Genomic DNA, 72,089 nt, shown 5'->3' on the forward strand with positions numbered 1-72,089 from the left:
CAACAGCAGTAGTTATTATGCTGTCACATATCGATTTCTAACCAAGACCAATCAGACCTTTCAAGAAAAATAAATAAATAAATAGCTACACCATCCAACTTGCTAAGCTCTTTTTAATCCAAAAGGCACAGATTGAATGAAAGGAGAACTTTGATAAGCAGCAACATTGGTGATGGAAGAGTAAGGAACATAAGTTAAGCGATGCAGGATCCAAGGAGTCAAGATTGGAATTCTCTGAATTGTTTACACATGTTGGTATTTCTGGACAGCAAGGTTATTTTCATCATTTTACAAGTTTCCAATTAAACCTGATATGGTAGTTAGCCTTTTCTATTCTTGTATAGCCATACTTATTGAAAAACTAATTTAGGTAAGTTCCATGGCCAAAGTCTTCAATTCACATTCTTTCCCTAGATAGATTACCAAAAAAAAATCTTTCATTAGATTCTCCTGAAGAGGATTTCGTTTCTCTAAATCACCTACTCTAGATTGGATTGAAAATACAGTCTAATCCAGTCCTCTCCAATCTTTCAACCCCATAAACATATCCCATATAAAACTGTTTCTTTTTTGTCGATGAGTAACAAAAAAAAAGAAAAAATTATTAACATAGAAGAGATATATAAACAAATGGCTTCATCCCTGAGACTGGGATGGCTAATACAGAAATGTTGCCAAGAAATATTGTTCACAATCCATCCTACATCACTTTCCATTAAATTTCTATGTTCATATATTGTTTCAGGTTGCTCAAAGGTTTCTTCTGTTTATCCATCTTTTATTAATCAGTGTACTTTTCTCTATCTTGAATTCTTTTGTTCCTCAACATTTTCTAATTTTCTGTTCAATATCATCTGAAATTAATCATAGAAAATTAATGCATAACCAAGCCAGGAGCCGCAAGAAAAGGGGAGCTACAAAAAAAACCACTTTCACAAGCGACTACTAGAAACAGAGCACAAAAGAAATCTAAATAAAGCCACTTTCACACCAAATGAAACTGAATGAAATCATCAAAAGAAGCTCCAAACATCAAAGAAAGATATGGGGATTTATATATCCTTTTAATCCCTTCTATCGTCATGTTAGATATGGGGATTTCCCTTACAAAGACTGACTAAAGTGGCCTTAGATAAATCTGAAATCTGAAATGTTAAAAAGATATTAAAATTGTTTGAAATCTGAAAAGAGGCATGAATGTTTTCTACTTTTTAGAGGCTATGAATAGATAAAGTTGTTTGTGTTGGATTAACCTTTCAACATCTGAAATTCCTTAAATTTACTATTTTACCCCTAAGACAGACTATGTAGTACTTTTGAGTTCAATTTTCATTATTTCATAAAAAAATTATTAAATTCAAAATAATACTAAAAATGAGTAAATTATAAAAAATAAAAATTAATTTGTTAAAATAAGAATAAAATTGAAAATTACATATACATTTATATTAATATTAAATTATTAAGAGTTAAAATAATAATGAAAATAGTAATAAAGTCTACGAAACAATGAAAAAAATTTAATAATTATCAAATTATTAAATTATTTAAAAAAATATAAATAATTAAAATAATTAATAATTAATACAAATAAAAAATTATAAAAAAACATTAATATGCAATAAATTTATAAATTAAAAATAAATTTATAATTTGATAATTATTATAAATTATCAAATTGTGAGGGCTCAGGTGGGAATTGCCATCTCCACGGAAGGTTTCCACTTCTCTCTACCACTCTCGAAACCTTCCCAGCTGCTTCCTTCTCCCTCTCATGAACTCCACAGACACAAGTACCGAGCTAGACTCAGAACCCGAGCCGTTCATATCTCCGTCAACTCCCCGTCGGAAAAGAGCATAGGAGTTGTCGTTGTTGGAGCTAGGCTTGCTGGGTTAGCTGCTGCCTGCTGCTACTCAGCTCCACTCGGATAATATCCCATTCGCCCTCCTAGAAGCTTCGGACGGAGTCGGCGACAGCGTTAGAACCGACGTTATCAACGGATTTAACTTGGATTGAGGGTTTCTGATCTTCATTACTGCCTACCTTGAACAGGACCGCCGGCGACCGACTGAAAACAACAACAATGGCGACAAGACAAGGGAGAGGGAGAGGGAGAGAGAGAAATCGAACAGGACCGCCAACTGAAAACGTCGCTGCTGAGAAATCAAACAGGACCACTGCCGGCCGACTGAGAACAGCAATAGTAGCAGCCGGTGGTAAGATTGGGGAAGAGGAAGAGAGAGGGACGGGAGAGGGAAATCGAATAGGACAGCCGACTGAGAACGCCGCTGTTGAGAAATCAAATAGGACCGCCACCAGGTGACTGAGAATAGCGGCAGTGTCGGCCAGCGAATATAGTGTTTCTTCGAGTTATCCATCGCCATCTCCCTTCGAGTCTTGTCCCTGCGTCACCGATGTCTATCTGAATATTATGAGGGTCATTTAAAACTTTCAAACACATCCGAAACGCGTCCGAACACGTTCAGTGATGGCTCAATTGTAAAATGTCCGAATTCTTTCTGTTTCAATTTAGTTTAGTAAAGCAGGTGCCGGGTGGTAAAAATTTAAGACAACCTATAGACAAGTAGTTTAGTAAAGCAGGTCCGGATCAATTGTAAATGGCCGAATTCTTTCTTCCGGGTCTTCTACCCAGAAGAATTCTTTACCCTGCATGGGGGTTGGGGAACATCTCATAATAAAGCACAGGAGGAGAGCCTGAGAGCAGTACTATTTGGGGACTGGGGTGCATGTGAGTCTCCCACCGGCCCCACACCCCCGGACCCGGAGCCGGAGGTATATTATTTAATCATTAATGTTATAATGTAGGTATACCTTCCCAGTTATAGGTTCAACCATTTTTTTCACGGTAGGAACCAAGATGTTTGTTTTAGATTAATTGCGGGAGGAAGCAAGATACAAGATGATGTGTGAAAATTAAAAAAACATTTGCAGACAAACAAGTAGAACACAAGAGTTTTCTCTAATTTGTAGAGGTAAGAGAGAAAATAATTGTAGAGCTAATATATATACCATGAGTACTCCCTTGATGTGCTCCATCTTGAGGTCAACTGAGATTGATTGATCCTTGTGCATTCGAAGCAAGATGTCGGTGATGTTTTCTTTCTCGGCCTTGGGCCTCTTGGGATCAAGATGCTCCCCGATGACTTGGCTGTAAAACAAATCCAAGCCTTGGAAGTTCCTCTCGAGTCTACGAGATAGTCCACTCAGAATATCAAACACCCACCCTAGAGATGGAAAATAATCAGCGAAAGCAAAGTTAATGAACAAGGCCTGAGCTTCCTTGAGGAGTTGAGAAAAAGAACACTTATAGCAACTTTCATGCTGGAATGTCTTGCCAAAAGCAATCCGACAGATGATGTTATTTGAAAGAGCAAGTGCGACATCTGTCAAATTGACAGGAGTACTGGACTGGAGGAAGCGGCTAACTGACCGGAAATCGACTTGATCAATTGAAAAATCTCATCCTCTCTTATGCACCGAAAGGATTGCACTCTCTTGGTGCTAAACAGCTCAGTAATGCATATCTTCCTCAATTCCCTCCAGTTTTTGCTGGCAAACAAAGGATGGTCTGCCGGCGAATTCGAGATCATGAGTTTTCATGATCTCCTTTGCTATTCTTGCTGAGGAAACTACCACTGTTGGTCTGGAGCCGAGTTGTAGGGGCATAAGCGGACCATATCTCCTAGAAAGATGGTGCAGCCTACGGTGAAGAGATGACGTTGTTGTGAATTGGTGAAAGTTTCCAATGAAGAGAAGCTTAGGGGGGCCTGGTGGAAGAAGCCCAGTTCCTGTTCCTACAAGCTCTTTATCAACTCTTCTCTTCTTCTTGAGGGAAAAGAAGAAGAAGAATAGAGGAAGGCATAGAAGAAAGGGAAGAACCAGTGACATGGTTAGATCGTGAAAGAGCATGAACGATTTCAGTTGCTATGCACTAGTTATGATCGTAAAGTCTGGCGAGACTATTGTCTGTTATAATTAACTAGCTAGCGTGGTAACCCATGCGATTTGGATGGGTTTAATATAAATTTGATAAGAGGTTAAATTTCACACCTAACCAACCTATCATATTCATATCTGGAGCTAGGTTTGATCGATAACTTTGGGAATAAATTCTGGTTTGGGGCAATCCTTAACTGCCCGGCCCCAGAAGTTCATTTCTTAATGTTGAGCGTGGTTCCCCAGATATCTATCATATTGATTGGCTTGATTACATCATTCTAAGATAGACAAAATATGGGTCCTATTTATTATTAGAGATCCTTTAATTGATCAAGGTTCGGAAAACCATCCGTGTCCGGGTAAATTTGACCCTGTTACATCCCTAGCAGTGTTTATTGTGCTAAGGTGTCAATTGGACTGAATTTGGCCCAATTCGATCCAGTCTAATGTGAGTTTATTATAAATGGATCAGGTTTAATTCAATTTAATGAATGTTTTAGATTAATTTGGACCAGTCCAATTTAATATTTAGACTGTCCAATCTATTCAAATTCATTTTGATTTAGATTGGTTTCAACCCAAATTCAGTCTAATGTCTAAACTGGATTAGGTCCAATCCAATCTAATAAATATTTTGGATCAGATTGGTCCAATTCAATATATCTTGTTGGTCTATCCAATCTGTCCAAATTGATTTTGGACTAGAGTGCATTTTCAATCAAATTGGAACACGTCAAAATTTGCAAGACATTGCACATCATACGTGCAAGACATTTGAACGGCCAGTTTGCCGTTAAGGTTTTCTTTTGTTTTTTTTTTTTTTTTTGGAATTAGAAGTTTTAATGATAATTGAAGCAACAACAATCTTGTTGTTTTGACCTTGAAATTTTATATATTTGACATTCAAAATGGAGTTATTATCGAAACTAGTTCACACAAGCACATAGGTTGCTTTAGATCTTCAAATGATTTTTTTTGTAAATGGCTTCACCTATTTGTTTTGCAAGCATTCGTTATTGGTGTCCGCCCAGGTTAGGGTTTTATATGCGACAGTTTTCTTTGTTTTATAATACTCATTTTCATTAAGATTTTATATGCTTTATGAATCTGTTGAACATCATCTGTAGCAATATCTTCATCTGTGGAGATCAGCATTTATGGGGTGATATATGCCCATCAATAAGATTTTTTAATTTATTCATTCGATGTTTATGGAGAGTTGGAGGCATGTGAAAAAGTGTGTATATCTTTCTGTTTGGAGTCCCAAATTCTTCTTCCTACTTCCTTGGATCTCTGCAAAATGAAGAAAAATGGATTAGGGTTTTATGAGACAAGGGAAAAAGACTGCGAGTAGTCATGAGTTATTGATTGTTGATCAACACTTAAATTTCTTTTTTTTACACTTTTCTTTTAGTTTTTACAATTCTTTTATATATTTTTTAAGTTTGAAAATTTTAATCTAACAGGCAAACTGAATGTTTAGATGACTTAAACATTTGGGCCAGGATGAATTCTCATTCTTACCCAAAATGAAATTCATTTGGTTTAATTCCAAGATGGAATTGATTTAGTTCAATTCTCATTCTTACCCAAAATGAAATTTCAAGATGGAAAAAAAATGAGTACAAATGAGAAGAATGAGAAAATATTGCTACGAATTAAATGCTTTTTTTCCAAAAAATGATTTTTTTACGGCAAGAATGAGAGTAAAATTTGTAATATGTTTGGTTACAAATTTCATTCTCATTCATTTTTTTATTAATCAAAATAATAATATAAGGGTTAGAGGTGTAAAACGTGTCGTGCTGGGTCCATATAAAGTGCGGGTTGTGCCACAACCCAAACCCCATATAGGCCTATGTCATATTGTGGGCCAGGCTGGCCTGTGGGCCAAGCCTTGGACCATGGATCAAGTCAAAGCTATTTATCAGGGAATCGGCCATTCCCACAACAGGCTTTCATCTACCATTCCCATAATAGAATCTGTCGATTGTTAAAAGTGTATAAACCCATCACAGATCGAATATATTACAGCCATTTTACCACTGAGGGTGAGGGAAACAGCAAGAGCAGTCATCTATCTCAACTATTTTTGTCTCAAAGTGAAAGTAAGGACCCATCTCTACAAATCAAAGTTTCTGTTTTATGGAATGAGGTCAGCTATGCTTGGTTGTCTGTACTTAATTTCTGCTTTTGTGCTTCACTGATGGCTGCAAGAAAATTCCTCTTCTCCATTCAGTCATTTCACCACTATTCAGGAGTTTCTGAATTATTTCCTGTGAAATTTACTTTTCAAACTGAAGAACATAGCCATCTAAAAGCTAAAACACTTTTAAAGTTTCAAGTCCTAAGCACAAAGCCTAAATTTGGGCTTTAAACTTGAAGGAATTAATTATCTTATTGTTTTTTTTATATAAAAGTTGAACTCCTTTTTATATGTCAACTGGGTCCTTCCAATGGGTCGGTATGAAACCAGTTGATAAATGATTAGTTTGGCTTAATTTTGTCATTTTCTGAGGACCCATCTGACAACGATGGATACTAGTTGATAACTGGACTGAATCTGGTTGGAAATTTCCTACCCAAACCTAACTCTGACCTAATTACAGTAGCAAAGATACGAAAGATAACCAAACCCCATCATTCAACCTCTTAAAAACAAGATTGAATTAGAAAGAAAATCATTTGGCTTTGACATATTCAGAGCGGGCCCATTTGCACCAAAACAAGATTGAATTTGAAAGAAAATCATTTGAATGCTGTGGAGAGTGTTTGTAAGGCTTTTGCTTATTTGCCCACCTCTCTTCCTTAATACTGGGTCAAATAAATCAGTAAATTTAGGGGTAAGACATCTCGTTCTTACTGTCAAGCGAGTTCAACGCAAGGCAACCACTCCTCAATGTTAGGCAAGTTTAGGAGTAAGACACCCCACTCCTCATCAAAGATGGAGAATCCTCGAACTTCTCCGCCCAATCCCTAAATTTGTGTGGACCACATGCGTGTTGTGTTGTGCTAGCCCACGAGGTACCCCGGGCCATGCCTCCCTCCCTTGGGATAATATGGGGGTCGGTTCGGCATAGTCCACGGCCCGAGCCCGCACGGGCCCATGCCGTGCCATGGGACGGGCTGGTCCGTGGGCCAAGCCTTGGGCTAGACCAGGCCGTAGACCAAGCCAAACTATGAGAGGTCCATTTAAAAAAAAAATTGAAAAAGATGTTTAAATTTTTATTTCATATAATTTTAGATGTATACAATTGTTTATATATACAATTAGACCTATTCATGGGCCGGGTAGCTCAACGACCCAGGTTTCCGGCTTGGACAAAATTCCAAGCATGTGAGCTCGAGCTCAAGCTTTCTCAAATAAGCCTAGCCCGGGCCTAAGCCCAACCCGATACTATTACATATATAAAAAGGTACTTATGTTATATATAATGAATATTATATATATATATATATATATATATATATATATATATATGCGTCTTAAATTATTAATAAATACTATTACCAAATATAAATTTTTTTATTAATTTATTAAATTATTACTGAATTAATATAATATTAGTTCATAAAAATATACTAAAAATAAGACATTTTGTGTACAAATTGGGCTTCGGGCTTCATATAAGGGCTGGGCTCGGGCTCGGGCTTGCACATTTTCTGTTGATAAAGTGGCTTGTGTTAATTATAAAACTATGATTTTTTATAAATTAAATTTTTTATTTAATTCTAGTATAGTAATAAAAAATATATAACACTTATATATATATATATATATATATATATAAATTTGTTATTTAAATATTATATAATAATCTTTATCATATATGCACATAACTTCCAAGTTGAGATTTTTAGGGGTTGTTTAGCTTGGGCCCTATCCGCTAAAACCATCATTGGGCTTCAAAAGTTTGATGCCGAATTAGACATCGAAACTAATTATTCCTAATAATGTGTGGGCATGGTGCATATCTCAGTTAGAACTAACTCAAAAGAAAATAATTGCTTGAGCTTACAAGTTTATAGATCTAATTGGGCTAGGTTAAGTTATAAATGATCTGTTACTTTTTATTATTAATTATTAAAATATTGTTAGCTATTACAATATCATAATTATTAAATTACTGTATTTATTAAAATACAGTAATTTCTAGAAATTATCATATTTTTAGAAATATTGCTAATTTCTTGGTTAAAATTAATTAAATGTAATTTTTTGGTAATTAAATATAACTTTTTGGTAATTAATGTAATTGTCTACTATTTATAGCTTAAATTATAATTATCTTTAGTTACAATTTAAAAATAATTATTGTTAATTATATCATTATCAATAATTAAAATACAATATTTTTTCATTATTATTCAGTATTTTTCTAAGAAAATACAATTAATTTAATTTCTTATTTATTTTTATATTAGCTTTAGGTTTTTCAGAATTTTTGGTTTATAAATTATTTTTTGGTGTTTTTTCATTATTATTTAGTAATTTTTGCATGAATATTTTTCAATAATTTCTGGCTTGGGTATTGTTTTAATAATTTTGGGTATTTATTAATAATAAAATACTATTAATTGTACTTTTTAATTATTTTTTGGTAAATACCCTTATTAATATAAAATATTGCTAATTTTTAATATTTTTTTATTATTTTTAGTATTTTAATTATGTTGAGTTTTTTCAGAATTTTCTGGATTTTTAATTAATTGTTGGCATTTTTCATTATTATTCAGTAATTTTTGCAATAAAGTACTATTAATAAAACAGGTTCTACATTTTAAATTTTCATTAATTTTTATCATTTTTAATGAGTTTATTATGCACAATAAAGGTCTCAACTCATAAAAAATTTTAATTAATTAAAATGCATTAATACAAAGTTATATAATAATATTATTAAAACTATCAATTAATATTTTTATTTTTAATTAATTGTTGGTATTTTTAATTATTATTCAGTAATTTTTGCAATAAAATATTGTTAATAAAATGGGTTCTGCATTTTAAACTTTTATTAATTTTTATCATTTTTAATGAGTTCATTATGCACAATAAAGGTCTCAATTCATAAATTATCTAATAATATTATTAAAACTATCAGTTAATATTTTTATATTTAAATTTCTTATTTTTGTTAGCATTTATTAACTTTGACTTTTAAGTGGAATTGAAACACATTTTTAATACTTACTAACTTTTGTTAATATTTATTTTTAGTGAAAGTTTAGTGGATTTCTAAATTAATAGTTTTTTGATTGTTTAATCTCAACATATTTATATTACTACTCTCTCTCTCTCTCTCTTAAAATGTCTTTCTTAAATGTAACAATAACATGCATTAAAATAAGAAGCCTTAGAAAACCTAAATGTCTCTCTCTAATAGTATACAACTTTATTAATCTAATCAACATAAGCAATAGCTAATGTCTTTCTTAAAGACATGCTGACATAGACTAACTAATTTTATTTGATAGATTTGACTATCTATCTCCAATGTCATATCGGAGCCAGCTTCTTTTTTATATACATATATTCGAAGCCAACCTCAATTCTTCCCTTTGGGTCTAAGAAATAGAGATGGAATTTTGGAATCTTTGCAACTACCTCTCCTTCTTGACCTAGATAGTGGGTCAAAGAAACCAATGCACCAATAAAGTAGGTATTCGATTCCATTTACGTTTTTTATTCAATGTTTATACTTTATTTAATTGCAAAACCGAAAAGGTAATAACTACAACCATAAACCAAAACTCTGTTTACTTACTTGACCTGCTTCAAAACCTCTAAAGTTGCATTCACTATATCGATTAAAAAGAAAATATAGTCGTGCAAAATGACAACCAATTGATTGGTAAGTCTTACTGCTGAGATTATAGCAGAGATTTGAGATTGGATCCCGGAGATGTTTATCAGTTTGGGGGATGGGCAATCCTCACTAGTTATAAAATGACAACCGATTAGTTGATAAGATCTCCTATTGAGTGCAGTAAAGACTTGAGATTGAATCTAGGGAGTGTTTATCGGTGTGGGGTTGTGTGGGGAGTGTTTAATACATTCCATAACCCAGCACACCCATCTATCATGAAAACCAAATTTTCTCAACACTTTCTCAATAAATTCCCACTCCAACCTGTCATAAACTTTTTCCATATCAATCTTACAAGTCATTACCCCCACTCTGCCCTACTTCTTCATCATGAAATGAATCATCTCATGTGCAATTAGAATGTTATCGTTAATTAGCCTATTAGATACAAAAGCACTCTAAAAAGGAGAAATAATTTTGTCCAGCAAATGTTTGTTTCTATTGACCATAATTTTTGAAATGATCTTATAGATGACATTACACAAACTTATAGGTCTAAAGTTGTCCACATACTCAAGGTTTATCTTTTTCGAAATAAGAGAAATGAAGGTTTTATTAAAAATCTTACATAACTTTCCTGAATAAAAGAAAGATTTCACCACTTTGCAAACTGAGTCCTTAACTATCATCCAATATTTTTTGAAAAATAAAGCATTAAGACTAGCTGGCCCAACGCTTTAAGATCTTTCATAGAACTAAGGGCAGTAAGAATCTCCTCATCAATAATATCTCTACTTATCTCATTATTATAGTCATCACTTATAGTGGACTTGATACCACTAATGACTTTATCAATATTTCTAGTACCCTCGAAATGAAATCTTTTATCAAATTTATTGCAAAAAAAAAAATCAGAAATTTCATTTTGATCATTAACCACATTTCTTTCATCATCTTTAATATACACCATCCTATTTCTAGCCCTTCTTATGGTAGCCATTGTATGAAAAAAGAATGTTGTTTTTGTCCCCTAGCTTCATCTAATCAATTCTAGATTTTTCGGCCCTGTATGCCTCTTCTATTTTGACAATATTATTCACTAACACCAACTTGTTTTTGTTGCACTTGCTCCAGTTTCTTCATAATATCTGCTTTCCTTTTGAATATATTTCCAAATTTATCCCTATTCCACTCTCTAAGGACATGAACTAAATTATTTCTCTTCCTTACAAATTGCATTGCTCCTAGTCATTTTGGATAGTTGTCTCTAAATCTGGATCTAAACACCACACGGATTCAAAAATGGTTTAGGTCTACAAGAAGACATGGAATCCGTATTAAGTAAGAGGGGGTGTGATCAGAAGCTAAGAATGGGAGATTGGTGACTGGTGAGGCAAGCATTAGGAAACATCTCCCTCCAAGCCTCATTAACAAGAGCCCAATCTAAGCATTCCCATGTGGTCTTATTTTTCCAAGTAAATTGAAGACCTTTCAACTCTAAATCTATAAGATTACAATCATCAATAACATTAGTAAAATCTTGAATTTGACTGATTCAAACATCACTACCCCCTCTCTTATCCTCTTTTTCTAAATGAATTAAAATCTTGAATTTGAATTTGACTAATCCCAAACATATCTTTGTTCAAATTTACTTGGAATTGCATAAACAAAGGTAAAGAAGCAAGATTTATTGGATTCAATCTCAGTCACAAAAGCATGGATCATTCATTCATTAGAGAAAATAACTTGAAGATTACAAGAATTTTTGTTCCAAAAAATCCATAAACCTCCTGAAAACCCTATTGAATCGACAAGCAAAAAATCATCAAAATGGAAAGATTTAGCAATTATGTTTGATCTCTCCAGATTTGTTCTAGTCTCTATCAAAAAACACACACTAGGTATATGAGTTCTACTGAGTTCTTTGACATGTCTTTGTACATCCGGTCCGATTTTGAGAGCACTCTTCTAGATTGCATAATAGATGCTATGATCCTACTGTGATGGGATCTTTTGCACATAAAACTCGACTATGCCCTATAAATCGCCACAGATTATGAATTCAAGTTTATGAAAGGATATCCCAACCACCATATCTTCTGATCTTACTTCTGTTGTTGAAAGGAAGATACTGGTTGGGAATTTGGGATGTGCTGTGTGACGCACCCTGTGGGGTGGGGTGCCGATGTCAACTCGTAAATGACAGACAGATTATGGTAGTGATCGACATAGAAATTAAATTATTGAGAGTTATGGTTTCCCGATTTTATGGTCCAATTGTCCAATGTAGGTCGATCCAATATATCTTAAAACACCAACATTAGGTAGAACTAGCAAAGGAAAGGAAAGGAAAGGAAATGAATCAATATGAGCTATCTATAATTAATATGATTGAAAAGGAAAATATATATATATATATAACTAGTGTAATTATAAAATGGACATGATTATGATATAGAATTTAAGAAACCTAATCGTTAAATTACTTAAACCTCCCCTGACAATGACAAACGAGAAATGTTTTGGTTTCCAAGACGTCTCCCACCAAGGCACCAACCACCTATGGCTATGGCTATATATATGCTTGGAATCCAAACCTTTAATTTGGCCTTCTTAAAATCCTAGCTGACTCGTCACAGCAACTTTCTCGCCCTACCTAGAAACCCCTTTTTCCCTCATCCACTGAAGCTTCCAAATTAAAACATCGATCGATCGATCTCACGTTTTTGAACTTTTGTAATTGTAGTGAGCGAGAATAGCTTCCAAAACATCTTAAGTTTCTCAACGTTCGTTCATTCTGAGGTCAGTCCCACACCTTAATTTCTTTTGTTGTTTACAGATCACATATATAGTTGGTCTCACGTTTCTGAAATAAACGTCATTTTCAAAGCTTTAAGTTTTGTTAATCATCTTGGATTTTATGGTTTTTCACTTGGATTTTTGTTTATTGAATACTCAACTCAGGTGTATGTTCAGCATCTCAGTTTGCTACTTGCATGCATCTTCCAAATTAAAAGACTCACGCTTTTCAAGTGAGCAAGAACCTGGGTACAACTGTAATTTCCTTATAATTTTATTTGAATTCCAATAGATGGTAGAAAAGCTGTATATAGGCTTGGAATGAGAAAACCCAATATTAAATTAAATCTGGTATACGCAGCTAGAACCCATGTTTTAGCGTCAGGGTGAAGATGTTGTAAACAGGTTTACGTTGACCTGGATCTCCTATCAGGTTTGCCCCAGCTCTGCATAAACCATGTATAGCACAGTTTTTTATTAATTTACTATATTAAATAAAAATTATTAATTAGTTTAATTAACTAATATGTAAATTAAATAAATAAGCCTAATTATTTTAAAGTTTGTTAATAATTAATAGTTATTAAATAGAATTAATAACTTGTAATACTATTTATATCATTATAAAAATAATAAGAATAATTCCATAATAATAATAATAATTCGTAACTAATAATATCATTGGATAATCACTAGATAAATTAATAAACTACATTACCTGATTTTTTTAAATAATTAAAATTTAAATATATATATATATATATATATATATATTCATTTATTAAAAATAGTAATTGACGGGGGACAGGACAATATACCCTCCAAATACATTTCAACACGTGGCAACATGAACACTTTATGGCACTTCGTCACAGCACATGACAGGACCTCGCTTAAATAGCAGTCCGAGTAATACTCAACCTCCAACATAGAACGGGTCAAGGAATGTATTCTAGACTCTGGGTCTCCTGCCCACAAGAACTCTGCCCACGCCTACCCACAATACACACTTACCCCCCTTGAATTGGGAACATCTCGTGGGCAGGAGTATTCTTCATGTGTGACTACAACAAACGTGGACAGAGTCCTCATGGGCAGGAGATCTGGACTCTGTATTCTAGACCCGATCACTCAATGCTTGCTCCCAACTCGCTCTTATCTCAGACATCAACACAAAGGGGCTGACCTACGCCTTATGCAAGCATAAATGCCCACATGGTGGTGTTGGTATCCTACCTCCCCACTTTGCGGGGAAGTGGTTACAAGGCCGTCCAGTCCATGGATTGGGAACGGGATCTGCTTCTCACAGATGGGCGCCTCACAGGCATATCCACCGTGCATTGGGAACATCTTCCACGAATAATAACTTATAAGTATGGGAGATGTTCCCAGTGCATGATAGGATATGCATGTGAGGTCGGTGTGAGGAACCCTACGTGAGGAGCAGATCCATGCGGGAGATCGGATTTGCTCCTCACAAAGGGCGCCTCCTACCATACATTGGAAATATCTCTCGTAATTTTAAGTTATTTTTCATAGGAGGTGTTCCCAATGCATGGTGGATGTGCATGTGAGGTGCCCAAGTGTGAAGAGCAGATCCTATTCCGGATTGCGGACGTGCCACCCGAACGTGCCCCAAGAATGGCGGACGTCCTGCCATCAACATACCCGTGGCCACTAAGATGAGCCACTTAGCTCACCCTTCACACCACGTTCTAACCAAGCCACGAGCCCTATATAGAGGTACTGGGGACGTTATCATCGCCTAAAAGAATTTATTGCATTTTGGTTCCTCCTCTTGGCTCTTGCTTCCTTTATCACCCTAGACAGTTTAGCATCTACAAACTTGATTGTCAGAGTCCATATCTCGAGACATCCACTCTAAACCTCCAACTTAGGGTTTGTTCGTTTGCTCTGAAGTCTGACATTGAAAGTGTAATAATTACATTAAGAGGTATATTAGTATTGATGAACTTTTCTTTCCTCTAAACTTTGAATGCAGAGAATGTTGTTCTGAATTCTGAAAACTATCAAATATCCATTTTGACCCCATATATGAGAGTTTTTGTTTGTCATTTTGAGGGTATCATTGGAAAACAAAAAGTTGTATAATTGCACTTTAAGATATAATAGATAAGAGGAAACGAACAACCAATTTTCTCTTAAAGTTAAAATATTCCTCCTAAGAGATAAGAGTTAAGAGAAAACGAACAGGCCCTTACTATTTTTGTAATTTCTACTACCAAAGCAGCCTACACCTGAATTTGAGGTTAGTTCTAGCATGGATCGAAACCTCTCTTTTTTTTTTTTTGCGCCAAAGCCAAATCTTCTTAAATTAAAAGTGGATGCAAGCTTTTTGCGCCTAGGAGTCTCTGGGTTTGGAGTTGTTCTAAGGGATTATTCTGGAACGATACTAGTAGCTATTTTTGGAAAATCTAGAGCTGTCTCGCCTATTCAAGCAGAAGCACTAGCAACTTTAAGAAGCCTGAAAATTCTGAACAGCTTTAAGGACAATACTATTTTGGTGGAAATAGACAGTTTATCTCTAGTCCAAGCTCTGAATGCAAGGAAAACTGACATGGCGTTGGATGTAAACTTTTTGTGTTTGGACATTCTCATGTGAACAGCTGGACTTTCTACTCGTTTCATGCATATTGGTAAGTGTGGAAATATGGTAGCCCATGAGTTGGCTAGAAGAGGGCTAAAGGACTCTGGGTTGTTTCTTAAAGATTGGCCCAAATGGATCCAACTCTTACCTAACCAAGACTTGGCTAGCTCTTAACTATTGTATTTAGCTCTGTCTGTTTTATCTGATTTGCTTTCTAATAAAAAAAAACTCATTTTTTATCTTCATCAGTAATTAATTCTAATTTATTTGAATTTTGAACTAAATAAAATCATTTCAAAAACAACTCATAAACAATAAAAACAATATATATATAGTAGATCTAATAGTTATTGGAAATAAGTATAAAATATAAATAATTTTAAAAAATAAATATTATTTAAATAACAAAAATATGTAATAACTTTGAATAAATTGTTTTTAATAGTTATTAAAATATATAATAATAATAATAATAGTAATAATAATAATAATAATAAAAATAATAATTTATGACTAATAAGGAGTAACTTAAGAAGTTTAATAAAAATTTACTCAATGTCAAGAAGTTAATGCATAAAAAATTTTTACATTACAGGTTTGATGTCAAGGATAAGGTAGTCAATATGATTCAACATTATCATAAATTATAGAGAATTTAAGGTACATTTTTTTACATATACAATGCATTCATTATTGAATTGTATGTTATACATTAGCTACATTGTTTTTTTATATAAACTACAAATTATATAATTTAAACATTATAAATCCTTCCCTATAATTGTATCAATTTATAATGTCACATTGAAAATATATATAAAAAAAAAATTGTCTACTCTTATATTTTCTATTGCGTCACATTCGCTTAACAAAACCTATGCATCACACGGGTACACACTTGTAAATACTTAAACCTCCCTTACATTAAACATAGGTTCCAAACTATACGTCTTACTAACTACTTTGACCTTTGGGGTAAACTATACTTCTTACTAACTACTTATTAAGCATGGGTTCTATTGCTTTAAGTTATTTGAAAATACCCAATTGCCCACAAAACATGCCATTCAATTTTTTAATGAAATACTCCATTAGGGGTTTCACCAACTAATGTTTCTAAACGAGATACCCTCCTTGTTAGCAAAGAGAAGGATTTACCCTAAGCAGAGAGGAGGGACTGAGTGATCCATCAACTACAAGAGAAAGTGGTTTAAATAATCAATGGCAGCGGATGATTCCTTCCTATAAGATAAGAGAGTTCATTTGCAAACAGAGGAGGGTTTGGGTGACTTGAAGCACCTCTCCATCGATTACAACACAGCTCTATACGACATGAGTCTATGTTTCGCTTTCAAAGCCGATCTGCTATAGACCTAGGGCTATTAACTCTGTTGTAAACCCAATGGATGAACACCACCTATTCTTTACACAAGTGGTGGTGTTCCCACATCCCATGTATGCATTACTTAATACAGTCCATGGTTACTTTAAGGGCATGTTTGTTTCCTCTTAACTCTTATCTCTTAAAAGGAATCTTTTAACTTTAAGAGAAAATTGGTTTTTCATTTCCTCTTATCTCTTATCTCTTAAAATGCAATCATACACTTTTTTGTTTTCCGATGATACCCCAAAAGACAAACAACATTCCTTGCATTTGTAACAACATTTTCTCCATTCAGAGTCAGAGTAAAGAAAAATTCACCAATACTAATATACCTCTTAATGTAATTATTGCACTTTCAGATGTCAGACTTCAAAGCAAACTAACAGGCCCTAAATCTCTAATACCAATATTTATTTTTTATTATTATTTATTTTTTTAATTTATATAGCCCATAATTCATGAATTCAAAATAGGCACATTATTTCTTACCTTTTTATTTTCAACCTGAACACTTCACAAAAGGATCGGAATACTCCAAACTCTAATATAGATGTTTGTCATTGTATAAGTCTTCAATCTATTTTGAATACTAGTAGATTTCAACAATATAATTTAAAAGGTTTGATTATTTGAATCCGATTTTCCCCTGTTTTGGCAAATGACAAATAATTATTATGTGAGTTTTTTTGGTAGAAAGGATAATCCATTAAATATATATATTTGCACCCTTCCCACCGGGAGTAACAAAAAGAAGCAAAAGAAAAAAAATCATAATTACAAACAATGAACAAATAAAAACACAAAAGAGATTTTCTAAAGTTGATATATATATATATATATATATATATATATATATCAACTTTTAGATACACCGAGCGAGCCTATTTGATCCTGTGCGTTTGAAGCAAGATGTCGGTGATGTTTTCCTTAATTTTCAGACTTGGGCCTCTTGGCCCTCTTGGGATCAAGATGCTCCCCGATGACTTGATTGTAAAACAAATTCAAACGTTGAAAGTTCCTCTCGAGCCTACGATCTAGTCCACTGAGAATATCAAACACCCACCCTGCAGATGGAAAATGATCGGCAAAAGCAAAACTAATGATGCAACAAGGCTTGAGCTTCCTTGTGCCAACCTTCATGCTGGAATGTCTTGCCGAAAGCAATCCTACAGATGATGTTCTTCGTAAGAACAAGTGCCACATCTGTCAAATATAATTCACAGGAGTGAAAGAGGCAGATAATTGAGAAATCGACTTGATCGATTGAAAAATGAAAAATCTCCTCCTCTCTTATGGACCTATAGGACTGGACCCTCTTGGTGCTGAAGAGCTCAGTAACAGGTATCTTCCTCATCTAGTTCCCTCCATTATTCACCGTAGGGTGCGAATTGAAAGCAATGTCATGGCCTCCACAAGACAGTTTCTATTGGCAAACAAAGGATGGCCTGATCGAAGAAACCACCCACTACTGGTTTGGAACCAAGTTGCAGAGACATAAGCAGACCATATATATCTCATATAAAGCTAGTGCAGCCTACGATGAAGAGATGAAGTTGTTGTAAATTGGTGTACGTTCCCAATGAAGGGAAGCTTTAGGTGGAAGAAACCCTGCTGCTAAACGAAAGGAACAAGAACAAGAGAGGAAGACATAAAAAAAATTAAGGGAAGAACCATTGACATGGTTAGATCAAAGATAGAAAATGGATTTAGTTGCTATATATGCACCAGTTGTAATCATATAGCAACTAAATGAATGTCAAACTAAAAAAGAAAAGAAAAGAGAACTTCGTACCAAAGCAAAACAACAAGAAGAAAAGGCAAGAAGGAAGGAAGAAGAAAGTGGAGAGAAAACTATTCTTTCTCGCAGTCCAAAGGGTTACAGTAACAGAGTTTATATACAGAGCATCGGCCAATAACAGAAGGTCAGCTTAAATAGTAAAGACAAAAGAAAAAAAAAAGAATTAACGAATGACTTAAGAGTAAGTAACTCTACATCCCCCCCTCAAGTTGGAGTTTGGTGGATATCAAGCAAACCCAACTTAGACATGAAGTTGCTGAATTTAGGACCAAAAAGTGGCTTTGTAAAAACATCAGCTACTTGGTGATGAGTGGAGAAGTGTTGAGGATTGATAAAGCCTTGCTTAAACTGCTCTCTAACTAAGTGGCAATCAATGTTCAAGTGTTTTGTTCTTTCATGAAACACTGGATTGACAGTGATGTATAGAGCAGTTTGATTGTCACACCAAAGAGGAATTGGAAGTTTTAATTGGATACCAAAATCCTTGAGAACATAGGAGATCCATTGAAATTCACAAACCGTTGCTGCTAAACTCCTATATTCTGCTTCTGCTGATGATCTTGAGACTGTTGTTTGCTTCTTTGTCTTCCAAAAAATGAGAACTGACCCCAAAGAAATGCAAAACCCTGTTAAGGATTTTCCGGTTTCAGAACAAGAGGCCCAATCTGCATCACTGAAAGCTTCCAAGTGAAGAGAATTGTCTGCTGGATAAAAAAGGCCTTTTGAAGGACAACCTTTTAGATATCTAAGCAAGTGTATTGCAACTTCCTAGTGTGACTGACATGGAGAGTTTGTGAACTGACTTAGTTGTTGTATAGAGTCGCTAATGTCTGGCCTGCTAATATTCAAATACAATAAGCGTCCAACAAGCCTTCTATATCTTTCTGGTTCAGCTAGTCGGGTGCCTTTATTTGCACATAGCTTTTGACCTTTGGGGAAAGGTGTTTTAGCTGGTTTAGCACCTAGGAGTCCAGCATCTGTTAGAATGTCAAGAATGTACTTCCTTTGGTTAAGAACAGTACCTGAAGAACTCCTAGCAATCTCCAAACCCAGAAAATACTTGGCGTAGCCAAGATCTTTGATAGTGAATAGCTTATCCAAGTACTATTTGACTGAAACGATATCTGCTTCTGAGGTACATGTTAAAAGTACATCATCTACATACACTAACAATGCAATGAAGGAATCAGATGAGTGCCTAACAAATAAACAGTGATCATGAGCTGATTGATGGAAACCAAAAGCCTTAATTTTGTTACTAAATTCAACATTCCATTGTCTTGAGGCTTGTTTAAGCCCATAGAGTGATCTCTTCAGTTTGCAGACATGACCCTTGGCAGCCTTATAATACCCTTCTGGAGGTTGCATGTAGACTTCCTCATCCAAATACCCATGCAAGAATGCATTATTGATATCCAATTGATGGATAGGTCATGATTTAGATGTTGCAATTGCAAGAAAAATTCTTACAGTTACTGTTTTGGCCACAGGAGAGAAGCTATCAAAATAGTCAATCCCTTCCACCTAGAGAAAGCCTTTGGCTACCAGCCTGGTTTTGTATCTATCCACACTGCCATCTGGATTCAACTTCAGTTTATATACCCATTTGGAACCAATGGCCCCTTTTCCTTCTGGTAAATCAGTGAGTTCCCAAATTTCATTCTTCTCTAATGCTTCTAATTCCTCATTCATTGCTTTAATCCATTCAGCATTAGTACTAGCTTGATTATAAGAAGTTGGTTCTTGAATATTTGATACATTAGCTAAAAAGGCTAATATGATGCATAAAGTGAAGGTGATTGAACAAAGGGATATGTTGGAGGTGTGTGAGGTGATGATGCATGAACCTGTGACTGATTGAGGATTCTGTCAGTAATTCTAACATTGCTATAAGCCAAGTTAGTAACATAGTCTGTAAGCCAAGCTGGTTTCGTTTTAACTCTAGTACTCTATCTGATACGGGGTAGGTTGTTTGCAGTAACTGGGACTGTAGTTTCAGGAAGTAAATCACAAGGTGGACCAGGGGTTTCTGTTGCCGGTTCAGAGGTTGGTGAATCCAAAAAATCAGGTGTTTCATTGGACTCCCCTGTTGATGGTATGGGTGATGATGCATCTGGTGTAGGGGTTGGTAAAAAATCTGAAATATCATCTGGAGAAGGTAGTGGTAAAACAAATGATGGATTTTTATCAACAGAAACTGAATTGGTTCTGAAAGGGAAGATTTGCTCATAGAATTTTATGTCTCTTGACACATAAACTTCATGTTTTTCCAAATCATAGGCCTTTTGGCTAGGACTATACCCAATGAATATACACTTAAATGCTCTATGATCAAACTTGTTTTTATGAGGTAATGTATTTGTCACATAGCATAAGCAACCAAAGCATCTTAAATTGGTATAATCCAGTGGTTTATGAAATAGGACTTCAAATGGAGATTTTCAGGCTAACACTGATGAGGGTACTCTGTTTATAATATGATTAGCCACAAGGATGGAATGTCCCCAGAATTTTTTTGGCAAGCAAGATTGGAACATGAGAGCTCTTGCCACTTGCAAGAGATGCTTGTGTTTCCTTTCAACAATTCCATTCTGTTGAGGTGTATAAGGACATGTCTTTTGATGTAACACTCCTTTGCTAAAAAGAAAGGATTGGAAGTCATAGTTTGTAAACTCTGTTTCATTGTCAGACCTTATGGTTTTGATAGTTTTATCAAATTGAGCCTTAACCATGTTAAAAAATTGAGTGAAAATGGCAAGTGTTTGGGTTTTGTGTGACATCAGAAAGGTCCAAGTTGCTCGGTACAGTCATCCACAATTGTTAAAACATATGTGGCTCCAGTAATTGAAGGCTCTTTGTATGGTCCCCAAGTGTCCAAATGGATTAATTCAAAGGGTTGTTGGGTAGTGATACTGCTGGTTGGAAAAGGTAGCATTTGTTGCTTAGACAAGTGACAAATTTCACACCCAACCTCATTTTGTAAATTCAAGCATTTAAGAAAATCAATATGCTTTAAAACATTCATTGAAGCATGTCCCAAACGGCCATGCCAAAGAGAGATTTTTGAAGTAGCCCTACTTTCATTTCTAGAAACAGCAGCATTACAAAGTAAAAAAGTTTCATTGAAATTCAAAAACAACTTGTCATTGTTTGGCTCTGTATTACATCTGAATTTTCTAAAACAAGAGTTGTCCAGGATGTATAAGCTTCCTAGTAGTTTCCCTACAGCCAGAATCCTTTTAGTCTGCAGGTCCTGCAGCAGACAATGGCTAGGTAAGAATGTGAACTTTATTTGGGCAGACTTAGCAAGTTTATTTACTGATAAGATGTTGAATTTAAAACTAGGAATGTGTAATGCATCTTTCAAACAAATATCAGTTGAAAAATGAATATTTCCAATGCTATGAACAAATTTAATGGATCTGTCTGATAGGCAAACAGGTAGTGGATGTTTAGTGGGTCTAGGCTTATCAAAAAGGGATTTATTTCCACACATGTGGTTTGAAGCCCCTGTGTCAATTATTCAAGTACCCGGCTTCAATAAGTCAATAATACTCAATGCAAAACTTAAAGCACATTCAGTATTGAAGGAATTACCTGCATAGTTGTCCAGGTTAGCAAAGTCGACATGGCTGCCTTCCATAGTCATCTTCCCTTTCATCAGCTTCAGGATTTCTTGTTGCACCATATTTGCCAAATCCATTTTCTTATCAGTTTTCCCATCAACCTTCTCTTCAGTTCCAAAATCAAAGGGAGTTTCCACCATGTTGGCCATTGTGGGTATCCATGGAGCTTGAAACAAGTCTCTTTCACATGTCCCTTCACATTGCAATGATCACAATACTTCCTGTCCTTATCCTTCCTTCCCATGTCTGTGTTCTTATTATTTCCCCTATTAGTTCCATCCCTTCTGTAGGGTTGATTGGTGTTTTGGGTTTTGGCAAATAACCCAGTAGAGTCTATGTTTTCATTAAAAGTTGTGTGTACTTCTCTCTCTTTCTCAACTCTGAGAACCATGACCAATATGAGCCCGAAGCTTCCTTCGTAACTCCCAGAACTTCTTCATAGTGGCTCCGTTCCATGCCTCATTTCATAGGGAACCTCAAAGTGGCCAAGGAATAAGCATGGTTCATAGAGGGTAAGGGTTCCATTACAAGGATTTGACTCCTTATATTTTCATAGCAGTCACTTAAACCCATCAAAAATTGCATTAATCTATTGAATGAATGCAAATCGGCAACTGCCTTAGCAGAACCGCAGGTACAAGGTGGAATAGGCATTAAGCAGGTTAGCTCATCCCACAGCCTTTTAAGCCTAGTGTAATACTTAGCTACTGATTCATTCACTTGAGATATTGAACTTATATCTCTTTGGATTTGATACAGCAAATGCCCATTGCTTTCACCAAATCTTTTAGCAATTTCATCCCAGAGTTCCTTCGCTGTAGTAGTATAAAGAAAGGCATCTACTATTTCTTTTGAGATTGAGTTAAGGATCCAGGAAGTTACCATGTAGTTCACCCTTGTCCATAGCTCAAACTTTGTTGTTCCTTCATCTGGCTGAGCAATCCTCTCATCCACGAAACCCAGCTTCAGTTTCGCACCTAGAGCTATCTTCATAGATCTGCTCCAGGTGAGGTAGTTGTTTCCAGTTAATGGTGTTGTAACTAGCATCATTCCAGGATGATCCGAACTGTGCAAGAAGAAAGGGTCTCCGTTCGAGTTGTAGGCTGACTCTCTTGTAATCTCTGCAACAGCTCCAGGGCCGGTCGTATTTCGACCATTACGAGTAACAGAGGTATCCACCTCTTCTTCCATAGTGTTGATAGGAAAATAGTCAAAAAGAAAGGGTAGGCACCAGATCTCGTCGCTCTGATACCATGTACTAGGGCTGTTCACGGGTCGGGTTTGGTCGGTTTACTGAGGTTTTTCCAATCGACTCGACCTGGTCGGGTTACTTGAGATGGAAACCGAAACCGACCCAGTGTTAAGCAAAACCGACCTGGTCGATTTGAGTCGGGTTGGGTCGGTTTCGGCTCTAAGTTCATCCATGCCCCCATGGCCCATGTGCCTGTGTGGTGCAAGTTTGGGTTGTCAGATATTTCAGTTTTTATGTAAAACTGAAATATCTTTATTTAACAGTTTTAAATATAAAATATATTTAAATTAAAATCGAAATATATATTTAAATAGATTAGGTCGATTTAATTTAAAATCGAAATATATATTTAAATAGTTAAGTAGGAACTAAGTCGGTTCGGTTCGGGTCGGTTTCGATTTTCACACAAGAAAACCGAAACCGACCCGAACCATCGGTTTATGAATTTGTACAACCCGAAACCAACCGGTGCTGATGAAAACCCAGCCGACTCGGGTTGGGTCGATCCGGGTTGGTCGGTTTGGTCGGGTTGGGCCTTCTTATGAACAGCCTACCATGTACCAAAACAAAACAACAAGAAGAAGAAAACAAGAATAAAAGGCAAGAAGGAAGGAAGAAGAAAGGGGAGAGAAAACTATTTTTTCTCGCAGTCCAAAGGGTTACAATAACAGAGTTTATATATAGAGCATCGGCCAATAACAGAAGGCCAGCTTAAATAGTAAAAGACAAAAGAAAAAAAAGAATTAACGAATGACTTAAGAATAAGTAACTCTACAAACTTTTCTATGAAAAGTCACTGTTATGTTATCTCAAGAAAAAACCTCCCTTAATAAAATGCTAAAACCTCCTCTCTTTCTCTCTTTTCAAAAGAGACCAAGGGGTCATTTGATACCAGATAAAGTTTTTAAAACCATCCCAAAAAATAAATAAAAAATAAAAAATAAAAATAAACCTACTTAAAACCTTATTGATAAAAGACAAAACAATAAGCTTTTTAGTTCCATCATTTTAGTTGTTACACATGTTTCTTCATGTATGTCACTGTCAGTGATTGCAAGTTTGCAACACGCATATCCCCATCTCTTTGATCCACTGAATGCTTCTGACCTTCGTAGGGATGAGCATTCACTGTATTTGATTAAAGATGAAACTAGATAAACCAAAATTTTAAAAATCGAAATTAAAAAAAAAAAATGAAAAACTGTATGCCTTAAAAACTCATATAAATTAAATTTTAATATTTTTATTAAATTTTTGTAAAAAAACTCATATGAAATTGCTGTCTATCTTGTTAAGTATTTTGTTAAATTTTATTATTTTTTCTCAATTTTGTTGTCATTTTTACTTGGTCAAAAGAAAGTGAGAGAGAAGTGAAAAAAAAAATCAGGGTCTGGCCCAGCGATGCACAGGCCAGCTAGGGTCAAGCCTTGGGCCATGCCAGGCTCCCCACTTGAAAGATTCGTGCCAAGTAGGCACGACCCACATGGCCCACTACAGTGTAGGTGGCCTTAAAAGGTTGACAAGGCCCACGTTATAGCTATATAGAGTCTAGGCTCTAGTAGTCCATCCCCCAACCCTTCTACCCTCCCAAACCTGGTGGCAATGGAAATGGATCTCACGTCTTTGCTACATTCTAACCGAGAACGTATCAATGCGGTAGCCTAGAACTATTTGATATCACGTGCATGAGATGTTATCCTTCTTGAAGCTCGCAATGTTCGTATAATGATTGTGATCAGTAGGCTACGTTATTCTTCTTGTATTTATTCTTTACTTGGAGAAAAATATTTATACTACTTATAAAAGAGCCAATACCCTCTATTTTTGGAATTTTCATTAGATATGTTCTGCCCCCTCTTTATATGCTATGTAGAGGGCATATATGTCATTAGGTTTCATCTCCCAAGTGGTTTCATCTCCTATATTCAAAGAGATCAACACTTCCATGATGATTTATCTATGAACGGTTACTATTCTACTTCTGCCATTCTTATAATAAGAATGGACAAGACAGTGAAAAATCAGAGTATGCAGAGAAACCCAAGACAACTACCCAAGAGGGGAGCTCGCAACAAGAGAGTGTCGTAGTCACAGTGATGTCCGTCATTGTTAGAGTAGGTGGGAGTGGCTGGAAAAAAAAAGCTTTTGGTTTTTAATTTAGTTGGTCTTTTTCAGTTCTTTTTTAATTTAGTTGGTCTTTAAAACTTGTATTCTTTCAATACTTCTAATTTACAAGACTTCTTTTAATCTCTCTATCTATTGATTTATGTATATATGTCTTGGATCTGGTTTATAGCTGGTTTTTCTTCCATTTTAGTTTTGCTTGCTTCTTCTTTTCCTCTCTTTTTGCTCACATTGAAGTACGTTGTCTCATTTTCTTTCTTCCTTTTTCATCAAGTTTATTTTCAGATGGAGTCTTAATTAGCTTTCATCAATCTTCTCTCTCTTAGTAGTTAGTCCGATCCACTTGTAAATTTTCGGCCTTTTTTATTTTCTTTCTGGTTTCTAATAGATGGGTTTCATTGCTAAACATGGAAAAACATTAATTCGAATCTTCTTCTTCCTTACAGATGGTGGTAGTGTGATGAAAGAGCTGGACATAAATCAAATCCCCTCAGGCACAGAAGAAGTGGGAAGTGCAGAAGAAGATACCAGCTTGGGTGGTGGTGGTGGTGAAGGCCCTCACCGTAAGAAGCTCTGCCTCACAAAAGAACAATCTCGTCTCTTGGGAGAATTTCAAACAGAACCAAACATGAATCCTGTATCCCATTCCTTTGTAAATGATAACCCTCTTCTGTTATCATCTTCCATGCAATTGTAGTCTTTTTTTTTCTTATCACTAACAATTTTCCTATTTTGATATTTTGTGTTAGGGATAGAAACAACAGAAAGTGTTGGATTTATAACTGATGTTGAAACCTTGACAAGTCAAAGTTTGGTTTCAAAACCGTAGGGCCAGGTGCAAACAAACTCCATACCCTAATTAATAACGTACCCACTTCTACTTACCAATGAAAAATCATAATCGAATCAGAATGTAGACTTGAAAATAGGTGGGATAAGCATCTTCAATTTATTGTTTGGGATATCTAGGAGATGAAAGGAAGGACCTTTGAAGGGAAACATTCAACGGATTTTGATGTTAATTTTGGCCAACTTTAGACCTTGTAGCTGCAGATATTTTATGTTATCAATTTTCCTTTCGTATTATTTATTGGTAAAACTTCTATACTGTTTGCTGCAACAACTGAACAACCTTTTGATATTCAATTTCAGTTTATTGTCAAAAAAGGAAAAAAAAAATTTCTCGACTAGGAGAGCAGCTTTCTTTTTCATTTCGTGGTGTCGAGACTCGGTGTCAACATATGCCTGAGGTAATGACAAGAGTTAGGGTCTCATTAATTTTTTTATCAACCCAAAAACATTGAATACCTAGATTCATATTAAATGGCAGCTCAAGAGGCAACCGAAGACAGATTTTTGTTGATGTTTTATCTTCGATTTCTTCTTAATTTTTCATACTTTAATCATTATCATACAATCTCCCACGTGCAATGCATGTGGCCATTTATTAGTCTATATAAATGTGGATTGGTAAGGGGAATCTTGGACGACATTTGGACAAACATAGAATCTGTTTTAAGGAGCTTAATGAAAGACCAGGCCCCAGCCCACCCACACCAGCCATTCACTGGCCCGGGATAATATGATATATGTTACGCATAAAATTACAGAAAGGCCGAACTCAGGAAATTTGAACCCAGGCCTAGCTAGGAAAGAATCGATAGTCAGTCGGCACTGGTTATTTTGATCTACAGAAGCATCTTCAAACATTAAAGTACTTCTAGTTGTAACAGGACGTATAGGGCATTTCACTGTGGAGTAGGGAGTTCTACATCAAAGGATAACCCACTAAAGGGTGCAGAAAGTGAAATCATCACCGCAATAAAAACTTCATTCCATGCAATTAGGAGTATGGTTGGCCTTAAATAACAGTAAAACAAAGCATGCACCAAAACAAAACTGAAAGCATGATAAAACTATAGCCTTGTGATTGAAAAACAAGTAAATAGTTAAAAATACAAAGCCGATGAGAGCTTTTGCTCCATCTTCCACTCCCCCACCAAGGGAGTGAAGCCCCAAATTTTTGTGAAATAAAATTGTCGGTGTTTGAACACAATGAATTTATAAAGTATGGAAAAGGAAACCCAAAATCAGATACCTGCCAATGGGGAAAATAATGAAATTTCTGTGCATTGAGAAAACAAAATTCTGGGTGGCCGAAGGAAGGAGTCTCTTCACTAGGTAGACCTCCCTCTTTTCCCCGATTTTCCCCTCCCTCGAACATGCCTAGAACTCTTCTTCTCATCAGCAGGAGGCCGCCCCCGCCCACTCCCAGTGCCTTTCTTCCCCCTACCACGTCCTCTACCAGAAGTATTACCACCCCGCCCCCCTCTTTCTGTTTGGCCATTAGCATCCTCCCCACTACCATTGCTGTCATCGTCAATATTATTCTCTTCTTCAGAATCTGAAGAATCCTTGGACTTCTTCCTTTTATTGGAGTTGCCAGAAGCTTTGGTGCCACCTTTTTTAATATTTCTCTTGGATGCCGGACTTGTGTTCTTGGGTTCAGCACTCCCTGCATCAAGATTATTTAGACTTTCCATAGGAAATTCTAATTCCTACAACAGAAACCTTTCATATTCACAATTTTAGATACAAGAAAGTTACATCAGCACAACAAAATTTCCTATTAAACACGACCGATTAATTTAACAATCAAATTCTCAGTAGTTAAACTTCCAAAAAAACTCTGTAATACTCACCAGTAGCTAATGCATTTTTTGCGTAGTAGCCACTCTAAATTCATGTTCAAACCAGCATTTATAATTTTAGCGCTTATCAGCCTGAAGTTTTTACCTTTATACCAAGCAATAAAACTCCCTGGGATTTAGGTTAAAATATGAGCATACAAGGCTCCCAGGGCCCCCTTTTCTTGGTAGAAAAAGGCAAACAGAGTCAAGTCTATCAAGACAAGTCGCCCTTCTAGGACACGGTGCCTAGAAAGAAACGAGTCAAACACCTAAGGTGTTTATAGATATTAGTCACCACCAAAATATAAAATTGTAAGATGACATTCAAATTTCATTCATCATCTGAAAGGAGAGTTCACAAGAATACTTGTAATGATAAAATTACTCAAAAAGTCTCTGGGGTTTAGGTCAAATTCCAACCTCTCCTCTGGTTTACCGATTAACTTACTCACCGAGTTATCAATTCCAGTTTAGGTCAAATTCCACACCAAACCTGCCTTGAGTTTTAGTCATTAGCTTTCAAGCTGGCTATAGCGAAGGGTAGGTAACAGGGGGGGCACCTTGTTGCCTAGGCGGGCATGACCTAGGCGATGGATTTTTTCAAGTAAAAAACATGTAGGCTAGGTCCCTAGGTTCCATAACCATATTTCCTTGATAATTATACATAACTATCATAAGAAAAGTATAAACGTCATGTTGAAGTATAGAAATTGAACATATTCATGAGAAGAAAAAAGAAAAGAGAAAATTCAAAAACGAAGAAAATGTGTTGATTAGAAAAAATTTTATGTTCTTCCTTTTTCTATGAATAAATTTTAAGTTCTTCCTTACTTATTGGTTCAGGTTTTGAAGTCTTTGAGGATTCAAGCACTTAGCAATGTCAGTATTGATTAAACCCTAACAAATAAGAAAATAATAAAAAGAAATTAGTATATAAACACACAACATGAATACTATAGTTTAATAATGTCAATTTATAATTGTAATCTCAAAAAATAAGAATATATAAGTATTTTATAACACAATCTCCAAAACTGTGTGGCAATTAGGTAAGCCGAGCCTCCAAGGGTACCTTGTTGCCTAGGCATCGTCCTGACAACTATGGTTTTAGTGATGGGAATGAAATTTTTTCTGCCATCAATTGTATTTCTTAAAGAGAAATTTTCTGCCCATTTAAGGTGGGAAACTGGGAATGAAAAGCAGAACAGTATCAAGAAAAAAAATAAAATACAATAGAATTCTGAAATGGTAAAATTGAACTTGGTGCTTATAAATGAGGTTACTTATCACTTTCAAAATATATATTTTAAACTACCTATTCCTGTCTTGATTTCATCTCCTCCATTAACAAATCCCTTGTAACTGATTGGTCGGTACAAATTAACACAAATCTGAGGAGAGGTCTTATAATTTGACCAAAATCCCAGGGGAGCTATTGGTAATTCACCCTACTTGTAGATATTTATTTTCCTAATAAGTAGAATCAAATATAAAATTGACTGAACAAAGAAAATAATCACTTTAGTTCTTGAAGAACTTCTCAATATACAGAAAATATTAGAGATGCTATCATATCCCGTGAAAATCTCTTAGTGAGCACACAGGACCCACTTGAGAGACAAATTAAAATGGTTGGACATGCATGAATGAACCAAAGCTCAGGCTTTTAACTCAACTCTACAACCTATAGGGCCTAGACAGGCTAGTGTTGAACTAGTGTTGGACATGAGGAAAAACCTATTACAGAGTACGAGTTCCATTGGTGCGGATAACCATGAGAGAGTGTTTTATACAGGACAGGATAGGGGTCCTACTAATTTAAGGTGGTGAGCTTCATGGGGTGAAGGAGGGGTTATAGGTGATGAGCTTCTGGATTTAACTCTCATTGGATTCTTTCTTTGTGTTCCTATCTGCAGTAAAGAGAAAATGGACAACCTCGAGGAGGGGTTAGGATTAGATAAGAGAAGATGAAGAGACGAGAGCAAAAGTAATGTTTGATTCCAAATATTTCCAACCTTCTTTGTTTGTTGCAGTTTCTAAAACAAGTAATAGCACCATCAATTTTGGGAAGGTAGGCAAGTTGGTAGAATCTCCACATGTCAAACAGATACATTTTACACTGGCAGCTTGGACACCTTTTCTTGGCCATAATTGAATGTGAAGCAGATCATAGATCAAACTCCCAATAGGATACTTAATCATCTGAGCAGTAAGATAAGTTTCCGCCTTTCTAATAATGCAGTGCTTCTTCAAAAGCGAGGAGAACTATTGTAATATTTAAATGCCACGAATTCCCCATCCTACAATATAGCTCTCTTCAAATTTTAGACATCTCGGTTTTAGTTTACTAAAACTTGAAATCCTCATGGCACTTTTACAATATAACTTCCATTACTTCCACAGACAATGAAAAAAGAAGAATCAAGGATGCAATTTTTAATACCAACATACCTTCAGCAGAAGTTTTTCCATCATAAACATTTAGCTGCCAAAAAGCAGAAATTAGAGATAAATACCATTATAAGAAATCAAGTACAAATTAACAATGACAAAAATCATGTGTTAGAGACAAATACTACTGACAGAAATTAAACGAAAACAGTAAAAGTGCACCAACATCAATACCCTTTAGCAAAGAATCATACACAACCATGCATGCATAACAATCAATACTATAACAAACCCTTTTCCCGTAGTCAGTAATTAAGGAAAAGCATCAACTAAAAGAACTTGAGCAAAGCCTGGAGGATTGGGAAGAGTGATCCAGCATCAAAAATGATCAGATAGCAAGACCCTCATAAAAAAGAGAGCTCTGTGAGTTCCGCATAATAAACCTCTGCATGCTCCTAATAACTCTAGCTGGGACATCGAAAACATATGATCAAGTCAGGAAAGTAAGTTGTCAAGTCTGGTTCTCCCAAACAAGGATATGTTCTTCCATGCAGACACTTTCTAATTCACTTGGTGGATCACTCGTTCCCAAAACACAATGGCCCTAGGTTAAGCAGAGGTACTATATGAAACTACACCTGAAACATGTCAATATAGTGTCATATGTTTCAAGTGCGATCCCCTCAATGTTCAACCCAACAATTGCCAACAATAAGCCCTGAAAACCATTCAAAATATTTAATAATACCTTTAAGATTTCTAGTCCAATCATCTAGCAGAGGACAAGTCAAAGAAGGGATCAATAGGGTTTTTTCATACTGGCATTAAATCCCCTAAGGTGAAGTTTAAGATAAAAGGTTTCAGGAGGTCCAGTGCAATTAAACTAAGCTAACTTCAGGTTTCAGGAAGATCATGTAGAAAACTCCTTCATATTATTTAATTAAATTTTACACTAAGACAAAAAAAATCCAGTCAACTGCCACTGTCCTCACAGACACACTTTCACAAGATCAGGATCAGGCCAAGTTCAAATTCATGCCATTTAAAATTCTCTAGATGGAGATGAGGGAAAGCCATATAAGGGCTTCTAGAGGACTCCATGCATCACCAACTTATCAAATGGGTTCCATCGAAGCAGAAATTAAATCAGAGTCTAGGTGTGATGAGTGCATGAAAGCTGGTTCACCGGAAATATAATTTTATATTCCCAATACAATTGAGCATTATTAAATAACAATTGTAAATTACTAATTCCATCTCTAGAGATCCCACGATTCTATAAATGCAACCTCTAGTTTGTACTTTGTAGAATGAAATCTTCACAGAGAAAGATACAAGAATTTAAAAACTGAGACCAGTCAGGTATTCTATTACCAGTAACCAATACATTCCACACTCATCCAAAGACCAAAAGCAAGAAAAATACATGCTTGAAAGTTTGATCATACATACCTCTTCAAGCCTTTCACCAACATTGGCTCTAGCAACAATAACCATAGAATGGCCCAAACCACATGCAACACTACAGAAGAAATTCCACAATTAGATCCTGTGCCAGTAGGTCTAATAACATGGAATATGTTTAAAGGAAGCAGGAGCATTTTTTTAATAGACATACCCAAGGACATGCATACCCTCCAGGATGTCAACCTTTTTGGGTATGGCAGAAGATCTATGGTGAGGAAAAGCAAATTTATTAGTAAAACTTGAAACAACAATTGAAGGTACAAATGAAAAGAGACGTACAATTTCTAAAAGAAAGTGGGATATCAGCAGTAATCAAGTATACACAAGGGACCACTTACTTTGGCCCCATGGGACCATATCCAAGCTCTCCATATTGAGCATGACCCCAACTTATACATGATTCATCAGCTCCACATAAATGGTGCATGGAGCCTGAATCCATGCACCTTAGATGCCATCCACTAATAACGAGTCACAAGGACAACATTCAAACGATCAAGTTAGAGAAATACGACAGCTAATGTCCACAACAAAGCAAAATATGCACACAGAGAGATCCATAATAGCTGGCATTGTATACATTATGAGAAAGGAAAGCCATGATAATGTACCAACCACCAAATACCAATAGGCATGAAATGGGGTGGCCAGAACCTAGATAGCATATTTATCCAGATCATTAACGAGCACAACTCTCTTATGGTGGATTCAGAAATGTTGGAAGCAGATTTACAAATAAGATACATCTAGACGTGTCTTACCTTTTCTTTTAAGAAAAAGAATGTGCTTATTAAGCATATGCAATCCAATAACTTAAAGTCCATTTAAAACCTAATAAGTGGGTTAGGACCATGTCCTAGAAAGAACGCTAATGGGCTAAATAAAGCCCAATCAGGCCACTAAAGGAGTTTGCCACACCAAGTGCTGCAAGTCAGGCGAGGTTAGGTCAGGCTGAGGTCAATCACAATCCACCATTCCAACCCACGTTGTTAAATCCAACCAATCCGATTTTCATTTTCAGGTTGGGTTGGGATCAAAGTGGGTTAGGTTGGGAATGAGATGGCCCAAGATCTACATTCCATCTTGCTAAACTTAATATTAGAGGATTACAGGTTCATTAATTTTAGCATTATTATATGTAGAAGGACAAAGTTATGGTCCTTTGAGAATATAATATTTATATCACTTGAAAATTTTTGCCTTAAAGCTTAAAATTGTTTATACATATTCAAGTACATGTATGCATGTATGCATAATTGCATGCATGCATGCATACATACACACTGATATAATATTTATACATCAAATGCAAATACGAAGACCTGTCAGGTCAGGTGGAGTTGGATTGAATGAATTGTGTAGTATGAGAATTTCTTTAAACTTTTGCACCAAAAACAAATTTGGCCCATCCTTTAATCACGTAATTTTTCTATCGATAACTGTAAACTTCAATTAAAAATAGAAAAATGGTATAATACAAAGAGTAAATATACAAAGTTAAGACACTAAGAATAAGAGATAAACAACTTATCTCTCCCCTTGACAGCACCCCTTCATTACAATTGTGCCCCTAAAAGAAATTGTCATCCCACCCCTTGTCTGGCTAATGTATCAGCAAAGGAATTAGCACTACGCTTACACCAGCTGAAGGATACTTCCATGTCCCTTGTTTTTTTTGATAAATGCATCCATGTCCCTTGTTTTTTTTGATAAATGCATCCATGTTCCTTCTTAACCACCACAATTCTTTTCTTCTCATTATTGTAGATCCACATCTTCACTTCATCACCATGAAGCCAGTTTACAACCAATTGCAAAGTCCCCTTCCACTATTAGCTTCCTAATGTACAAAGACCTTGCCCTTTACACACCTTCCATCATTTCCAAAACCTCTACTCTGAGAGAGTCACCCTCCCCCTAAATATAAAGCAATAATTCTCCCTTCTTCATCCCTAAATACACCTCCAATTCCTGATGGTCCTGGATTCCACATGCTACCACCATCAAATTTTAGTTTGATAGATCTTGTTTCCCATGCTCATCACATTTTGAAGCTTAGAATTCCTTATACACCTCTGCAATCCAGAGAGTCGGCTAACAACATTGCTCGAGTTTGTAGGGAATGGCAAGGTTCAAAGTATCGAAATGTATCAGGGCATATCAGTCGATGCATATCGTATCAGTGACCCCCCCCCCATACACCCTACATGGGTGTTTCAGGGCCTGACCTGGTTTAGGGGATAGACAGGCCTTAAAACCGAACCCCAGAACCAGTTTGAAGGAAAAACGAAAACATGTAAAGGTGCAGCTCGATACAGGCCAATACACCCCAACCAGCATATCGGCTTTATCAATATTTAGAACCTTGGGGAACTATTCTTTCATAGTAGAATATCCCAACAGGTACGTTCCCAGAATCTAATACCATTGCCACTGCAAAGATTATATCTGATAAAAGGAAGGAGAGATGGTAGGATTTTATTGATGGCCTTCCAAGTAGAGGCTCAATTTGTCCTCGTCGATGCTACAACATCCCATCCACTATCCATGAGCCAATGAATACTCGCTATGACCTTCGTCCATAATTTGTCTCTCACTAGAGGCATTCTCCACAGCCACTTCCCTAGAAAAGCAATGTTTCTCCTCTATATGTTCCTTATTCCCAACCACCCCCCCTATTTTTATCTCTACATGCGCCTTCCCCTTCCCACCTTCACCTATGATCCATCCCTCTTACCTTCACCCCCAATTCCCACATAAAGTCCCTCATTATCTTCTCTAAACTCTTTCCTACACCTAGTTGGATTTAAACACTGCAAGTAATAAACAGATATGTTAGATAGGGCTGACCTAATCAAGGTAATTCTTCCTCCTAAATATAGATGCCCTAATCGAGGTAATTAACAAAGGATCTAGTTTACATTCAAGATCATCCAAATATAGAGGGTCATACATGGAACTAGCAAGGGCCAAGGGATAGACATAACAGAATACAAAAAAAAAGGAAGAAAGAAAATCCTCTTCCAATTTGTTGCATATCTTTTGTAGGAACCATTGGGGTTTTGGTATGCCTGCAGTTTTACAACTTTCCAGGATAACAACAATATTCTTGTAAAGGGACTTGCTACAAAAATAGCCAAATATGCTATGGACACGATGTATTGATTACATAAATTCAGAGTTTTCATCTTGTCATTTCCATGAAATTGAAGCAAAAATACCTTCCCGCATATAATTGTCGAATTAGTTTTACCGTCTTTTCAAGAAAGATTGGTGAGAGTTATCAAGTATATTTTCTATCTAATTAAGTGTTATTGATAAAAATGCAAGTCCTCAACTTTACATTTCCCTGATTCTAAAAGTGGAAGATACAAAAGAACTAAAAGACTACCAACCCATTACTATTATAGGGAGTGTCTACAAGATGATCATAAAGGAATTGGCCAGTCATTTAAAGAAGGCATTGCAGCTCATCACCTCTCCATCACAGAGTGCCTTTGTTGATTGGAGTCAAATTTTGGGAGTTCATTGATTGCTAATGAATGTATTGATTCAACAATCAACAATGCATACTATGAGTGTTGCATAAATTGGACATGGAAAAGGAACATGAACATGTGCATTTCAAGTTTGTGTTTGTTCTGCTTCAAAAAATGTTTTTTTTATCAAAAACGGTAACTTTCATTAGAAGATTTAAGAAAATACACTGTCACCACCCAGTTAAGGGTGTTTACCCCTAGAAAAATGCTTTCTAATTACAGAACAGCCCAAAACAAATTCTCCCTGAAAGTTCCTTGCTTTGCAAGGGTGTCCGCTAGTCCATTCACTGACCTCCCTGTCCACCTGAACAATGCCCTAACCTCCCTTGCTAAGCAGTTTATTTCCCTCATGAATTGCCCATGTACCCAAACCCCCAATTTAAGTGACTGAAACCACCCAATTAAAAGTTTAGAGTCCACTTCTACCTCAATCTGGTGTAGGCCCCATTATTTAGCCAGCCTTAGACCTTGTAGCAAGGCCATAGTCTCTGCCCTCAAAGAGCCTCCATCACCTATCAAACCAAAATGCAGTGCAACCATTCTGCCCTCCCGGTCTCTGAAGGCTCCTCCTACCCCCGAGGGACCCGGGTTGCCTAAGGAGCTCCCATCGAAGTTCAGCTTCATCCATTGATGTGCAGGAGGGTTCAATTGCTCCTTTATCACAGACCTCAATGTAGAAAAGTTTGCCAGTGTACCAACCTCTAAACAAATCATCAGTTGAATAATCTTTAAATAAAGGAGATGCTTTTAAGCCAATGAATGACCTTGGTAGATATGCAATCAATGATTTGCTCCTTAGATCTTTCAAAACCCTGGAACATCCTATTGTTTCTTTCTTCCCTGATTGACCACAAAACAGATGCTCTTGTTGCTCTCCACATTGCTCTCCCCTTCTTCTTTGGAAGTCTAAAGAAATTTGGATGAAAGAGTCTTGCTACATCCAAAGGAGGGGTCCACCTGCATCCAAAGAGAGAAGAAAACCAATTCCAAGCAAAGGATACAAAAGGACAGGATATAGATAACTGTAAAATGGTCTCACAACAGGCCAAGTAGAGGCTACACACGTGGGGTGAAAGGCATAGTTTGGCCTTATTTTTGCAACATATCTAAGGTGTTGATTTTTTGGAGTACCACCTCCCAACAAAAGGCCCTTATTTTTGGGGGTACAAGGTTACACCAAACCTCCTTTGTTGGAAAGGATCCTGCCATGTTAGATGATTGGAGAAGAGCATTGTAGAAAGAAGCACTAGTGAAAAACCCAGAAGGAGACTGACCAAATTCTGCTATCCAAGCAAGACTGCTTCAAAAAATGTTTCTAGGGTCAAGTGGAGAGAGGTCAGAGAATGGATTTAAGTGTGCATTTCATAACCAAGGTTGTTAGGTATGACAAATGGTGCTACATACGCTTACAACAAAGGCTAAAGGGGATTGTGCCAGGGCAATATGGGTAGTCCTATATCCCCTTTCCCATTTAGCATTGTTGTGGAGGCTCTAAGTAGGTTTTTGCAAAGGCTGAAACAGGGGGTGAAGAGAATACTTCAAGGTAGGCACTTCAGTGATAGGATTCTCCTTTCGAATAATCTTGGTGCAAGTGATGACCATCATCATCATCTAAACTTTGTCCTAACTCTATGGGGTCGGCAACATGAATCCTCTTTTTCCATTCTGCTGTTCAATGCCATATCCATCATCAAAGAAGCCCCAAACCTTGTTGAAACTACAAGGTGAGCTCCTCTGTTTAGTGCCATTATCTTTTAGAAAGATTCTTGGTGTGGGGATAGAGCCCCTATGCCTCCTACACCCAAGCTTATTTTGTCTTACTCAAAATAAGGAGGCCACTATTAGGGAATAAAACGACATCATCATGCCCAGGTGCTACGGAGACACATTTACATTACTCCTAAAATAATTGGGAGGCAGACTTCATTCTGGTACTCTTGGAAGCAACTCAGCAAGGTCCATGTCCAGCCCAATGCTCAAGATATTAGAATATGCAAGGGGAACAACTCAGATTTCCTTTTGTCAAATATTTTTATGATCAATTAGTGAAAAGCCTAAAGTATTTCAGGTTCCATCCAAGGGCTCTTTCTTTGTATGGAAAATTACAGCTGACAAGATTCTTAGTATTAATGTTATCAACAAAGAGCTAGCATTGGACAACGGGTGTTGTTTACGTGGTAAATTCGAGTTAGTCAACACCCGATCCATTGTGATTTCTCTTGGGCATGTTTGGATGCATTTTCTGAAATCATTTAGAAGATTGTAAGTTATCCTGGATGATCTGCCAACACCACTTCCACATTGCCAGCAGGAGGGATACTGTTACTGTATCAGAGGCAAAATTCTATGGAATATACTTCCACTTACTACCTGTCGAAAAAAGAGGAAAGAGATGAAATGAAGAATTTACGAGAAGTGGAATGACAAAAATCATTTATTAAATCTAATGTAAGAATTGAGGGCATCCTCACATGGTGGGCACTAGCCATCAAAGATTTTGAAAATTTCAAATTGGAAAATTATAGAGATCACCAGAACAGTGTTATTTTCAATGCATCCTTTGCAGGACAGGCGGACTAATGTTGAATTTGGCATTGTAAGGAGTTCTTATTCTCTCATTTGAGTACTTTTTATTGGAGTCAACCTCTCCCTCTTTTTTCACTTATGAAATTCTTACCATTATCAAATCAAAGTTATTGATCTCAGAATATTTATAATTTGATTGCTTACCCAAAAACAACATATTTGATTTTTGTGACTCTCCATCGAAAACAAATTGATTAACATAAGCTGTCTAAAAAGGCATAATCAATCACTAAGTGGCATTTTTTTTGAACTCTAACGAAATTTATGTGAAGGCAGAATGCTGCACTTTTTTAACACATTTTTATTCAGTAAGTGATTCGACACATCCCTAGTGAAAGAACAAAAGAATCACCAACTAATTAAATAAAAATCAAGGCAAGTGACCTCTAAACTCAGCCCCTGATTGAATCTAGACTCAAGCTTTAATTGAATATCCAAACAACATATCCTAAAACGATGCTTATTCATTTCATTAGGTCGGTTTAGAAACAAGTTAGGGTTAGAGCTTCTTTTGTAAGGACATCACTTGCCTCCATAAATAGCCATGTTCACTTTCACTTGGAGGTTAGTGAAGATGAAGTGTTGAATGAATTTTGTTATAGGAATCCGTCCAAAACTGTGAAATTGACCAGGAATCCTCACATTAAGGGACAAAACTTGGGTCAGGTTGGGTCAACAAATTGTTAGATTTTGAATTGGCCAGAGTCCAATGTAGTTGAAATTCTTAAAATCGGGCAACCCAACTTGTACCTACCCCAACCTCTCACGATTGACACAAGACCCCCCCCAGGTTTTCTAAACATAGGTGCTAGTTGTGGCGCTGTGCTACCAAAAAGAAAGATCTTAGAAACCAGCCTTAAATGCAAACAAAGATTAAAAGAAAAAATACCAAATAACAATAAGACAGCTAAATAAAATCATAAACACACCAATGCTGATCAAATAATGATAAACATGGAATGCCAACTATGAGAGTGGATTTGCTACTGAGTTATTTAGTGAGGTCCCCCAACAGAAATAGGAATCTTAACCATGACAAAGTAGCACGGGAGCCCAAACAAGCCCCACAGGTTCCTCGCATCAGCATCTAAAAATAAGGTAAATTTCATACAAAAAAAATCAAAAATACTCTCTCTTTGCCCAAATTCCATAGTAAAATAATTAAATCTTCAATGGCTAATATTAGTTTGTGAAATCACAAATAAAAGATATAGGGCGGATGGGAACTGTGAGATTGAGTGACCAATCCAGAATGTCCCAACCTGGTGGACAGTTTAAACTTTGGATCAGCCACATCAACCATACACAACAGAAATAAGGCCAGTAATGTAGGGAATGTAAACAAGGTAAGACACCAGAGACAACCTTAAATCCATAACAGGCTTTGGGTACATCCAGTCATCACCAGTGTTCTTTATCTTGCCCCACATATACAATTGCCCTCCACCTAGCAAAGAAAAAAAATGTAATTATAAATTCCAAACAGACAGAAAATAAATATTAAAACTCAATGCAAACTTCATGCAAACAAAGTAACACTAATTAATAACAAAAAGTAAAGCTGGGAATCAACCACATTACTAACATTATACAAAAGATCAATAAAATAAAGACAAAGCAAATTAGAGCAGAACAGATTAAAGAAAAAAATGCATGTTTATCAATGACCTCTGAAGAAAAAATGTCCAACCCTTGCCAACAAAAAAATACCAGCTCTGCCTATCATACTTTTCAAATAAATGTAACAAACAAAATTTAACTGCTACTTCACCAAAATATGCCATCCCATATCCTAAAACAATACAATGTCAACTATTATATCTCTTACATAATTCCAAGGAGTATTTTCTTGTCCATGGTTTAAGAACATCAAATGCATAAAATAATATCAATTACCAAATTAGAAACATAATCGCCAAACTGGGAAGACTCAAATCCATAAAAACCAGCATTGACAAAGACCACTCAGTCCAGACATGACAAGATCACTTTTGGAAAGAGAAAATATGCATGCGACATACAAAATATAACCCAAATAAAATAAAGGGATATCATGGGGCCAACACATTCCCTGCCACCTACTTCCTATCATTTCCAGACTTTAAGAATTCATATTGAGGTTACACATCTGATCTACTTGTTCTGCAACTGCTGCTACACAACATCTACAAGTGACTTTATCTAAGAATCATCTCGGGCAATATTCAGCTAATTTCTCCTAATGAACAGAATTTTATATGACAGAAAGTTGTCACAAGAACCCCAACCCAACGCCTTAGGGCTAAGTTATATTTGCAAGGGCTATACATGAAACCAATCCCATTACCTTCCCACAGTTCAACAGAACCTGCCTTTGCTGCCCCTGCTTGGATTGCAGGCCAGTCAAGAGGCAGTTAGAAGAGCTCTTTTCACCATCAGTAGAAACAACACCCTATTGTTCAATGAATTATTAAAAAATCAAATATGAAACAACTTTTACAGCTGAATCAGACATTCAAAAAGAAAAGGAAGAAAGATAATTGAAATGTTTTTAATGAGTGATCATGAAAAAGCATACAGGACACATCAATTAACCCAAAATGATGAATTCCAACTAGATGCAACATTATTTGAATTCCATTAAAAGTGGTAAAAAAGGTTACATCCAGTACCAGGAGCAATCACAGGAGTTTACTTTGATATCAAAACCAAGGAAAAACAATATTGAAGCCAGAATAAAGAAAACTATAATCCAAAAAATGCCACTAGAAGTTTAATAGGCAGAAGCATAAAAATAAGGAGCTTCATGAGACTAGAGTGTTATTATTCCCTACCAACCCATAGGGCTACTACTCTCCAGTCTCCACCCACTTGGAATATTATTCCAAAACATACTTCATCATATATCTATGCCAGCTAAGTATGAGCCATCCTGAGTTGAGCAATTTAGCATTCACTAATGCAGATTGAATGATTCAACTAGCTTTGAGTGAAATTGAGGGACAGGGACGGGTGAACAATCCAGCAATGGACAGGACTTCCTGTAAAATCCTGCCCCAACAATAGAAAAACTAAGCTGTAAAGATAGCAACTTTAGCTCAGTTGAGATGAAAAAGACTTGACAGTAACATAAAAACTATGGCAAAATAAACTTAAAGTTAAGAAGCTCAAACTTTTCAGCATTAAAGGAACAAAAGAAGTAATGGGGACATTTTAGTCATCTTCACATGTCCTACTTGTATAGGGTATTCCATCAATTCAGAAACTACTGGCTGTTGTACAAGGGTCGAGTTTGGGGAAGAAGACACCCGGACTCAGAATGCTCCAAAGATGCATCATTCAACAATATCAATTCTCAGAATGAGCCTTTTTTTATGAATAATTCTCAGAATGAGCTTTAAGAGATCAAAAAAATTGTTCCAGTAACCTCTGAACATCCAAACTTAAAATTAATTCCTAGAATCAAGAAATCATCAGAACTAACTCCCCTAAAGCATGCCAAACAAGGATCATGGCAATACAGGAATATAACAAGAGATTGTTCACCTATCAAGAGAGCCGGGTGCAACTTTCAGATGGAAGTTTGTTGACGTACATATCATTCATTTCTCATAATCAATAAAATCTAACAATTACCAAAAAAGAACAAAACCAAAGAGTACGGCATATAGAAAGGATACCAGAAATAAAACAATGGATACATTAGTGCACAATTGATGACTTTTAAAGACATGACAATCACATCAACCCTACAGAAAAAATAAAGTAATACCAGCTGTGCATGCAGAACTAACAGAACCAGCTGAAACCACTGCATCAGGAGGGAGAACATTCTGCCTTTGAAAGACTTCAACACGACGAGGAACCCATTCATCCTTCTGTTCTCTATGCCCAAGCCTATATCACCAACTAAATGGTTACATGCTTGATGAAAAATGACCGCAAATAAAAACAAATACATCATGAGTAAAACAAATACAAGAATGACAAACAAGAAGTAACAATTGCTAAGATTCTAACCTTCCATAGCCACCAAATCCCCATCTGAACATGCAGCATGAAGGAAAAAGGATTAATTACTTCAATGGAACTTGTCCATCGGTTTGTCAATCAACCAAAACTAATCCAGGTCAAATTAAAGAAATGAAACAGATGCTTACGTATACACAAATCCTTTTGAATCCACAGCAACTGGCTTCCAGAAACAATAGTGGGTGTTAAGAAAAATGAAATGAAACAAACAAGCATCCAACCACATGGGATAAAAGCCAAAATGAGCAAGACAGAGGAAAACAGAGGGAAGGAAATGAGAAATAACCTGTATGGTTTGTTCCACATGAAACTTTGACAATGGTTTCTCCTGCAAGAGAAGCAATAGCTCTTGGTCGAGGCTGAGGTTCATATGCAAGTCTTACTGAGCTTTCTTTGGCATTGTACTACAAAGACAACATTATTTAAGTATTCTAAGCAAAAGACAAACATAGAACAAAAGGAATCATAATCCAAACCTTTGTACCTCATTATCCGTCCCATGTCCAAGTTGGCCATACTGTGGAAGACCTGCAGTTCTGAAAGACAAAAAGCAGTCTAAAAGTAAGCAAGCAAACCAAGCAACTAGGAACTTCAAAAACGTAACCAGGAAATTGCAGTAGGGCCGTTCACAGGTTGGTTCAGTTCGGTTTAATTTACTTGTACCGACCAAACTGACACTGTCAGTTTGCTTATTTGACTAATCGCAACTGACCGTTATGCTTATAAAACGGTTCTGTTAAACTGATTTTGAATGCATTTGGTCGGTTTAATCGGTTGGCAAAACTAAAAACTTCAAATAACAAGACAGGCTGCTGTAGGAATTACCATCTCAGTATTCTATTTTTTATAATTGATCTGTGTATGTGTCAGATGAGAGAAAAATTATATTCAGTTAACATTGTGGGACCCATGGGACCCACTTTCATAATGAAAATTGTGCTTGACATCCCACTAATATCGAGTAACATTCGGTTTGTGATACAATAAACCATAGCCGAATTTAAGGATCAGGTTGTACATTTTTTTCAACTCGAAACTGACAGACCATTTTTCAGAACCAACCAAATCGGGTTGACCAGTTGAATTGGATCAGTTCTAACCATTTTGTGAACAGACCAACAATTTACAATCAAAAACAACAAAACTGAAGGAAATCTACAAACCATACAGTATAGAAGATCCTTGGATAGAAGATAGCCACACAGTAAAGTCAGCACCACAAACAGCATTTGTAACTTCAGACACCAGACAGCGGACAGGAGATAGCTCAATTTCTACAGAAATTAAAGCAGAGATGACATTAAATTACAAGTTACATGGCTTTACCAGGATGTGCACAATACAGAAACCTGACACAGAAAAATGAAAACCAAACTTCTAAAGCCGACCTAGAGTAAGCCCATTATTAAAAGCTATAGTCATCTATGTATGGTAATAAAGATGTACTAACCATGTTAAATTAACAAGTATAATAGAAACCAACATGACCAAAATAAGAAACCATTCACAGACCAATCTTAACACTGCCTCCTATGCATCCTAACAAAGATTCTCCACTCGTACCCAATACAACAGAAAAAAAAAAACAAAATAAATCATTGAATGCTTTCTCTCCATTGTCTGTCACTATTGTTCCCACTACCACCAAGACTACATAATGTAAACATTACATCCCTTGTCTCATCTGTATCCGAAGAGGATGATCTTTCCTTGTTAATCATGCTTCCAATGGCGTGGCAACCCAGGTGAAGGGCAGACTGGCAGAGATATATTTGGATGAGGTAAGATTGTTTTCTTTAAACAGCTGATAATTATACAGTATCTATCAAGAGATTTGGTTGATCAATTTTGGATGAAACCAATGACATGAAGTTTTTACTTCTTTAGTTTCCTGAAGTATGTGATACTCCAATTTACTTTCTTTATTCTTCATTTTTTCCAGTCAAGTGCCCAAAAAATAAAGTTAAGATATAAACAGGCCATATCTCTAAATGCAATATATTGCATTTTATTTTAGTATTATCATTGAAAACAGTGTAGCATCTAAACAGTGAAGAGGCAAGTCCATCAAAACTTCAGTGGGACTGAACCCATGCATGGCACCTAAGCCCCTTGTGATCCAAGCCAAATCCTAGAGCTACAACTTGAAACTGAGGAGAAAGAGAAGAGGTGCTCACAAGTCTCGAGAAGGATGAGGATTGGGTTTAGGTGGTAGCTAGATACGATTGCAGAGGAAAGAAGAAAGTGGTTTGGAGGGCCATGAATGATCAGGATGGCTCTAAACAGCACCAAAGCTCTGATAGCTGCGAGCAGATGACCATTTCAGGTGTGCAGAGCATTGAAAGCATTGACAAGAAAAAAGGTTGGAGCTTGATTGCCAGTCTGGCAACTGTGATTTGTTTTGGATATTTCTTGGTTAACATTCAACCTGAAGAGGTACAAGTAGGCTGCACAATCTCAACATATCAAGCTGCTGAACGTTTAGAAGGAGAAGGGAGGGAGAAAAGGGAGAAAAGAGAGGAGTGGTAGAAGTGGAGGGAGTTGTATGGGGGTAGGAGTTGTAGGATGGGACGGAGAGGAGGGGAGGCTCCTCAAAGGGGTGAAGACAAGTTTTCAGGAGACATTTGCTGCGCAAAGGACATGAGAATAAGGGAGAAAGTGATTTGCAGGAAGGTTGCGATGATTACTTGAATCTAGAGGTTCCAATTGGAAAAGCTTGGAATTGAACTGGGTCGGAAAAGAAAAATTGCGACCAACAATGATTCCAATGGCAATTCGATGGTGTTGAAGAAAGCACAGGTTTGCTGTAAACCTCACATTGTCCATGAAACTAAAATTTTTTTTCAAAACTGAAAGTCTGAAAGATGGTCTTGGTAATCCTACAAACAGATATAAGATAATCTATAGGAAAAAAGGATCAAAGTCAAAGTTTTGAATAATGAGGTTGTTGAGGGGAGGGGAATTGAGTTTCAAGATCTAGGTGGGACAAAGCTTCAGCTGTTGACCTCGTTTAAGCCTCTGAAGAAAGTTTAATGTTAATTTCAGGGTTGAGGAAAAGGAAAAGGGAGCTATGAGGTAGACAAATGGGTTGATGAGGCTCTCTCAGTCGGTTAGAAGGAGAAGGGAGGAAGAGTGGAGATCAAGAGTTTGGCTGATAGGAATGTTAGGGTTGGTAAGTAGAGCTTAGGATTGTTTTTCTGGGGTGGTGGGGAGTTCACAAGAAGGGCCTTTGAAGATATTGAAATGGGGAGAAAAGAAGAAAGGCTGAAGATGATCATAGTAGGGGAAGAGAAGAGAGATAAAGTGTTCAAAGCTGATGACTAACGTTGCAGTCAGGCAGGCAAGGGTTATTTTAAAGTACTTGTGCGCTTTATACTGTACAGTTATACTAATCTCCTTTTTTTTCCTTTTTATTATCAAAAAAAAAAAAAGATGAAACTGAGCTCAACAAAGCAGAGTTAAATCCAGATGGTTGGCAGACTTGCAGAAAATGAGTGATCACATCATAGCGATCATTGGTTTGGATACCATTAATTGACAAGACTAATAAACTAATACATGCAAGCAAAATAATTTTGGCAAACAGCAGGGACTCACAAAGAAGGAGAATGAACCAAGATAGAAGCAACAGAACAGCTGTGCATGTGATCACATAACAAATCACTCGTGGGCCTATTTTTACAAGTAATCATTAGCCTGTTATACAAAACACAAAACACCAAAAGTTTCATCCGCAAGCACATATCCTGTGATGCTCAGGACCCAATAGGAATACACATGATCTAGTGGATCAAACTTTCTAATCAATGGGCCTACCATTCCTTATTGAACCTGAACCCAACTGTCCATGTTTATTCCAGCCAAAAGAGAAGGAACTTCCATCTTCAGTTACTACCACTGTATGGCTCCTTCCTGCTCCTGCTTTGATGATTTTATATCTACACCAATAACAAAATTAATTTAGACTTTTTATAATAACAGACAATTTTCTTGAAGGAAAATGCACGTGAGAGAAGGAGGTGAGTTTGTTTCACCTCAGAAAGAAAAAAAAAACAATAATGCATCAAAATTACTACTGGTCAACACTTGCAGCATTAAAAGTAAACTAAAATTCTAAAACTTATCACTGGTGAACAGATTATCCACATCTTCATATGAAGTGGCCACTGGCCAGTCCATTTGACAGGTCAACCTAACAAGCACAAACCCATCCAACACTACATTATACAAGGTCTCAGAGAGGCCCCCTTTGTGATAGGTAAGTTCTGGATCTATTTATTGAGCATGAATAATAATTGGGTCAGTACCAAGTCCACCATGTACCAAACCAATAAAGACCCAATGCAACAAAAGTGTATCATCATTCTGTCCCTACCTTTAGGATTTGTTTGTCTTTCTTAAAATAATAATACCTTCACATAATGTCAGAACTTGCCAGTTGACGTGTTTATTGTTGAATTAGGGCCTTTAAGATCTACCATCAAGCTTATTTTGGCTAATCATAAAAATATCACAGTTTAGGCCTTTGTTAATGGTCCAGTCCCATTGAGTCAGACCCATTAGGTCCAATTAACAATGGCGTCAATTATGGGCCTGTAATCTACAGGTCATAAGGGGTCTTAATTCGGACCAGATCTGACTATACTATCATAAGGCTGGCACCAGCACCACCCCCAGCCAGCTCAAACCTGATCTGTTGATAGATCTAAGTGGATAATAGACCATTCTGCATTATGGAACAAATGATAGCAAGTTAGCAACAACTGTTCCGCTACTTTGATGCTTTACTTCAAATATAACCTTGTACCACTACCTCCAAATACACCCAACCTTTGCAAAAAGGACAATTCAGCATGAAGCAACTAAAATAAGCCAAGTTAATGGCTTTAGTTCTAAGCAGCAGAACAAAAAGTATTAAGCTGCCTGCTTAGCTTCCCTTAAGTAGCTCCACAAACCAAAAGAATGCATTGCAACAGCACCAAATAAATATCTCACTATCATAAATCAGCATTGAAAACGCTAAACAAAAGGAAGTTGTGTTCATCATTCCACAAATTGTATGTCATATGCTGGCTATTTTGCATGAGTTCAATGTGGTGCTGGTTTTGGGAAAGTGTCTAGGAGGCTGGGACCCCAGGGCATTTGCCATTAAATTCTTCAAGCACAGATAATTAGCTAAAGTTAATCTAATAATTCATTATGACACATAGCACATCAAAACATTGAACAATGAATAATTAGTTTCTAACAACAAAAAGTAACATAGAATTTAGACGTATACCATTATTACCATCCAAAAAGGGAAGAATAAGTAATGGAATTAAATAATAAGAATTGTGTTACGATCCATTTGTCCCATATTAGTAGTATGGGATGCTAATGTGAGGTATCCCACATCGGTAGTATGGGATGCTGTTGTAATATATATATGTGCTTGGGTTCCCTCCCTCTAACAGCTAGCTTTTAGGGGTGAGTTCTCCTAAGGCACATAACAAATTGTTACAAAATAACTAAAACTTTGGAAATAACTACCAACAAAAAGTTGGTGTTTTAGGAAATCCAAAAGGAATTCTTAGTCCTCATAAGGTGGTCCACCTTTGAAATGAGCATTTCCTTCTACTATTAAATTTCTCTTTACTTGTTTTTTCTGGTACATTAATTGCATGCTAACTTGATAGTGTTCTGGTGGCAATACACCACAAATAATGGGCTACTATTAAAGAAATTAAAGAGAAACTACAGCAACCAATTGTCAACATTAACCATCAACCAAGCCTTATCCCAACTATATGGGGACCATGGGGTCGGCTACATGAAACCTGTCTTGTCATTCTGTTCTGTTGAATGCCATATTAAATTATGAATGCAACCAATTGGCAACAGTTAAGCTAGAAATTCTGTAGTTAACAATATAAGCATGCTATTATATTTACCAAGGTGGAGCCTATGTATGAGCCCGGGTTCAAGAAACCGCCACTACAGGTCACTAAACATCTGGAGAGGCCATCAGTATCAATATTCCATTACAAATTCACGTATGTACCTAATGATGGCCTTCTCTTTGGTTTAAAGGGATGTTTTATCCAACCTAAACTCGCAGATTAACCAAATGAAAATAGTGTTCCTGATTCAATCATTATTGAAGAGTTTCTTAGAGATTATGTTGCTACTCTAATGTACAGGTATAGGATCTGCATCAGACGCACCAAATTCCTTCTGTTTTTCCAACATTAATCTTTGACAAATTGGGCATGTATTATCTTAAATGGACTTGCGAACAACAATAAAAAAAAACATGGCAACCAGTGGGCAGTGGCTGAAAGGGGAATGTATGCAATTCAAAAGCGACAATAATGCTCCTTTAACATCATGCAACATAGACTTATGTATATTATTACAATTTTACTTATCCTTTTGTACCTATTAATAAACGAATGCATCTAAGCTATTATGGATAAATTCCTTTTATGATTAGAAATTAAACATTTATGGCCCAAAGTATGGTAATATAATATTTTCTTATTGGCAAACAAACAAATCAATGCTTTGTTCTGTGCAAGGAACCGTTCAATCCCTCCTCTGGGTTCCTGTCCACAAAACAGAGTCTTGCATGTCTCTCTTTATCTAGCTCAAAGTTACCACTTTGGGAATTGCTAAACAGTAAACATTGCCCAATCTAATCGAATTGAATAGAAAAAAAAAAAAAAAAGAAGAGCATAACCCAGTTACGAATAATGAAGAGAAAAAGAAGAATTGAATTGTCTGAAATAATCTTCTCTCCTAGTTGAAAAGAGGAATGCAATCAGACACGACAAAAGTAGGCATTCATAATAGAAGATCTGTCATCTGAAAGATGGGAGACCATATCTACGGGTATCTTGTGGCCCAGCATTTTGGTGAAGAAACTGGACAAGTGAAAAGGAATGCAAAGCTTGCTTCTGGTTCAACCAGCAGGATGGACAAAGCAGCTTGCTGAGAAAAGATTCAACCTTCAAGAGTTGGTGATTCAAAGAATTTGAAAAAAAAAAAAAAAAACAAAGCCCTCAGCAAGTTTGTTGAGGTGTACCATACATTACTGCAAAAGGTAATGTAAACTAGAATATCATAATCTAAATTAACAAACAAGTGAATGAATCATCTTAATGTTTTGTTTCCAAAATGGGATCAGAAAAGAAATGATTTTCTTTTTTATCTTTTTTGCAACTTTCTTTTTGATTTTCTATGAATAAGCAAACAACAAAAAATCCTTAGTTTCCTTTATCTTGCACTCTCATTCCTCCTTATTTTCTTTGCAATCACAGTGATAATCAACATCCACATCCAAGTAGCATAGTTTCTACAAGTACCTTAAAAGGTTACTCCAAAAGGACATCACCTGTTTGGCTCATTTATATTAACAAGATCCATCATACCAATCACAAGGGATAGCTATCAAGATTCATGGAATTGGGGACAATATTGATTTCAAAGAGTATAAAGGATCCTTAATTATTAGGAAATAGTGATCAAGCTTTTGTATATGTTAAGTTATAATAAAATAGTAAATAAATCTAGGTGGATTTAGATTCAAACTGGCCTAGATTTAGATAAGATTTTATTATAGTTAATATTAGGTATGAACATATTTGGAAAGGAAAGTAGGACAGGACGCAGCTTATTATTTCTGTAAATGCTATGACGTAAGGCTAGAAATGTAAGAGATAAAATGAATTTGAACAATTGCTCTTGAGGAGGGCCGCCACAATTGGAATGTGCTTTTTATATTTCGTTTGCGTTTGTGTCTATATTTTCTAGGTAAAATCATTTGGCACTTAATGGACTGTTCTTGAACTACCCCGTCACAGGGAAGCTATAAAAAATTAGGAACCATCTTCAACCTGGCAACCACATATTGCAAGTCCAACGTTTCAAACTAACTCTACCAACTAGCATGAACCACAACCTTATAAGAGGATAATCAGAATAACCTGAAAACCAGGCAGATTGCATTCAACCAGCTCATGATTCATGGCGTGTGCAGCATGGAGGAAGAGAGTCGAAAGGGCCGCAACGCATTACCAAAAAGAGAAGAAAATTTCTCGATAATGAAGAAAGCACTATCTCCAATACAAGTAAAGAGCCTAAGCAACAAAAGAATATAAATAGTTTCAAACAAAGAAAAAGGCAGCTTACTTCGATAGGTCAGACACAACTGTTGGTCGATCACGCTGAAGCGTATCTCCATGTCCCAACTGCCCCTTCTGCGTACCCTCGGATGATAAATTTGAAGAAAAAGGTTTAAAATTTGCGTTTGAGAGAGAGAAATAAATTACATTTCAGCATCTCGTCTCATACCTCATTTCGGCCCCAAGTGTAGCAACGACCTTCAACATCCAAAGCCACACAGTGACAAGACGCTGCGGAGAGATTAAGAAATATAAGCTCTTTTAGAAGTATGAAAGATAACAGCATATTCTGCACTAACAGGTCCGCTTATCATCAACAACAAAAGAAACAAAACAACAGAAAACCAAGAAAGATCCTAACAGTCAGAGCTGCATCCGCAACAACATTAGACAAGTAACCCCAACGTTTGCACGATTGTTTCGAAAAAGAAAGGGAAAATAAAAAACAAAATAAATAAAACTTACTGCAACCCGAAGCAACAAAACGAATGTCGACACCAACAAGAGGCCGCAAGCGAGTGGGTGAAACCAAGTTCCCATCAGCTGGAGTTCCTTTACGGCCAATGGTATCCCAATTAGTTCCGCCGCAAAACAACAGCTCTCCACCCTTTACAACCTTCTCCTCCTCCTGTCCCATCTCTGTCTCCGCTTCGGCAACAGACATTTTTGACCCAGACCAACAAAAAAAAGAACAAGAACAAGAAGAAAACCCGGAGAAACAAAAGCCGAAAAAAATGATGTAACTAACAGCAAGTGAACGGAAGTCCGACGAGATAACGTTCGTGGAAAAGCGGCGGGAAATAGGAGAAAACGGCTAGCCAAAGGGGGAGAAAGGATTGACCCTAGATCTGCCTTCTGAGTTCCGAGAGGAAGAAAAACCCTCGTTGAAACAAAGCAGTAACCATAAATAAATAAATAAATAAAAGAGGTTAAATCAACATACAAGAAATTATTATAAACCACGGAGAGGAATGTTGCGTTTGTAGGTATTTGTTAGTGTCAATGACATGGCCAACAGATTTCAATCCATTTCCCTTTTTCTCTTCTCCCATTACTTCTCTTTTTGTTTCTTCATTTTTTTTTTTTTTTTTGTTTTCTCCCTTGGACTGAGGCGGCCGGACTACGGAGTCGGAGTCGTCAGACTCGAGTCACTTTCTTTCAGATTTTCTTTTTCATCTTTTCGTGTTCGATTTCCCGGGGATTGGGCCATGGGGTAGCTCCAACCTCCGCATCCTCAACCCATGACAAAACACCACGTAAGCCTCTTACACATAGGTCCCTAGTGATTGGCCATGATTTCCAAAATTTGGAACCCTAGATGGATTTCGTTTCGCTATTTGATGCTTGATCCATGGCTTTGTTGGATTTGGTTTCCCAGTGATGAAATTACCCTTACTTTATAAATTCGGTGTATCAAAATTTGACTCAGAATCCGTTGATTCACTGCTGGAGTAGTCTTGTTTGGATTTGATTTAGAAGAACCCTAGCCCTCGATCTATCATTTGACACATAATTACGTTCCCATGATTCAACTAAGTGGGGCCCTATGGGATACGGAAAAGCAGCGACAGTTGACCTTTGAGTAAATATGTGTTTGGGATACCTGACTTTTATTAAATATACTTTGATTTATCTTCAAAATTCAAGAAAGTATTTATTAAATAGTTTATTGACAATTAAGTGTCATCAGACACTGCATTGACAGAACAGTAAATAGATAGATGTATATATATATATATATAGGATAAACATAATAATATAAAGGGAGAAGTACAAATCAGCCCAGCTCAGAAAACACTGCCTAAGTCATACAAAAATAAAGGAAAGTCATACAAAACACTGCCTAAGTCAAATAGGGCAGTAGCATTGAATCAAAGCTTGGAGATGATGCTAAAAATCACGGACATGGATAATTTGGATTTTGGGTGGAGATCCAGATCCACGTAGGACTGAGTCTGGGGGTCTCTCATTGACTTAAATACACGTGGTAAGTGCAGGTGCAAGGGAAGGCTTGGGTCAGTACAGCTCTCCGCTAAGCACATATGACGAGACGAGGCGACCAACCCATCTGTCTGACTCAGTCCTTACTCATAATATCGCCAGCTGTGCAGTGCTCCCTCAACTTACGGCCATTCTATTTCAGTATTTCTATTCGAGACGGAGAGTGGAGAATGGAGAGCCTGGTGATGGTTGTCCTGCATAAAGCTTCCATCGATATCGTCTCTCACCTTAAACCAAACACAGCCCAGGCGGAGACGTCGACAGATTATTTTTCCCGCCATCTTCCCACGCGAATATGCTGTTCTCGAGCCCAGCGCACTGACGAGTGGTGACTGGTGAGAGGTGTCAAAACTCTCATCGCCAGTTTAAGGCAGGACGACATGTACTGAGGAGTGATCACAGGGATTCGAGGTTAGGAGACGAGATACCCGCAACGTGTTGAGTCATTACCTACGGACCTACCCGTCACGTTTCGAAGATTCCGAATAAATTGCATAATGTGTCGGGACAGGCTTTAAACATCCATACTTATCCCCCGCTCCCCGGCAAAAATAAATAAATAAATAACCCCTAAGATATTCTGCGATGGTGCAAGGACATGTTTGGAAGTGATTATATTAAAAATAAATATTTATTTGGATAAGCACTTATTTGTATTTAACATCCAATTATATTAAATAAGTACTTATTTCATATTAATGTTTGGTATAGTCTTTTTTCTTTAATAAACATTTAAAATAGTATTTGTGACTACTTTGTCTTTCATTTTCTTTCAAATTTTATGAAAATACTTTTATAATGGTACTTTTATAAAATTCAACTATTGATAATTTTGGAATAATGTATAAATAGTTAAAAAAACTGGAAATTTGGGTTTAAAAATAAGTTCTTTTTTTAAATAAACTTTTATTTTGGGATTATTTTCCAAACACCAATAAGTGCTTAATTGTGTGATCTCAGCCCAAATAAACACTTATTTTGAATAAAGCACTCTCAAACATGATCTAAGTTTTTTTTTTTCATGGAGCTACACAACTTGGGGTTGCCCATTCCCTGCGGAATTTGATCTCAGGTCTCTAATCCGACGAGTTAGAGAATATTTTGAAGGTGTTTGGTACGAGTTGCATGGACTCAAATATTTTGAAGGTGTTTGGTACGAGTCTTTTCTTAAATATATTTCTTCCATGCCATCGTTATGGAGGTTTTTTACTTTTCTTTCATATTTCCTATTTCGTTTTAAAACACTTCAATTAATACTAAATGCTTTGAAACTTTTGAATAAAAACAATGAAAATAATGTTTTCACCCTTTTGATCGTCACCTAACAGCACGTTTTGGCAACAAATGATTACGCATATAAACCATGCACAAAACTCAAAGTTGGTTTACAAAATTTATCAAATTTATGTGACAATTATTTAGGAAAACCTCAATCATACCAAACATCACTTTTTTATTTTGGCTGCTTGAGTTTTTCACCAAATATGGCTTCACTACTTTCTAAGTGGAGCCCACATTGCAACATCAAGAGACATTGCATGAAAACGGTTCCAAGTGGACATTTATTATCTCTTTTCCTCATATTTCTTCTCAATCCTTTAGAATTTGGTGAGTTTATTTTTGATAACGTAAAATAAACACGGGACTATTAAAACAAAGTTAAATCTATGATGTCAAACAATAAATACACTTGTTCATGGGCTGGGTAGCCCGATGGCTCAGCTGGCCCGCTTCGTTATTTTTCGGGCCTAGACAAAATTTCAAGTCCGTGGGTTTGAGTTCGACCTTTAAATACCAAGCCCAGTTATTTTCCGGGCCAGGCTTAGGTTTTCTTAAATAAGCCTGGTTGGTACTATTACATATAATAAAAAAGCATTTATGTTATATATAATATATATTTGTTTCTTAAATTATTAATTTACTATTAATAAATACAAGTTAGTTTATTAATTTATTAAATTATTACTAAAATAATATAATATTAGTTTATAAAAGTACACTGAAAATAAGACATTTTGTATATAGGTCGAGCTTCAGGCTTCGGGCTTTATATAAGGGTTAGGCTCGGGCTTGGGCTTGCACATTTTTTGTTGATAAAGAGGCAAAGCCTAGCCCGACTCATGAATAGGTCTACTTAGGGGTGTTGAAAGGTATTGCAATTAATTTGAGGTGTAGATTAGGGTTGTTCATAACAAGTCCCAAACCAACCAACCTGGTCCTATTCAACCCGAGTTGGCCAATTTTTCTTTAGCATCGGTCGGTTTCGGGTTACAAAAAAACATAAACCAATGGTTTGGTTTGGTTTTGGTTTTCATGTGTAAAAACCGAAACCGAACCGACTTAGATATATATTATATATAATATTTCAGATATATTATATATATGATATATTTCAGTTTTATTATATATATATATATATATTTCAGCTTTATTTTGGAAATATGCATATTATTTATAAAATATGTATAAATATTTTACACGTATTTTTTATGGGTTAAGGTATGACTCCAAATTCTTGGAACCAACCCCCACCTAGGTCGGTTCCAAGGTCTAGAACTTTACCTACTCAAATTTGACCAAAGGAAACAGCCTTAAGACTGAATTTCCCTTAAAATAAACCCCAAAACATGTAGACACTAATGGTTAGAAAACCATGGTCTCAATTGACCTCACTTGAGTGATTTGGTCATTTTTCTTTAATTTAAGTAATGTAAAGGGCAATGTTTACAATATTTAAATTATATTTTTTAACTATATATTAATATATATTATGATAACATATGGACTAAATTTCTCAATTTAAACAACAAAGGTAATAGAAGTTTTAAATTTATTATTATTATTATTATAAAACAATAAAGTTTTGGATAAATTACATGAATCCCCTATACTATGGGGCCTGTGACACAGCCCCCCTGTACCGTCGCCATTAAACAAAGATCCCCTTTCCATTAGTGTTCCATCAAAGAAGATTCTCTTTCCCGCATTTTAAGACTTTTAAATACCCAAAGTGCCCTTTTGATAAATATTCGGACAATTTTACCCTCATTGTCCTTATTATACTTGCATTACCCTTCGCCTTTCCGACCTTTTTCCCTTTTCCTACTCCGTCGCAGCGAAGTTTCAAGAGCAAGTCACAGTGTTGATCAACTCGACGGAGGCGAAGGTGTGTGTTTACTGCGGCAACTCTTTCTTCGACAATTATCCCCACGTCAACGAGTGCTCTTTCTCCATGATAAGAGGTTTATCAGCGTTAGGGTTTATAGGGTCTCGTTTCGCTTTTCAGATGGATTCTCTTCAAAATCGTTTAGGTTTTTGGATGATAATACTCACTTGTTGTTTAAGTAACCCTACTTTGTTTTTACTTGGCTAAGTATGTATAGATACCCTTAATACTAGGTTATTCTAAGCTTCGGCTCAATGGGTTGAGTTTAATGCATGCAAGGAAGTTAGTGGAGTTTAATAAATCACCCTCCATCAGATACTAATGTTCATGCATGGAGGGAGTTTAACGGAGGCTATTGTTCATGCATGGGGGAGGTTTAATGTTGATGCATGTAAGAAGTTTAATGGAGTTTAAGTGTATAAAGACGGGTGTCATGTAGGCTATTATTTGTAGATTGATGTTCATGTTGTTTAGTTTAATGGAGTTTATCTCTAGATGTTCATGTTATTGATTTTTAATGGAGTTCAATGTTCATGTTGTTTAAATTAGGGTTAATCTTCATGATGTTTGCTGAAAATTAACGTTATTGCATTTGTTGTAGAAATGAGTTATCATTCGAGATAAACCCTATAGTCAGTCACCCAGTAATCTGAAGATTGAAATAAATGTATGTGACTACGGTAAAGAAGTGTGTCATTAGGGTATCTAAAATGGCATCGAACCCACTGAAATTGTTCTGTATGTATTTTGACATGTTCACTGAATTGGTAACATGGCCATTCTTCCTAGTTGGTCTGACAAAAGTGTTTCATGTAGGGAAAACGATCGAATGCCAAGCCTTATAACTTCTTTAAATGGGTCATTCCAACTAACCACTTCGAAGAAGTTATCTCACATATGTACAATGAAGATGTCTAAGCTTGTCGTCTCAAGGAGATGGAGAAGTTTATAGGGGAGCTCAACAATCGGGTGAAAGAATTAGAGAGCAAGTCTGATTAGCTGTTATTGGTTGAAGGCCTGGGGATGATGCATCTCATGAAAGTTATAATTCTTATTGGCTTCATTATGTTGTTTGTGCTTAGGAAGCAGGGATGGATCTAAGAATTTTCTATGTTAACATTTTGGGGTGGTGCTAAGCAATATACATCCTAGGTGGTGGGATGTAAATGTTATCATTTTGCAACTCTTGACTTATGACTTCTGACTTCTAACTATATGGATGGACCTTGTTTTTTTTTTTTTTGTTACGATGTTAGATCGGATGCTTAGTTTAAAACGGAATTAATGGCTCCTTTTGCTCTTTTTTAGTGTTGATGTTAGATCAGTTACTTAATTTGAAAAGAGAAACAATGCCTTTCTCAAGAGAAATTATCATCTACTTAATAATATCTTGATGTTCAGAAATCCTTATGGCATATAGGAATGCCACTCAGTGTGCACAAGATTAGGCGAAGGCATGGCACAAATGAGCTTAGTTTGTAACTTAGCTTAGGCTAAGGCTGTCCAATTTGTCTTAATTGGAATTGAGGATGCCAGCAATTGAATGCATGGGTTACTTGCTCCCTATGAATAATTTAGGTTGACGTCCAATTTGTCTTAACTAGAACCGAGGATGGCAGCAATTCAATAGAGCACGTTACATAACCCAATCAAACGTGAACGAAGGAGTGTTCTATGATTTGGCATGTTACACTCACATGACCAACCGATTATTAAATTAACTAGGCTGAAGTAGGGAAATAAACAAACATGTATTCCAATAGCATAAAAGCATTCTCCATATGTTTATAACAAAAATAAATAAATGGGTACCTCCTCCATATGTTTACAAAAAAATAAAAAAAAACGTATAACCAACCCCATTTACATATTTGATGTGAGGCCTTCAACATGCCATTAACAAATATATACACATAGAAAAGGTTCAAAATGTATACAAAAAATAAACAAGATTTGAAGTTGCATGAAATATCAACTTCCCATGCATAAAGCTGATTTCAAACATGATGACCCCTATTCAAAATTTGATATCTCCAAAATATGCCCCATGCACCATTGGGAAAAACCAAATGCGAGGGATTGATTAACTTTTTCATATAACTAAATAGGGTATAAATCTCATGTAAATGTTAGGAACTGATTAACTTTCAATTCACATGGCGTTTGTTCAGTCAACCTATGAGTCTTATGATGGTGGGGTGTAAATATACTTGTGATGGTTGGATCACCATTCCCCTGCCCCTATTCACGCTCATGATTGTCTGACTTGCCTACATGGAACACATCATAGTGATTTGTTAGATGGCACAACACAAAAAGGATCAACTCAAGGAATTGGGTAATGGACAACACTTGGATATGGATGTTTATGGACTTAGATGGTGTTACTAAAGCATTGCTCCAACCATGTACAGTTGCGCTCGACTGGGTGGGTTGTGAATGAGATGGTGTTATTTGTGCACCATCCCTACCCACACACATTCCCCTACCTTGAGTGCTAATATTTTGACCATTCCTCTGACTCCCACCCCAGCATTGCCTCTTCCTACACCATGAGAAAAACATGTTTTGACCAACATGTTGTGCCCCACCACTGCCAACACCTCTTCACCTACCTTTTCCCATACAATTTATGGGGATACTTTGACTATTGTATGCAAACCAACTCCCCCCCACCCCACACACACACACACATAGAAAAAAAAAAAGTGGTTGGCAAGTTTGTGCATGCCAATCGAGAATAAAGTACTTTATTTCCACTACACTTCTCGTGATGACTAAGAACAAGTCATATACTTCTCGACTCCTTTGTGAAATACGAATGAACTACAAGTTATACAAGTGAAATACAAAGTTAAATAAATTGAATTTGTTTCCAAAGTTAAATAACTAGAATTTAACAAAACCTAAAATGGAATACAAGTGAAATCACCAGCCATGGTTGTCCTTGCAATGTACCTATGCTCTTATTACTGCCTTTACTTTGACCCTTGCATCTTCTATGGTTTTGGTATTCAGTCCCACAAATTGTACACCTCATCTCTCTGAACCTCCTAAACACATGGACACCTGAAGTGACTTCACCTGGCCCCTTCCTCTTGGTCTTCTTAGGCCTATCAGGCTGCTTCCTAGAAGGTGATGGTTTGATTGGGATACCCTACGTCCTTAGCCATTGAGACTCATTAAGCACATGCAAAAATAATGACTATATGCCTTCAGGCATCTCTCATCAGTGTACAAAGGATCAACATAGTCATATATGTTGCCTTGTTGTGAATGAATGCATGGAATTGCATGACAACATGGCAACCCTGTTAATGCCCATACTCTGCAACTACAAGTCCTAACTTGCAAATTCACCACCAATCTTCTTTTAGAATGTTTAACAGTGAAATTTCCATTTCCAACATACATAGAGAAGCAATTCTTAGCTTGTGCCTGTGCATTTTCCAACTTCTTTTGAGCATTATGACAAATTGGCCCTCTATCCCTTTTCAACTTATCTTGCATTGTCTAAATAAGTTTAATCATTTACCTACGGATTGTATCAACTTGAGTGATTATGGAATTGTCCCTGCAATCCAAGATCCACTTATATATTGAACGACTCAAAAAAATTGTTACAGATATCATCACTTTTAGCCCCGGGTCCAAATGAAGCTCTCTACCATAGGTTAGAAGGCACAACCCTTAACCACTCATTTGCATCATTACTCAGATCTTTCAACCTATTCATTTACCACTGAAATCTAGTGATAGTATATGGCATTGTAGCTCCCCAGAGCCAATCCCTAAGATCCTTTCCCATAAACTGGTATTTAAAGTTTGCGTACATGTGTCTAACACAACATCTATGATCAACTCCTAGTATTAAAGTCCAAAAACATTTAATCAGCCTCTACAAGGAAAAAGCCATAAATTAAGTTAATAGTTTGATAACAACTAATAATTACAAAAACAATATAAATTTACATGTGTACAATTCCGTATACCTTTTGCCTATCAGATATGTAAGTCCAACCACACTCCTTTGAACTCATAATGTAGTCATTATTAATCTCAAAACCAAATCCAAGCATCCTTCACCTTGCCCTCTACAATAGAAAAGGCTATTGAGATTATTACCATCTATCCCAACAACATGTAAAATCTGTCATGAATAAGGTTCTTTCAATTAGCACCCATCCAGCCCTATGATAGAGCAACAACCATCTCTAAAAACATTTTTCATGGCAACTACAAAAACAAAAGGCCTTAAAAACTCCCCTACACATTTCACCTATACAATCTTCACGGAACTCAATCTTCATCACACTTTTGGGATTTGTTTGTATAATGGCCTCACAATAATCCCTCAATCTACTGCATTGTTTAGCATGTACCCCTTCAATGTAAAGACTTGGAAGCATCAACACTAAATTGACAGAGAGTTTCATTTTGCAGAGCTCCGAGCTGAAGAGTCCCAAAGGGGGAACCTACAACTCGAGCTCCGAGCTGAAGAGTCCCGAGCTCCCCAAAGAGGAACCCGAGCTCTCCCCTCGAGGTCTTGAGCCTAACAAAAAGCACAAAAGGCAAAGACCCGAACTGCCCCCAGAGGCAGTTCGGGCCACACTTCTACCCGAGCTCAAGATTTCACCTCACACACCACTTCAGCTCCAAGTGTCCTGACTGAACAACCGTACCTGACGACCAGGAGACCCGTACACGGAGGCGGCGCACCTAATTGATTAAAGGTCCGACACATGACAGCCGCCATCCAACGGCCACCTGCCACCGCCATCTCAGACGGGCAAAGGCGGCCCTGGCAGCTGGCAGTGGAGGTTATGACACCCGAACTGGTGATTGGCAGAGGAAATGACACCCGACCTGGCAGAGGAGGTGACCCGATCTGGCAGAGGAAATGATGCCCGAACTAACAGAGGCAAGGGAGTAAGTGTACAGGGTGATTATAAAAGGCCCCCATCTCACAAAGAAGAGGGTATGTGATTCTTGCGCTTTCTGGTCTTAGAATTCCTCATTTCCCTTGCCTTTTGAAAGAGCACTAACTTGAGCTTCGAAGTGTTCTAACCGGGTTCCTCCCCGGAAGTCTCCATTTTCTTCCTTGTTTCAGGCACCTCCGATCTCGTCAGAAGTGAGGTAACCGGCAGCTAGAACCGACCGGATTGCGCACCATCATTTGGCGCCGTCTGTGGGAAGACTTCAAAAAGCCTCCCCTAACATTTAACTCTCCCTCTCTCTCTCTCTCTCTTTCTCAAAGAAACCTTAGCTTCCATGACTTCTCCCCGCAGCAACAGGCACAATGCCGACTTGAATGCTGTAGGGGAACACCCCCAGCCCGCCACTGTGTGCATAGGACAGTTCACCGTCCCCCTATCGACGGACGGAATCCCTAGCCTCAACGCACAAAACATGGTGGCACCTGTGAATGTTCCCCTTCCTCTCCCGGTCGAGACAACCTTTCCCGAACCAACTGCTGTCCCTCTGGCGACTAGCCAAAACCAGTTCGGATGAGGTAAAAGCTGCCCCTATTCTCTCAGTCCCTTCCCCCCTCTCATCAGAACTCCTTTTAGTCCCCATGCCCAGAAATTTCAAACTCCCCTCTCTAGACAAGTATGATGGGTCCTTCGACCCCAACGACCACGTCGACACCTTCCAGTCCCAAATGCACCTGGCAAGGGCCAATGAATCCTGCATGTGTGTGGCCTTCACTACCACCTTCAGGGGGGTGGCCCGCACCTGGTACAGGAACTTGGCCCCCGGGTCAATAAGAAGCTAACCCAGTTCGTGTAGGTCTTCACCACGCACTTTGTTACCAGCAAACGGTGCCCCCGAACCGAGGAGAGCATCTTCGGAGTAGTCCAGAGAGAAGGAGAGTCCATCCGAGGCTACATCAAGCGGTTCAATGACGCATGCTTGCAGATACAGCGCCTAGACCCCACGGTGTAGCTCACGACAACCAAAAGAGGAGTGACACACAAGGAGTTCAAGTGGCACATGATAGTTAACCAGCCCGCGACCGTGGCTGAATTCCTCAAGCTCGCAGACAAATTCATGAGAACAGAGGAGGAGATCAACCAAAGGACTGAAAGCGGGATTGAGAAAAGGAAGAGGGAAGGCGAGCCCTCCAACCCAAATGACAGAAGAAGGAAAGACCCAGCTCGGGAGACGAAGCCAAGCCAGCCATTCCGAGCTCCCTTAGCAGCTCGAACGGACTACACACCCTTAAACGCGAAGCGGGTCGAGATCTTAATGACGACCAAAGATGCCCCGTATGTGAAGTGGCCACCTCGTCTGAAAGGAAACCCGAACGAGAGGAATAAAAACTTGTACTGTTGTTTCCATAGGGATCACAGTCATAGCACCGAACATTGTAATAATCTCCGCGACGAGATAGAAGAACTTATCCGTCGCGGATATCTACGAAGTTTTGTACAGCACAATAATAATAATAATAATAATAATAATAATAATAATAATAATAATAATAATAATAATAATAATAATAATAATAATAATAATAATAATAATAATAATAATAATAAGTCAGGCCGGCAGGGAGAGCATAGCAAAGACGCTCCCGAGTCCAGTAGTCGGCCAGCAGAACCACAGAAGCAGCCCCCGGAGGAAAGACCAGTTCGGGGAACAATCCACGTGATCGTTGGAGGATCGATTGTGGTAGGGTGCACCTCGGCAGCAACTCGCATGTCAACCCGGGAGGCCGCCAGAGAAGAACGAAATCCCCCAAAGCGGCCTAGGACGGAAGACCCCATATTCTGCACCGAAGACGATGCGCGCGGGGTCCACTACGCCCACGGCGACGCACTTGTCATAAAGATGAAGATCAACGACTTCGACGTCCGACGGGTACTCATTGACTCCGGCAGTTCGGCAGACATCCTCTTTAAAGCGGCCTTCGACAAGCTCTAGTTTCGAGGGAGCGACTTGAAGCCCACGAACACCCTGCTGGTCGGCTTCAGCGGATAAGAGATCAGACCCCTGGGAAAGGTCACAGTACCTGTGGAAGTCGGCACGTGGCCTAGCACGGTAAGACTCAGTCACGATTTCTTGGTGGTCGTGACCCCCTCCCCCTAAAATGCCATAGTAGGTCAGCCGATCACCCACGCTTTAAGAGTTGTGCTGTCCACTTACTACTTGGCCATGAAGTTCCCAACGGACTTCGGCATCGGGGTAGTGCGGGGCGACCAGTTCGAGTCCCGCAAGTGCTACGTTGCCACCCTCAAGGGAAAGGCCAAGGTGACCAGCAACCTCGAACTGGAGCGACCTACGGAACAGAACGAGGAGCGAGCTGCACCAACAGAGGAAACTGTTCCCATCTCTGTCTTGGCAGAAGACCCCGCCAGATTATTTCAGGTCGGAGCATCCATGGAAGAACCCCTGCGTTCCAAACTGGTACGCTTTTTACTCAGTAACTTAGATGTTTTCGCTTGGTCTGCGACAGAAATGCCCGGCATAGACCCTATGCTCATATCTCACAAGCTCAATACTGACCCTGTAGTCAGACCCATTAGACAGAAGAAACGCAACTTAGCCCCAGAACGCTGGAGGGCGGTCGATGAGGAGGTCGAGAAGATCCTCGCAGCAGACTTCATAAGGGAAGTTCACACCTCGGGTCTTCTCTGCCTCCATAACACCTGCAAAAAGGAGCTCGGCGTCAGAAGACGGGAATAAAAGCAAAAGCAAGAGTATCTTCGTCTGAGCAAGAAACCTACCCGAACTCAGACTGGCCTGAATAAGCTTGTCCTCCGTCAGGTAGACTTCGCATTTGAGCCCTTGTCGGCCCCAGTCCTGGAGGCCCTTCACAGTATTTTCGTCTAAAGCGACACCGGGGTCTGGAGCGGCCAAACCCCACTCAGTAGGAAACGGCCACCCCATAGCACTTCGAACCACGAAGTAGTCTCACTTCCATGTCGGGACCTTATTTGTGAGTTTGTGTAAGAGCTTGAAGTTCGGGCAAGGTGACAAGTAGTACGCCCTCCTACGCCCGGGCAGGAGAGCCGCTTGTTTCTTAAGCATGAGAATAGTAGAAAAAATTTCCAAGTCCAAAGGAAGGCAGTGCTCATTGCAAAGGGACCTACAGTGACGCCGAAGTGGTTCATGACCTCGACGATTAGGGGATGGAAGGGAAGGCGCAGCCCGGCAACAAGCTGCTCCCGGAATATCATGATCTCATCCGGACCGTGCTCCCAAGGAAAGTCGCCCGAGGGTACAAAGTAAGTATACTCCCCGAGCAGGTTATACTGGACGATAAGGGACCAAAGCCTTTTGGACGTCATAGTGGAGGGTCCGAACTTATCTGGCACCCGACCTTGGCGGGAGGTGAATGCCAAACTACCCGAGGTGACTCGGCCTACGGGCTCGAACTCGAGCTCTTCCTCGAGCTCTACCTCGGGCCCCGCCTCGGACTCACTGAGGTTGTCGGGGGCAGCAGCTCGGTTCGTAGAACCAGCATCGGACCCCCCAGGAGAGTACGTAAGCTACCCGAACTAGACATCGAAACAAAGGGCTGAGGACTCACCAAAAAAAAGCTACCGGACTATGAACAAGCGACGCGAGCTGACAGGCTTGGACGCGAGCTCAAGGAGCAAATGCTGAAAGATGACGGAGGAAAGTGACAGGGGCCCCCCCACTATTTATAGCCACTATACCCGCACATCAACGGCCAAAATCGAAACTATCCAACGGCTCCCCGCGAAATCAGTTGCACACTCCCCGAGGAAAAGACACTTTGGCGTGCATTTTTTACGCTAAAAAATTTGAAATCGTTTACGCACGTGAGATACACGCAGCCCGGGACTGACCCCTGGTCGAACCAAGCCAATCCCGGTTGAGCCAAGAACACAAGCTGGTCAGACCAGAGAAGTCCCAGACCGAGGCCAAAGTGTCCCGAGGCAAATCCACCTGTCATCCCGTGAACTCCCCACGCCGGGTCAAGACCCCGAGCATGGGGAGTGGGGGGCAATTGATGGAGGAGGATTTGACCCGACCCCTTGGCCATACGACACGTGGAAGCAACCAAGAGTGACCTGGCAGAAGCACCAGCTCGGCACAACAGCGGGCTCCGAGCAAAAAGTCCTGAGCTCCCCCAAAGGGGGAACCTACAACCCGAGCTCCGAGCTCCCCAAAGAGGAACCCGAGCTCCCCAAAGAGGAACCCAAGCTCTCCCCTCGAGGTCCTGAGCTTAACAAAAAGCACAAAAGGCAAAGACCCGAACTGCCCCTAGAGGCAGTTTGGGCCACACTTCTACCTGAGCTCAAGACTTCACCTCACACACCACTTCGGCTCCAAGTGTCTTGACTGAAGAACCGTACCTAACGACCAGGAGACCCGTACACGGAGGCAGCGCACTTGACTGATTAAAGATCCGACACATGACAGCCGCGAACCAACGACCACCTGCCACCGCCATCTCAGACGGGCAGAGGCGGCCCTGGCAGCTGGCAGTGGAGGTTATGACACCCGAACTGGTGATTGGCAGAGGAAATGACACCCGACCTGGCAGAGGAGGTGACCCGATCTAGCAGAGGTAATGATGCCCGAACTGGCAGAGGCATGGGAGTAAGTGTACAGGGTGATTATAAAAGGCCCCCATCTCACAAAGAATAGGGTATGTGATTCTTGCGCTTTCTGGTCTTAGAATTCCTCATTTCCCTTGCCTTCTGAAAGAGCACTAACTTAAGCTTCGGAGTGTTCCAACTGAGTTCCTCCCCAAAAGTCTCCATTTTCTTCCTTGTTTCAGGCACCTCTGATCTCGTCAGAAGCGAGGTAACCGACCGGATTGCGCACCATAAAAAACCATTGCGTAAACTAAGGTAGACAACATTCATATGTTGTAAAAGAGAATTGGGGTTGACACCAAAATATATGAAAAACATATTTACCCCATATGAGTTATGAAACAATCCCCTCTAGAATTTATCCCATGACCCATCACACATTATGCCCCATGATTACACACAAATACAAATTCCAAATCAGCATTGAATAAAAGAAAGAATAAGTCATCAATAATTCATCCATTCCATAATCCCATGACCATCATGCACGATACTATGACCATCCCATAAGAGTGCACATGAGTCTTGTGAAACACCCCTCCTCATGTGAAACAAATGACCATCACATGTCAAGATTAAATACTGGAAGGAATAAGTCATCAATGCTTCATTGAGGTCCCACTATGGTAACCCGACTTGGAGGGGAATGGAAAAAGGAATATGGATTGGAATGGAGTTGGTGTCACCACTTAAATTTTTGGAAATTGGGAATTTAGGAAAATCTGAGATTTTTCAAGAAAAAAAAATAATTTTAATTTCTTGGTGACTCTTTGTCCAATAAAAAAGAGATTTGTAGGGTTCAGGGACTGAGGTACGATGAGGAAATGTATTAGACACCCCACACACACTTATCAAAACACAATGAATGAAATATGAAAATTACCTAAAAGAAAGCTAACAAAATGATCAAAGTAAGCAAATGAAATAAACTTAAGCAACAAAGATTGATGAGTGAAACAATGCTTAAAAGACTAATGGATAACATTACCAAATAAACTAGATTTACAAAGAGGAAATGATAAATTAGTAAGATGAACATTTGTAGACAAGACTAGATTAAATGGCCAACTAGCTAAATGGGGTCTAAGAATTAAGAGCTGCCTAGTAAAAAACACAAATAATTAAACATGCTAAAGACGGACATCACAATATGGCTATGCACACGCAAAGTATATTGATTGAATAACTAAATGACCAGTAAATGACGAGGTCCAAAGCGAGAATCTAGAAATGCCTAGGAAATTTATGCAAGTAACACTTTACTTCTAATGCAGGTCTGGTGAAGCAATAAGTGGCTATAGAATTGGATTAAGAGACCCATGGGAACGATGCAAACTAATACTAGATCTTACACTAACCTGAAATAGGTGTCTTCTTAACTAAAGAAATTAGTTGAAAAAAAAAAGACAAAGGTAGCACTAGCTAATAAGGGCTGAATGTGAAGGAACTTGCTATGCCAAAATGGCTACGAGAGTGGAGTCATGCACATACTACAAGTAAATTGATTGTTAATTGTAGGCTCAGGTTGTTTGAAAACACACCTCTAAATGACACTAAAAAAGGGATGCTATAGACTAATTAAAATGGGTAAGAAAATACGAAAAGAAGGAAATCAGTTATAGATTAATTAAGAATTTTTAACTAGCAATAAACTTTCTATCGACCATATATTAAGACTAAAAGGAAAAGGAAATGAAAACATTAGTCTTAAAATAAATTAAATGGTTGACATATGCTAAAAAAAGGAATGCAAACTATCTCTAAATACATTAATGATCAAAATGTGCAAAGAAAAAAAAAAGAGAGAGAAATAGAATGATGCAACTACTATTCATTCAAAATAATAGAAGAATTGTACTCGATTACTTAGAATGAAATGGATATTAATAAATATAATATGAGTTAAATTACGAATAATGGACTATAAAGGCAGAAGTAAGTAAATAAGAAAGAAAAAAAAAATGTGATACCTCAAAGAACGCATGGAAGTATTATCAACCAATCCTCACTTCGGTGTTAGCTTTGTTCCTTGAAAACTTTTCGTGTAGTTGATGCTATGGTGAGATCAATGGGTGTTCACATGGTTAGAAATGTGGCCCAATAAATGTAGAAAATATGCTAAGTCTTCAACATTTATGCAATAACTTTAGATTTCAAAAAAGCTTCATCTTTCTTCTTCAATGTATCTCGACCTAGGGGGGTCTCTAGGGACATTGGAGAGTGAGTGGGCAAGGTCATAGGACCTGAAGGGGGGTATTTTCTAGGCTAATGGGTGTATAATTCTCAAGGTCATGGGACTTGAGAGAGGAATGGAGATCTGATATAGGAGACAAGGGAGATTAATGGTTGATCTTTAAAGAGTTTTTAGAGGGAGATTGATTGAGAAGATAGGCTGTCAAGAGTCAAGATAACCCTTCGAGTGTCATGTAATTTGGGCTTAGTGCCATTTTGGCCCTCGAACTTTAAAACACAACAATTCAGTATTCAAACTTTCAAAACGTGCCAATCTATTACTTGCCATTAACCGGTTTGTCAAACAGTGGTTAAGTGGCATTTGAAAAGACACATGCCCTTCGAGTGTCATCTAATCATCTTTATCAATCATCCAAATGTTGATAAAAAATGAATAGTCTCAAATTCTTGCCTCTTCTATTTAAGAAAATTGGGGTCACCAAAATGTCCACTGAGACGTGACCCCAATTTTTTTGAATAGAAGAAGAGGCAAGTATTTAGGGCTGTTCATTTTTCTTTTATCAACGTTTGGATAGTTGATAAAGAGAATTATATAACACTTGAAGGGCATTTGTATCTTTTCAAATGCCACTCAAACGACTGGTTAGTGAACTAATTAAGAAGTATTGGATTGATATATTTTAAAAGTTTGGATATTGAATTATCGCATTTCAGAGACCAAAGTGACGCTAAGCTCAAAATACAAGGTATTAATCGGAATTTTTCCCATATATATAAATAGATTTCCCCTTATTTTAAGAACAGAAAAAATGTGATATATGCTCAGTTGCATTTTTAGTTTACTTTGAAATAGATGGGTTTGATGCTGAAAATATGATATTGGAGAAACCTATATGAATCAACGAAAGATGTTTCCAATACACGCAGAGATGTGCACGTGACACCCAGATGTAACGATTGATCAATCAGATGGCTTATCGACCCCCCCTTTTTAAGAACCGGAAAAAGGTGATATATGCTTAAGGGCATTTTTAGTTCACTTTCAAATAAATGGGTTCGATGCCGGAAATATGCTACGGGAGAAACCTATATAAATGAACGGCAGATGTTCGCAAATCGCAATGCACGCTGAGATGTGCGTGGGGCGCAGATGTAACGATTGATCAATCAGGTGGCTTATCGATTGTAAAAGGATATGTCAGAAGTGGGATTTGAACCCACGCCTCCTTTCGAAGACCAGAACTTGAGTCTGGCGCCTTAGACCACTCGGCCATCCTGACCTTGACACAATAGTTCAACATATTACATATTTATAGTCATAGTAAATAAAAACCGTCCCCACTTCCCGCCATGGCACCATCTTCCTGGGGGATTTTTAGGGTTCAATTTAACGACTAGGACTGACGTCAACTCATATGCGAATAAGTCCGCTGTTAAAAGTTAAAACTCCTCAACTTTCTGAGGCAGCAGCAGAGTCGACGACAATGGCGCCGACCTCCGCCGGGGCAAACTTGCACTTCAGGTGCCAAGAACTCCTAGCTTGGAAGGAGTACAAATATAAATATGTACAGTATAAACACATATAAAATATATAATTTTGCATTTTAGATATTTGTATATTTATATTTATACTCCTTAAAATGAATTCGAAGCAGGTAAATTCATTTGCATAATTGCTACAGCCTACAGGATTTCATAAGGGTGGACTGAATCATAAAACCCCTTTTTTTTCATTTATTAGTTGAATTGTCTTTTCTCTAGAGGTGAGCACAATTTAGTTAAAATGGTTAATCGGTTTGACTTATTCGATTGTTCGGCCGAGTTCGATTTTTCTATTTTTCGGTTTTCGATTTCGGTTACTATGTTTGCTAAATCGGTTAATCGAATTAATTTTATTATATATTATTAATATTATTTACAAATATACAGTATACATCGAACTTCGAAATCGAATTTGGCTATATGCCAAATTTCCTTATTAAGATATAACGTAAAAGAATCAAATTTTGTTATCTCACGAAAACAGTGGAAAACAAAACAGGAAAGAGTACTCTGACTCTTCGTCTTCTTCCACACTCCACGTCCTGAGTCTCCTGACGTGCACAAACCACAGTCCACACAGAGTCGACTTCGCCGCTTCGGGCCTTCGGCAATCGGCAATTCGGACTTCGGTGCTCACAGTTACAAAGTACAGAGACTCTTCGGCAGTTCGCAGTTCGCCAGTTCAGTTCTTCTTCATCGGCTCACCGTCGCTAGATAACTCTAAAACTTCTTCATCTTCTTCGTTGAGTCTCGACTGCTATCGGTTAAAGCATCCGTTTTTATTTTCTACATCAAAAATCTTCTCCGTCAGAACAGAGACTCTTCTCCGTTTTTATTTTCTTACAGTTACAGAGTACAGAGACTCTTCTCCGTCAGAACATCCTCCAAGGTCGGGGACTTGATCTTTCTTTTTCTTTTGATAAACTGAGACTTGCTCTCTCTCTCTCTCTCTCTCTCTCCTGGTTCATCTCTATTGTATCATTTCCCTGCCATCGATGTGCTACCTCACAAAGATAAGCACTATTATCTTCCTCACCTTGAAGGAGATTAAACCATTGAAATCCTCTTAAAAACTTTGTTAAGAGTCTGATTTTTTTCCTTTATTAAAATAAAAACTTTATTAAACTTAACATGAGCAGCTTTTGCAATTTTCTGTCAGTTTTTACGATTTTCGGTTTTAATCGAAAAAACCGAATTAACGGAAAAAAAAATCGGTTCGGTTTATTCGGTTTCGATTCGGTTGCCACATTTCATTGTTCGGTTTCTGAAAATTCGGTTTGTTCGATTCGGTTTTAAACCGAACAAACCGTTTGCTCACCCCTACTTTTCCCTCTCCCCTGTTTTTTTTTTTTTTTTTAACTTGCATTGATTTCCTAATTTCACGATGCGTGTTAATTTATAGCAAAAGATTTGAGTGCACCGGTTGATACTGCTCAGGCGACGTCGGAGACAAAGGCGACTCCGGCTAAGAGAGCACCGGGTTCTTCCAAACAAACCCTTAAGGCGGCTGAAGCTGTAAATGCGATGGTTGAGGAAATCTGCATACAAGGAAAAATAGGTGATTGCTAATATTGGGAAATCGACAACGAAAGAAGAACTGGCCGTTTTGCGGTTGAAGAACTTCAAATGAATCATAAGAAAGAAGAATCTGCTGTTGGAAATGTTCAAGAATCTACGATAAAGGAGGAATAGGGTGTTCCGATGGACGAAAAACAGGCGAAGGAAGAACTCAAGTAGGAGGAGCAGGTGCTAGAAGCTGCAGAGGACACAAATGAACCTGAAAGTGACCCATTAGCGTGGACGGTGATGATATTCGATCTATGGAGAATAACATGGCTGTCAAGAGAGGATGGAGGAGTACTGTGAGCAAGAGGGTTTTGAAGAACCCGGGGATGACGAGAGAGTGGAAGAAGACGAAGCAGGGTCGGCTGATGAAGCCGGTGGATTGGAAGAACTTATGGAAATATCTGCTGTGGCTAAGGAGCGGAAGATGAAGAAAGAGCAGGAGATATTTGTAAGTGGGATGAATAGGGATGCTGTGGAGGAAGATGTAAGAAATGCTTTTGAAACTATCGGAGAGATTGTTGAAGTTGGGTGCATAGGAGCTCATCAACTAACAAACACAAGGGGGTTGCATTTGCGAAGTTTGCGGATAACTTGATAAGGAGCATGCGTCCCGGGCTTCTAATTACTTGTTAGCAGATGCACCTTTTCTGGGCAACATTTGCAATACATGGACAAAGGAAGTAGTAAGATTCTTAACATGCACAACTACATGATTGCTTGTCTGGTTTATTTTGCTTTTGTTGATACTGTGTGGGCGTATAGATCAAACAAAATCTGAAGGAGTATGGGATTGAAGGCATTGATAATGACCATTTATTTGGGACATTTGATAATGGAGTCTGGTTTATTTTGCTTTTGTTGTACAGCATGAAGGTTTGAGTGGAGGTTTTGCATTCCCTGAGTTCATAAGTTATGTAGTGTTTACCAATTCGAGGACATTTGATAATGATCATTTATTTGGGAGCTGAAGCAAATTAATTTGGGTTACCTTTTTTCCATCTTGGATGTTGAAATAAATTTTAGGTCATGGCTATTGTTTCCTGGGGAGATGCAGAAATGTCTGCTTCTGAGTCCTGACAGGATAAATCAAGCTTCTAATTTTACTGCAATAGAATGCCACATAGAAAATTATCTCTTGTTAATGCTTAAATCTTGAATATGATATTTTTTTTGAGCATAATCTAGAGTTTGATGGTCTATGTGCTCCACTTGACAGATTAAGGAAAAACAAGGAACACTAACTTTTCATGTCACCCATGCTTTTTGAAAAACAAATCATCTCACTTGAGCATCTTATCTGGATTGTAGCAGTGTTTTAGTGGGTAGTATTTTGGATTCTTCTATTCCAGAAAGCACATTTGATTACATGCCAAACATTATTTGCTTTTAATGCTTATATGGATTATAAGTGATCATTGAGTTCATTATTGTGCTTGGTACATGTCTACATGGTAGCCATGCTCCTATGGCAGTTCTGTTTCTATGAGGATGTTAGTTCTGATGTCATTGGCAGTTATTGGATTCATCTGTTATGCAGAGACAGCTTTCCAGAATTTGTAAAGTTAATTGCTTTCAGAGATGATGCAATCCTAACTGGGGTTCTTGTAAAGGAAGGAAAGCAGTAATGTGGCTAGCTGAGTGTCCACGTTATGGTGTCCTCAATTCTAATCCAAATAAATCAAGCTTTTAATCTGATGATAGTTTGGATGCCCTTCGAGGTATAAAGTGGAATTGATGGTCATGTCCTGGAGTTCTGTCGGGATTTCTACAATTGATCGGCATGATTGTGTATATATTATATCAAACAATTTGGTGGAGCCAATGTCAATGTC

General features: G+C 37.6%; 1 protein-coding gene, 1 non-coding gene and 1 pseudogene across 4 annotated transcripts in view; all 3 read right to left on the reverse strand.

Moving 5' to 3' along the window:
- The window catches only part of LOC104607607 (strychnine-11-hydroxylase-like), a 6,427-nt pseudogene extending 2,484 nt beyond the window's left edge, over positions 1-3,943 (reverse strand). Inside the window, exon 1 of the transcript XR_016076100.1 lies at positions 3,032-3,943. The product of XR_016076100.1 is annotated as a strychnine-11-hydroxylase-like (transcript). The remainder of the gene's footprint in view (positions 1-3,031) is intronic.
- A 23,330-nt stretch (positions 3,944-27,273) lies between these two features.
- On the reverse strand, positions 27,274-51,349 carry LOC104607487 (uncharacterized). 2 transcript variants are annotated; one of them, XM_088888705.1, is made up of 17 exons: positions 50,680-51,347; positions 50,384-50,445; positions 50,222-50,289; positions 45,866-45,987; positions 43,218-43,323; positions 42,534-42,585; positions 42,336-42,453; positions 42,178-42,208; positions 42,038-42,061; positions 41,790-41,914; positions 39,404-39,485; positions 32,252-32,374; positions 32,065-32,118; positions 31,899-31,968; positions 30,507-30,540; positions 28,887-28,952; positions 27,753-27,880 (listed from the first exon to the last, which is right to left on the reverse strand). In XM_088888705.1, the coding sequence occupies exons 1-16, from the start codon at positions 50,876-50,878 to the stop codon at positions 28,936-28,938; spliced, it is 1,287 nt and encodes a 428-aa protein (XP_088744831.1). In that variant the 5' UTR covers positions 50,879-51,347; the 3' UTR covers positions 27,753-27,880; positions 28,887-28,935. The 2 variants fall into 2 exon arrangements, with proteins under 2 accessions (XP_010271434.1, XP_088744831.1); XM_010273132.2 differs by lacking the exon at positions 28,887-28,952 and having other exon boundaries at positions 27,274-27,880; positions 50,680-51,349.
- A 16,996-nt stretch (positions 51,350-68,345) lies between these two features.
- On the reverse strand, positions 68,346-68,429 carry TRNAL-CAA (transfer RNA leucine (anticodon CAA)). Its single transcript has one exon. It is a non-coding gene; the product is annotated as a tRNA-Leu (tRNA).
- Between the last annotated feature and the right edge of the window lie 3,660 nt (positions 68,430-72,089).

The sequence above is a fragment of the Nelumbo nucifera genome, chromosome 5 (assembly GCF_055504915.1).
Source record: "Nelumbo nucifera cultivar China Antique chromosome 5, China Antique-T2T, whole genome shotgun sequence".
Classification (NCBI taxonomy): Eukaryota; Viridiplantae; Streptophyta; class Magnoliopsida; order Proteales; family Nelumbonaceae; genus Nelumbo; species Nelumbo nucifera.

What these genes read in the sequence shown, in the direction of transcription:
- LOC104607487 (XM_010273132.2), bottom strand. Translation starts at nt 50,878, where the DNA reads ATGTCTGTTGCCGAAGCGGAGACAGAGATGGGACAGGAGGAGGAGAAG. An exon ending in TTTTGTTGCTTCGGGTTGCA is followed by an intron (nt 50,446 to 50,679) that starts GTAAGTTTTATT and finishes ATCTCTCCGCAG; the next exon opens with CGTCTTGTCACTGTGTGGCT. An exon ending in TCAAAAGGATTTGTGTATAC is followed by an intron (nt 42,062 to 42,177) that starts GTAAGCATCTGT and finishes CTGCATGTTCAG; the next exon opens with ATGGGGATTTGGTGGCTATG.